The following is a 62,832-nucleotide window of genomic DNA, read 5'->3' as shown; positions in this document are numbered from 1 at the left end:
GAGCAGTCAGGAGCTTCCTGCTCTTGGCAAAGTGACAGTATTGGAGTTCAGGCCCTCAAAAGCCAGTTTTGCAGCCTGTGAACATCAAACATTTTCTTCCTGTCTTTCCAGAAAGAATGGATTTCTAAGGAACAAACACTGGGCACTCTCTCCTTTCTGTCGGTCTATCTGGAGCCAGTGCAAAACTCATGAATGATTCTTGTTCTTCCTTAGAAAGGGATTAATGACAGAAAGCCTTGAGGGTTTTCTTTTCAGAAATTACTCCATGGCAGTACTCTGCAGAGACAAGTACACATATCAGATTGTACAAGCATTTAGAGCCTTCATTTTATGGCAAATATCTCCCGGATGTTTACCACAGTGCCAAGGCCTACAAAACTGTGGCTCCAGAGTGCAATGAGATTGCTCCCTAAATTAAGGGACTGTGGGATTCAGCTCCCTGGAGAGCCCAGCTCTTGGCACTTCCACTTTTTTTCACAAATCAAAGAGGTAGCATTTAATCCAGGGTTCTGTTCAAGCTCACATTAGCTTGTAAAGAACAAAATTCCCTTAGTGAGAGCAATTTTAGGATCGTATCTTTTTCTAAGTGGGATCATGGAGCATGGTTAAGATTGGAGTCCAACCAACCAAGCCTCGATCAAACTAACATTTCCAAAAGCAGAAATAGTAAGAAATTGTGTGCTCAAAAATCTTACTGGACTTTGGGGAGCAGTCCTCCTTTTTAAAATTATTTTCTTCTGACCCTGTATGCAAATTTTTGTGTTGGGTATGACATTCAGTGTCTGGTTAGCCTTGTGAGTCTTCATGGAAGGTCAGACAGAGGGAGAAATGCTATCAGCTTCTCAGTAACAAACACTGCAGGAATGCTAACAGGAGGCAGTGTCCTGGATTGCAGAACTTTTACATGCTGTCAAAAATGTACAGTGAGCAGAATTCAAACCTTGCAGGGCTTTACTTTTATTCTGCAAGACAAACATCTGAAGGAGAAACGTAAACAAGCACAATTTACCTTAGGGTCTGTTACAGCCACTGGAGATTTTATTTTAAAAGCAACTGTGAAGTTGGCTATCTGTTGGTGTTGAATCCAGAACACTGTGCTATTTCAAAAGAATAGCATAAATTCCTAAAAGAATGATGGCCCTACTAGCTACTCTTCTCCATTTAACTCTTCAAAAGGAGTCCAGCCATAATTGACTTGATTTTAAGCCCATGCCTTAAAGCTCAAGGACTTCTTTAGTACGAAATACTAAAGGATAATCAGAATAGTCAGAAATAATCAGGAAAACAATATAGAGGTGGTAAAACCTGATGTCGTCTCTTAGAAACACATCATGGAAGGAGCACTACAGACCAGAGTCAGTTATTTCATTCCAAAGTCAATTTCAGTAAAATCATTCACATTCCAAGATGAAATTAACAGGAGTCTACAACAAATTTTGGGCTTTCTTAAACCTTTTTTTTTTTTTTTTAATTTTTCCCTCAGGAAGGGTTGTTCCTACTATGGCTGTAGTTCTCAAACAGATTATATTAATAACTTTGAAAGTCTCACTGTATTTTTCCTGGATTTGCATGGTAAGAATAAAATGTAAAATATACCCATGTTATTTTGCAGAATGTTGCCCAGAGAGATGTTTTCTGCCTTCTTAGAAACACCAGACAGTATGAATCACTGAAATGCCAACCCAGGTCCAACCTGCTTGCATGGATCACATAAAGAGCCATCAGGGGCACTGAATCCTGAAACAATCCCATGAAGCATGTTCAAGATAGGCAGCACAAATTTCCCTGTACAGCACCCCAAACAAAGCAACCTAGATCCTATACCACAGGAAGGCTGCATAACTTTAGTGGAAAAGCTAAGTCATGGCCTGAACCAGTGACTGAGCACCTGGTGGGAAGGCAGGACCAACCCAAGGGAGCTCAGGTGCTTGCAATGCACCTGAGTGACCGGAAGGGGTGCAGCCAGGATCCACCCCTTCCCAGACCTAAGTTCTTTACTATGAGAATGGTGAGGTGCTGGCACAGGCTGCCCAGAGCGGTTGTGGATGCCCCGTCCCTGGAGGTGTTCAAGGCCAGGTTGGATGGGGCCCTGGGCAGCCTGGTCTAGTATTAAATGGGGAGGTTGGTGGCCCTGCATGTGGCAGGGGGGTTGGAGATTCACCATCTTTGAGGTCCCTCCCAACCCAGGCCATTCTGTGATTCTGTGACCTCATTTAAGGGTTAGCAGTGGAGGGGAGAGCACCTCTTGCTAGAGATCCCTGCCTACCTAAGGCCTTCCAAAGGTAAGCAGCTCTTTTCCTGTATTTCTGCCTGCTGCATTTGGGCTTGTTCTCGTTTACTGTAGCCAAAGACTTTGCCACCCTGCCATTATTGTCTCATTATAGCACTACAATAATGTACTACAATAAGTTGTATCTTGGCCCCATGGCTAAGTTACAGACAAGGATTTCCACCTGACAACATGTAAAATAAAAGCACATGCAATGGTTAATTTAAAGTTAAGGTTCATTGCTGTCACAGTGACCTTTGCTACTGTAAAAACATTCTGCTATCTAAAAACTTATGTATTCATTAAAAAAAAATGTGTAAACCTCTTTGAACACGTAACAATATCATTACTCCCACAGGACTTTAATTCATTTATATTTTAGTTCTACTGGTGCCATTTCTGAAAATTCCATGCCACTTAAAAAAGTATTTTGTATTTTTTTTTTTATTGCTGCTTCCCAAGCACAGGACAACTCAGTTCCCAAGATGAAAATGTAAAAGACTGGAATTCTCTCTGTATGTAACACCTTTCTACATTCTACTGGTAACAAATATGTGAAGAGCTTTTAGAATGCCCATGTGTTGTATGCTTTGTAGCATACCTGGACAACTGTACCACTGAAGTACACACTGCCTGTATTATTGTAATATTGTATTAATATTATTGCTTCAATTACCAGTTCTAATTGTTGAGGAATTACTGTGTTTGATCTACTTTGCTTCTGCTAAGCAATTTCACAGCTGCTATCTACTTTATGACACAATTCCAAAGGTCAGTAGTTCAAGGTGTATGAACACCTTATCACAGCCTCACTCACTTCTAATGTGTCAAAGTCTTCACCAGAATTGGTTACTCATACAAGAGACAAAGCACTGCACATGCAAGAACGATTTCTTCATACTTTCAAGCACTACCCTCCCATTTCCACATATAAATTTACCCAAAATATAATGGCCACAAAAAATAAGATGGTTTATTGAAGTAGACTAAATGACCTAATGCTTAGACACCATATTTCCAATAGTAATGTTGTTGCAAGGGTACATAAATGACAATGGAATTTTTTCCTGCCTGTGATCCATCTAAGCACAGGAAATACAAAAAAGTGTGCTAGAAGCTTTGAGTCACAGAGCTTTGATAGAATATAAAAGATCTTACATGCCCAGTAATTTAAATATAGTTTCAACTTTTTATGTTACTGGATATTGTGCTTTTGAGTCCTCTTGAAGCTATAAAGGATTACAAACTGCTAGAGCTTGAGAAATACAAAGTTGATCAGATTTGTACCAGAAATGTAAAGATAACCATTAAAAAAAACAGTCCTTTAAAGATATGCCACAAGCTTAAATTTTAACTCAGACTATGATTGGCAGCTTCAGAGATGGAAAAACACTATGAAAAAAGCTATGAAGACACATCACACAGGTTAGCTCAGTTTTTCATTTCCTTTTTTCCCCTTCCGTTAAACCTCCCCTTGGAGAACCATTATGTCTGTGCAGTGAATATCTCAGATGTTATATTTATTTCTCCTTTATTTTCATCTGTATTCAGTGTTTACTGGAATTTTCATTATCCCAATATTTGGGGTAATTTACATTAATTAACCTGACAATGCTAACTGAGCTGCATTGAGGCGATTTTTTTGTTTGTAAAGTTGTCCTGAATGAAATTCCAGACACCACTGAAGACAATACACACGCTGTATGCATATTTATAAAACATTCCACCCCTGACATAGCACAGACATTACATGCATGAATGAATGCAACACATAATTACATCATCAAAATTGCAGATAAAAAACCTGGCCGCCATTGTTGTCTGCTATGATCAGTGGTGTCAGCAACGCAATACTTGCAGTGGGTTCATAGGACCCAGCATCAATTGAAAAAGATCCAGACAACTACTTAAATACATTTCCATAATAGGATATATGTAATAAACAAAATAAAACCAACGTGAAACTCCAGTGTATCCTGATCCTTGATTTTTTTAAGCACACCAGATCCACCTCCTGACTGTTAGTATCTATATTCCTTGGAGGAATAAAGCATCTTCAACATATGGCATTGATAACCATGCAAATACAAATGCATTTATGCATATTCCACAAAAAACTTCTCACACAGTACAAGATAAACATACAACATACTTATTGTCTTGCAAGAAAATGCATTATGCTAATATATAGAATGAGATTTTAAAAAAAATAGATTAATGATAACTGTTTAAACAGCAAAAGCTATCAGTTTTACCAGATGTATTCTCCAGAGATCTATACTGAGAAAAGGAAAGAAGAGGGAAGAAAAAAGAAAGAAAGAAAAGAAATTCGGTCCTTTGTTTTAAATGAGAGAAGACAAGAGCAGAATGACTTTCTAACATCCTGATGGCAATACCACATAGTGAGTGAAAAAACTGTCACGGTTAGAATTAACAACCAAGACCAACCAGCACTCTGTAAGGACAGAAATCTTTTGAAGAAATCTAGGTGAACTATGAAAGTCTGGTTTCAGTCCAGTTGCATATAGGGACTACTCTGGCAGAGGACAGTCAGCACCAAAGACTGGTAAAAAGTAGTATTTAGCAATGCAAATGTGTTACGCCACAAAGTTTAATTCTGCTCAGTGAATTAGCAAAACATTTACTAGTTCTCATAGCAGAAGGTATTGAAGTAGTCTTACTTTCTCTAACCTAGGGGATCCCAGAGGGAATGAGTGGGAAGTTTCATGAAGCTCTGTTCTGGCACCAGGTTGTACTTTGAAGCTGAACTCTTATGTAGAGATCTGCTGCAGAGCCTCTGCTTTCTTTGCACAAGCAAAACTTTCAAATAAAGATTTGGTATCTTTCAACCATATTAAAAAGTTTTTATTTTCATTTGCTTTCTCTTTCCTCACAGTTCCCCCTTGGAATATCGTAACAGTCTCCCACAGAAGTACACAGTGTTCTGTACCAAAGAAAAAAAATAAACATCTGCACATTAGTTAAAAAAAAAAATCCAAGTGTAAGCAATGCAAGGAAACATTGCAGAAAGAAATCTTCCGGTTCTACATCAAAGCCAAAACCAAACTGTTTGGACTGTCAAGTTTTACCCTGTGTTGAGAGGCACCAAAGATTTGAGAGGCATATCCTAACCAAGGATGCACGACACTGATCTAGCTTTACTACAACCAGTGGTTCATTCACTGAATGAGATCTGTTCTGGTAAAATGTGGTTATACCAGCTGCTAAAAAAGAAATCTAGGCTCCCTGTGATACCTTCAGGAAAGTCAGCACTGGAGCTGGAGTGGTGCAGAGACCAGCTGGAATTATCAAAGATTTCTCCCCTGTGAGAGCATGTGAATTACAGTAGAGAAGAGGTCAGCTTACCATATGGCAAACATAAGTCAGCTTTGGCACTTGTATTACCAAAAGTAACACAGTGAGAGTTCTCAACTCAGCAGAAAACCCACTGTGAAGATTTAATGTATCAGTAATGGGTTGAGCAGCCACATACCTATAACTCCTGGAAAATCTTTCTTAGTTGGGTAAAGCTACCCGAGACCAGCTCCTATTAAGCAGAAACACGAGGTAATTGTTGTTTGCAGAAGAAGAAACAAGATGCCAATGATGGGGCAAAATTTTAAAATATACAAATAACTAATGGAGTTAAAATTTCTGTCGTCTTTTTCCTTTCAAGCCCTGACCCATTAAAAATAGTTTAACAGCATGAATTGCAAGGTTTCTTAAACTGGCTCAAAAAAAATCCCAGAACAATGCAACCCTCACCATTCCTGAATTAAATGTAAAAGTCTATTGTGAATTACTTGGACGGTGACCATATTTTTGTAGACTATACCTGAGTAGAGAGTGGATTTTATTTCTTTTCCGTTAATAGGCAAAACAAATATTTCAAGATACAGCTGAAGTGCTGTTAAAATAGTGATGTCTCAGGTCACAATCAGAATCTTGTATATACAATTCATATTAACTTAAAAAAATAAAGAAGTTCAAAATACCTCCAGACAATGTTATATTTTAGCAAAACGTCCTGTACAAAAGTAGGCCACTGCTGTTGGTTTAAAAGAAACCCTTAGCAGTTATTTTCTTCTTAGTTTGTGCAGTAAGTGGTTTCTTCAGTTCAGGCTCTCTGTCTGGGGTACCTGCAGGAGACTTCAGCACTCCATGACGGGGTTTCTGTGCAGGATTGAAAGCTACACGAGAGGGTCCTTCTGGGCTCACCAAGATACTTTTGTCAGTCTTTTTAAATTCTGTTGAAAAACAAGCAAGTGAATTAAAAAAAATGCAATTACTGGACTCATCAATTATCTGTGGAATTGTCCAGCCCTGGAATTTTGCCTTAGATCCTTAAGTCCATCAGAAATGGTGGTGAAATGCATTTCTTAGCTGTGTCCCTTTGACAGTGAAGTTTGTTGCAATCCACAGAAAGGTTATGAACAATTCATTCCCTGCAGTTCCACAGGCCACCAGAGAATTAGCCTATCCCTCAGAAACAAGTGTTTATGTATCCCATAATCCAGTGTCTCTGTTCTTACAGTTAATTAGCATGTATCTCCAGAGACTCCTGGTTATCACTTCTGCTAGTAGATATGCATTTTTGTTTTCTTTGTGCAGCTGTTACATTAACATAAATGCATACATCAGATCACACTCTTCTACATTTGAACTTGGCCTACAGTATACCTCAAAGTAACAAAAGTAGTTAAGTGAATACATGCAGTTAAGTAAATGCCTTGCTCCATAGCACAGAACAGGAAAAAACACTGTCTGCTTACAGGTGAGACACAGAGAGGGACTGGTATTTATCTGCTCATTACTAAATTGCATCAGAGGCAGCCAAAATGAAAGTGAAATTTTCCTGTAATACAGCCTGAGCTCATTAGAACATCGACACCTTTATCCTGAGAAACAGAACAATCAATGCAGAATATGAAGGGGGGTGTGCTTGAAAGGCTCCCCCTGCATAACAGGAGGCCAGGGAAGGAGAGACTGTTACTATCACACTCTTCTCAATCTATAAGGCTTCATCTGCAAGTCAACAATGCAGCACCATGGAACGATGCAAGTCTAGCCACTTGGCTGAATATCCTCAACTTCTCCTTCTCCTCCGGTTAGGAACTTGAAGATGGCTTATGAACTAGTCAATGAACTGTTAATAAATACTGAGGCAGAAAAAGATCAGACCAATCCTGCTTGAGAGAAATAACAAGAATTTTAAAGTGCAAATGTGTACAGCTTCCCCCTTCGTTAGTGACGTGCGAGTGTCACACAGATCTATCAGACTCACCAGCAGTCATGTTTTTATTCAAACCAAAGGTGACTTTTTTGGAGCCGGATGATTGCAGCTTATTCAACTGTGAAGCAAAATGAAGGCAGAAAATAAAATAAGACTCCTGAGGCAATAATATGAGTTCTTTTACCTATATCCCATCAAAACTGATGCAAAGCAGCCTACTCCCCTCACTTCGTTTAGAAGTCCTCCAATGATCTAGAATTAACATAATGATCTCTGCTAAGACATTGGTTTTCTAGTCAAAAGCAAACATACTTAATTTGTAGAGTAAATGACACGCTCTAGGATCATTACATAATTTGACACCAAACAAGAAAGTTTGTGTGAATTAGATAGATGGCAGTCTTTTGAAGCCTGTAATGCAAGTGGAAAGAAATGGACGCTTAGAGTCAGTTAACAGGACTGAAAACCAGTTAAGGTTTTTGTTTTATTGTGAAAAATGTTAAGGTTCAAAATAGCATCCTTTCAACAGAAAGGCGTTTTTGAAATCAGTGGAGAATAAAGAAGAGACTCTGAAAATGCCTACAATTTGTTTTCTGAAATTCTGAAGCTAACTGTAGGTCTGTCTGCAAGGAAATGTGACACAATCTCCAGATTTACCTGCCTGCATTAGAAGATTAACACAGATTGGAAAAAACAGCATGAGTGAGGGTATGTGCTTGGTTTGGGCGTGTTTCAGGAAAAGACTCATGGCAAGATTTAGCTGCCACTGGTGAAATCACATTACCGGAATGGAGGCTCTGGTGGAGATGGTACTTCTTGCCTTCCTGAAGAGTAATGCCTTTGGGACAGTTGATTTTTCAAATTTTACGAAGTCACTCCCTTGTTTTGCTTTCTTTTTCTTTAATGGCAATAAAGCGGTGCTGCTTTCCTACAAAGACAGAAGGGAAAAAATCCTCAGTACAGAAGTACTGTAACTAATCAATACCTAGTGCAACGATCAGAGCTTACCACACATGGTTCTGTCAATGCTGCCAAAGCTCAGAGAGAGCTGTCTGGTACTCACATAAACCAGTCATCCTAATTAACCCCCAGGAATTAATCTTAGACTTATCCTGACTGAAAACACAACCCTAAGACAGGTTGTGTGCTGGAACACAAAGCTCACTGCACAGCAAAGAAAAAGGACCCTGCCAAACTTTTGCCTGGCTCATCAGAATGTAAACAAAGCTTTCACCTTCCTGTGCATGATGCTGTCTTACAACCAATTCAGCACTTCCATAGCACCTCTGATAGGATCAGATACATAACTAACGAACAAACTCAGCTTTAGATTGACATGGAAATGTAGGAGCTATTGGGAATAGGTGAACGGTTGGACTGGGTGATCTTTTAGGTCTTTTCCAACCTTGGTGATTCTATGATTCTATGAAATGAAACAAAGTCAAATATGGTGTCTGTGTGCACTCAAGAAATCCAGCAAGTGTGAGTTGCTACTAGTCTCTTGCCTTCCCCTCAGTTTCACTGTGTGCTGCCATTTGCTAAACCTGTCCTTGCTAGAGGGGTTGGAATAAGATGGGTTGACGTGAATGGGATGAAGTTCAACACGACCAAGTCTCAGATCCTGCATTTTGATTACAACAACCCCATGCAGTGCTACAGGTTTGGGGTTGAATGGCCAGAAGGCTGTTCTCAGGAAAAGGATATGGGGATGCTGATTCTTGGCATAACATAAGCCAGTTGTGCACCCAGGTGGCAAAGAAAGTCAACGGCATCCTAAATTGTATCAGAAATAGTACAGCCAGCAGGAGCAGGGAAGTGATCATCCCTCAGTACTCAGCTCTGGTGAGGCCACATGTTGAATACTGTGTTTGGTTTTGGGTTCTGCACTACAAGAAAGACTTGGAGGCCCTGCAGTGAGTCCAGAGATGGGCAACAAAGCTGTGAGGAGTCTGAAGCACAAGTCTGATGGGGAGCAGCTGAGGGAACTGGGCTTGCTCAGTCTGGAGAAAAGGAGGCTCAGGGGAAAACTTTTAGCTACCTACAGCCACCAGAATGGAGGTTGTGGCGAGGTGGGGATGAGCCTTTTCTTCCAGGTAACAGTGATATCACAAGAGGGAACGGCCTCGAATTGCACCTAGGGAGATTGATGTTGGTTATGAGGAAAAAATTCCTTCTCTGAAAGAGTTGTGAAGCATTGGCAAAGGCAGCCCAGGGCAGTGGTGGAGTCATCACCATCCCTAGACGTCTGTAAGGGTAGATGTAGCAATTAGGGACGTGGTTTAGAAGGCAATATTAGTGGTTGGTAAATGGTTGGACTAGCTGATCTCAGTGCTCCTTTCCAGCCTTAATGATTACATGATCTTTAAGGTCTTTTCCAACCCAAGCCACTCTATGATTTTTTGAAAGCTATCCCTTTCAATCCAAGGCAATTCTCAGGATCTGTAATTTTAATGCTAATGAAATGCACTGCTTCAGCGCTTCTCAACATGTTGTCTGTGAGCATCAAATGCCTGTGAACTACTGTGAGGCTCATCTGCACTTTACAGTGATCTACAAATGTGAAATTCCTAGAACAATTTGCAGCCATGCTGTGGAAAACATTCATGGGGATACAGCTTCTGTCAATTTGCTTTAAAACAAAGCAGAACTCTTCTAGCTTCCTGAATTCTGAAGACAACCATGAAATAACACTGAATGAGCTCGTTTTTCTTCCTTCTCTTCCTTTTTGATATTTGAAGATCATTTCTTAGGTGGGTGTATTATCTTGTGAAATTAAGATCCAAAACATGCCCCTTGTAATTCCTGTAATTCCAAGAGACCAACGTTACCTAATTAAAATTAGGAAATAAAATAACATTCCTCTAATGATGAAATTTAAAAGAAAAAAAAGGCAAAGCCTAATTTCCTCCAAAATTATGTATCTTAGCTTATGCTCTGCAGTGAGAAAAGCAGTTTACATACTGGATTAAGAATTGTTTTGGTTCTTTCCTTCTCGGTGCTTTAACATCAAAAAATAGGAAATGTTGAAACAATGTTAACATCATTCTCAGTAATGTTTCAAAATGCATTTTTCCTCACTTGGAGTCTGAGTGATCATATCATGTATGAATCGGCACTACTTAACTGATCATACACTTTTTTTTTAATTAGACCTTGAAGTCAAACAGAAATGAGCTAACAGGTTAATAATGTGCACTTGTTAATCAGAGGAAGACTCAGTTGTTTTGTATATCACATTTAATTTATGTTTTATGAATTTTCTATCCTGTGAAGTGGGAATGTCAGCAACACTTCCAATAATACAATTGAACCCATAAATACTTAAGGGTGAATGTACACACAAAATGAATGGTTAAAGGGATTTCAGAGGCAAGAGACAGAATAATATTCTCTCTCAACAATGCCACCAAAAACATACAGTGTAAAATACTTTTGGACTCTCAAATTGCTGGAATCTACCTTCATTGCCAAAAGAAAATGGGAATGGAAGGTGCAGGGGGAAAAAAATGAACTTGTTCCCAAACTGCAAAACTACACGTAGTAAGAACAGTGCAGTCAGACCTTCCTAGCGAAAGTACAGCCTGACTTTTGTGAGGAACTAGATCATCCTCAAAAGTGATCGTGGAATCACTGATGACACTGAAATTTCCAGTGCCAGACTATCTGTTCACTCTTTTCTGCATAGCACTAACAAGATGCAGAAGTGAGTTAGCAAAAAAAGCCATGATTGGAATTACTGAAAGCAATATCACAAGGAGCTTATACTAATCCAAGCATACGGTGTTGCTGCTGAACTGAAAAGGTTCCACCTCGGCATTCCCATCCTTTTTGCCAAGACATGGCAAGACTGCACACATGCTTGTTCAGACACCCAGTGCAAATCAATAATTAACTCAAAGGGGAAATAAAAAAAAAAAAAGAAATCAAACAAACAATCCTAGCCAACTACAAAGGCATCTCTACAACCTAACCAACCAAGTTTCAGTGACATGAATTCTTTCACAGCGATAGCTGGCACAGGCTCTAATGTTACAGCGTAAGGAGGTATAAAAATGTACCAGGGATGAGAGGGTTCTTGGGAAGCCCAACCTTTTGGTAACTGCACAGGTCAGATGTAAAAAATAGCCTGCAAGTTTGTGAAGAGGGCAAAAGGGAGGGGAAAAAAAATGAAAAATAGATCTACATACCTCCTTTCTACTTTTCTTGCATGCAGTCTCCAGAATTCCATTGCCTTCAACAGAATTTATCACCTCTGTAACTTTTCGCTTCTTTTTCAAGGTTGCTGCTTTCTGGTTGGAGACTTTCATCCCTTCCAGAGCAACCAGCTTTGTCTTTTTCTTCAATTTGACCTTTCTGGCGGGTTCAGATTCAGAGTCCACATCTCTTGACAGTGGGCCCTTCTTGTTAGATTTCAAGTCTGCCTGCTGCAAAAAGTTCTCCCCATTGACCAAAGCAGACCCTGCTTTTTGTTTCTTTTTCCCAGCCTTAGGAATTAATGGTGTGACAGACGGGTTGACATGCTCTGCCTTGTTGGCATTAGCTGCACCATTTTGACACTCCAGCTTTCCAAGAACATTTTGCACTTTTGGATTCATTTTCTCTGACTGAATCTTTTTACTCTGCTCTGTGTCAGTCTGACTGCTCTGTGCAGTGATGCTGTGCTTATCTCTGGTCTCACTTACTGCATTTCTGATCTCATTTGTCTCATTAACTAGCAATTTCTTCTTCTTCAACTTATTATTTTCTGGCATCTTTCCTGGGTTAAATTTAACAGATCCAGATGTTTCAGCTACTCCCTCCTCAGAATTTCCATCGATTGTTCCAGAATCAGCATGTGGGCTCTCCCTTATCTTCCTTTTTTTTTTCTTCTTCTGTGGAACTGATGCCTCCTTTGCACTTGATGTCTCCTGTTCATCCTTCCCCGAGCCTACCCCAAAAGGAATGCCATACAACACAAATGTGAAACAAAAAGGTACATACAGCAAATGAACTGTGGTTAGTCCTTCATTTTCATTTTTATTTTTTCCTCCTAATAGACATAATATTTTCTTGTTTTACTGTTACAGCTGCTCAGGACATTGCATTCCCTGAACTTCTAGCCTAATTAATATTTTGCTGATCTTGCCTTGTCACAGCTGACTTCTAAGCCGTTCCATGGGGGAACAATATTCTGTACAGAAATAATGTTAGAAAGAGTTATTATCTACCTATTAATCAGGTACTGATCACAGATACAGAGGAAGAGCAACTCAGGGGTTCAGTAATTCAGTGAGATATTTTTGGTACAATTCAGCTTTGGCCATGTCAGTATTAGACATACTGCTATAAACTTGTTCCTGCTTCTTAGAAACTTTCTTCACCTATCCAGAAGCTCCACCAAATTCTAATGCTCTGATATCCTTTTCCAGGAATACTGACACGATTCTGTTTTTCTACAGTAAGTGAACTGCTCAATGGAGTAATGCAAACAACTGCTTTCAGTTCTGCTTTTGATCAAAACTGAGGTGATCTTCACCTCAAAAATGAGAAACAAAATTCCCATCACAGATTGAACAGACCTTAATTTCACTTTTAATCTTCACTGCAATACAAATCAGTGCGCTCTAAACATCAGTTTATGCCTTCTTCAGAATTGCAGTACCTGATACTTTCTGTTATTGGACAAATGATCATAGATCATCTCTCTTAGAAAGGCTGACTTTGTCTTACCTTTTACTTTTTCCAAACTGTTTTTCTCTGAAGGTTTAACAACTTTTTTCTTTCGTCTTCCTCTGCTGAATGTATCATCATCTTCATCTGTAGAAACATCTTCAGGGAAATCTTGGGGGAAGATTCCTATTGAGGGGAAAGGGTAAGGTATCTGAAAAGCACTGGTATTTTCTATGTTGCTGTTCGTACACAGTGTAATTCCCACAGAAAGCAGATCAACTCATTGTTACCCATTCAACTCAAAACAAAATCCTACCAGTGATTCCTATTTGATTAAGTAAAAATAACAATCTTTCATTTAAGGACAAAGGACAGGGTTGGTGAAATTGTGAAGGGGATTTGGCAATCTCACAAAAAACATGCAATTAGTCCTAGTGAAGTTCAAGGAAAAAGCCCACAACACTACAGTATCCTTGAAAAGCAGCTTAAAAAACAACAACAAAGATTTGCAATACACATTGCATGGGGATCATTACATATTCTTTAAGTGAAAGAAATTCTTTCTGCTCAATCCTTACCTTCTGCTAAATCCTGGAACCTGGAGGTAAGAAGGAAGGGAGAAAAGGAAGAACAAATCAGCATTACTGATTTAGTACCAATTGCAACACAAGTAGCACAGTGTCACTGTACTCATCATAATTCTGTTGAAATAGAAATGATTTTACAAAGGAGTTATAAAATGCTTACTCCAGAAGAGATCCAAAATTGAAAGTCTTGAGAAAAGAGGAATTTAATGCTCCTGTAACAATAATTTGTGTCACATATAATGAAACGTGACATTCTGCAAGGCACAGCCACCCAGTGCAGACAGACCACAGTTGCCAATGAGGAACAGCAGCACAGGCTTCATCAGGCACTTGCCAGGTAAGCCTTCCTTTGTGAGACTGTCACCAGAACAAGAGGGCAAAGGAAAAGTGAAGTAATTTAAGGCAAGATAGCACAAGTAAGGTGTATTTCAACAGAACTCACTTTTTGACCAGCTTGTACAGACGCTTTCTGTTAAGGGCAGGTGTATTTTTCTTGCTTGCGAGTTCAAAGAGTTTGTCAGCAACAGCTTTATAATCAAACTGTTGGAGGAAAGCACAATATGGCTTTTAGTAAACTTATTGTGCAAGACAATCCAATGAGACTAACATTAACATCAACTCAAGAACCAGACACACCCTTTAAACACTGACTTCCTTTACACCCAAAGTAATTTTCTTTTGAAATGTACACCTTCTTCACACATTTCTACTCGCTTTTAAAGGTGTTTGTACTCGGTATTATTTCCTGAAACATGTCTAACCTTAATTCCTATTGATGAAAAAAGCTAATCAACTTCAGAACTCCCCAAAATATTTAGTTAAGGACCAGATGTAAAGTATACCATTTCTTGTTTAAAAGTTACAGATGGGTGAAGAATATCTGCCTGAATGTGCACAATTGGTGCATCTTTCAAAAACACTGCACTGCACTGGAAATAAGCCTAGAAAACACGAATTGCAACTTGTTACTCTCTTACTTTTGCTCTTAGTGTCAATAAAACTTATAGTGATTTCTTGACCATCCACAAGGCCACACATTTCTGAACTTCTGAAATAGGAAAGGAAGAGCAAAAGGAAGAAGGTATAGTAGAGGAGAAAGAAAGAATCAGGGAAGAGGATTAAAATTTTGTAACGTGTTTATCTGATTCATACTCTTTCTTTCTGCACACGTTGAAATAAACAAATCAGCAACAAAAAAGAAAACACAGAGGGGGCACTGCTAACAAAGAAAGCAAGTCACAAACCTGAAGAACAGGCCCAATACTGTCATCAGCATTTTCATATGCATCCTCTGTTTTTTCAGCGCTCTGTGCTGATTTTCCTGACAAACGTCTATTTGCTGTTAATAAAAAGTAAAACCAAAACATTGAATATTAATGCTTAGTTTGTAAAAACAGACACCAAGCATTACTCTCATATAGCAGAAGATTAGCTGCAATTTTCTTCACACCACCTTGTGAGCCTGTCCTGCTTTAACTGCTTTAGGTCACCACTACACAATACACAGTAATGCCATTACCTGAGAACACAAACATACCTGAATCAAAAACCTGCCTGCTCTCGGTTTTTTCCATTCATTTTTAGCTCCCACAGAATGCCAAAATCACACTGTCTTTTAAAAAGTTCTGAACACCCAAGAGCCAAAGGCCAGACTGGATTATTTAGCACTGTTGTAGAAAGCTGGTATAGTCTGTTTTTATTGAAACCATCCATTACTGTGACATGTTCTTGTGGAATCACTTTATTTAAGCACATCCGAAGGAAAACCAGGAAAAAGACAGTCACTTTCACATCACCCTGGACATGTGTTTGAGTGGTTCAGTGCAGAAATGTATTTTTAAGAAATAGACTATTTAAATTTTTATTATTACTAAGGATACTCATAACTTCGTCCTCACCTTTGGTTTTCAGCATCTCTTTCTTTCCCTGTTCATCATCTTCCGACACATCTTCCTCATCGCTGCTGCTTTCCAGTTCTTTCATTAGGTCTTCAATGGCATACGGGGACTGATCCACAATGATCTCAAAGATACCACTGGCTACAGCATGCATCACAGAAGGACTGTGATAAAAGAGAGCAGGAATGAGAGCTGAGAAGCAGAAGCATGCTCTTTTCTGTGGAAATTTGGGGGACGCAAGGAAAACGAGTAATAGGGAACAAAGAGAAAGAGCACCTAGCTCCACAGATGGGAAAAGTCATTCTATTAATTTCTAAAAAGCAGTCCTTAACATCCAAATAATCATGGCTAGTGGGTGTTTTGCTAACATTCCCCTCTTAAATTTCACAGTGTTTACATGCTGCTTTCCATCACATTGCTGAAACAGTCCAACCTACTCACCCGTTCTACACATGCTAGAAACAAAGCCAACCAACACAGGTTGACATGTTTTTTTATAAATCTATAAAGATTATTTATCAATTTTAGAAACATAAATTATCCTCAAGTGATTACGCACACAGTAAAATATCCTTCTTTCTCTATGTTCTGAAGTTACACCATGGCTTTTCTTGTTTATTTGGATATTGTGAGGTAGAATGTCTTAATTCTTAACAAGTATTTGTCCTTTCATTAAACTTACTCTTTTGATTTGGCAACGAAATTGCAGAAAGGTTCAATGAACTTGAGACTCTGGTCTGCTGTGAGCTGTATGATTAGAAAGATAGAAGCAGTTAGCACAGTAAACACATGTGCATTCAAATTCCTTAAACATTTGGCGTGTGTTTGTGTGTGATGGGATCATCTTTAAGAAGTTGTGCCAGTGTCTTTCAGCATACTCTCTAATTCCAACTGACAGGAATATCCAGTGGCTTTTTGTTACCACTGCTATCACTAACTTTCAAATATTCTTTGGAAGCATTCTAAAAATGCTAACAGCTTTGCAAACTTTAACTTACTGAGGAGAAAAATACAATGAGTGAGGCTTCGTATGTCAGAAATAGAAAAATGAGATGGAAAAACCTTAGGTAGTCTGGTGCACATTCACAGACAGACTGTGACACGAGTAAGATCTGGCTTTCCTTTAACCTGCCAGCCCACACCACGACAGTCAGCTACAGCACTATTACAGTACTACTGAAGTACAGTACTACTGAAATACCATTTTCCTAAATTCAATTTATCACCTGTAACTTCAAGTGGTCTTCAAGACTAAATCCCCGCGACTGCTATTTGTGGGGCTGTCACTATGGAGCTTAATGATATTATATAGGCTCCAAGAGCAGACTGGTCTCTCACCCTCCACCATCTGGAACAATAAAAGTGGCAGGCAAGATCATATGCAACGATGACTGCAAAAAATACAAATGGAAAGCTGCTAACTGTTTCCTCCATTGCTACAGTAAGTATCAGATTGAAGAAATAAGGAGGAAAATGTGCACAAACCTAGAACTAAGCATGGGGCAGCAGGCAGCTCACCCTAGTGGAGTAACAAGAAAAATGAAGTTTGGAAGAAGTTTGGCAGCAACAGGCTTTTAGTTGCTGCAAAACTGTGGCACTGAAGCAGAAAGAGACAGCAATCCACAGCAAAGACAGACCCATGTCATCATCAAAATGAGCAACCAAATGTAAAGGGTAACTTGCTCACTGCACAGGTCCAAAGCTCACAATAAAAAATAACACGTAACTTTGACAGCTTGCTTTCTTCCTCTATGTAGGTGCATTATAGAATCAGCCAAGAGCAGGCTGCGGGCCCATTTTTGCAAAAGGATTGCCATCTGTGTTCTTGCAGGGAAAAACAATTTAAGTCCTTTCAGAGAAACAAACAGTCCAGAATGGCATAACTCTTCCACTGCTATTTCCAACCTAAACTGGGAGCTGTGTATGTACCACTACTCAAGGACCTAAATTACTATATTCTCACTTTCTGCACTAAGACACAAAGAAAGTGAAGGCGTAAATTGTAGTAAGTTACCTTCTTCATGCTTATTCAATGTTGCTATGCTATATTTAAAACTGTTAAACATATATAATGTAAAGAAATCGTATTTTTTTTAAGGTTCTCCAAGCTATACTGGCATTTATCAGGAATACAATGCATTTTCTAACCTCCTTTGCACCAACTTTAGCCAATTCTTGCAGATAGATATCAATGAAGTGGAACTTTATCCCTTTGGGAGTATTGCTGTCTGGGTCCATGACTTCTTTCATTAGTAGCTGCAATAGCATTTCACTTAGGCTACAAGGAAAGAGGAAAAAAAAAAAAGGAAAAAAAAGAGCAAGATATTAATATTCAACTGTTCAGGTTCCGTTTGCTTTGAAAAGAGACCCCAGTCATTCACAGTTTTACCTGTTCTTAAGGTGGGAGTTCAACACAAGAAACAAATTCTATTGTGGATTTTCATCTTCAAGAAGAATTTAATAAGAAATCCACATACAATTAGAACTTCTTGCAGTCTAGATTATTTTGTCACATCATACAATCCACTCAGCACAGTTTGCTACAGTGGAATTCACAGTTTTAAAATTCACTTGAATATGGACCAAACTTTTATTATGCTATATGACTTATGGATAGGACGTTTTGAGCAGGGCATTCCTGAAGACCCAAATGTCATCCTTGATGAGTGACATCTCCCACTCCTCATTGTATGAGATTTCATTTTGGTGTACATCCAACAATTAAATTTAACACTGATCCTTCTCAAACTCATTTTCATTGTTCAGACTTTGTCTTCATTAAAGCATACTTTGTCCCTTATAGCAGAACAGTGACCCATGGGCATTTACCAAATGCAAAACTAGGATAAAATAGAGAGGCTGACAGGTACATTCCTATTTTCTTTCTATTCTTGTTTCCTCTTTCCATGAAATTATGCCCATTTGCATCCACGCTCCAGAAGGTAAAAGACAAAGAAGATAAACATAATACTAGGCTATCACTTTAAATCAACACTTCAAAGACTGCCATCAGCTTAAATGCAGAACAAGCTTACAAGTGGCAGAAAGTAGAGCAGGATAACTGCAATCACTCGCATTTTATGGCATATGGGGGAGAAACATAAACAAAATCATGAATGTAAACTGGCTTCCTGTTGCATACAAGAACAGCTTCCAGATCTGTCTTATAAAAAGGCGAGTCACCACGATTAAATAGAATAAATAAATAAAAAAGCCACAACCAATTAAAGAAAAAGCCACAACCAATAAGAAACACATTAGAGTAAAAAAGTTCATTTTCTGTGTTTTCCTGATGTTGACTCACAGTCTAATCCCTCCATAGAAGAAAATTCACTGCTAGTTCTCCTGGCTAGATAAGGAAGATCTGGGAAACCATATTATATATTTGAAAGTCTCATGTATCAAGACTCCTTTCTAAGCTACGTATTGTAATTGATACAGAAAGCAAATAAGTCTTAGAGCTGAGGCTTCATGGCAGTGCTTCCTGTGAAGAAAAAGGATCTATTAAAGGAAAATATATTTTGCAAAAATAAATTGGTACTTCCCTACAATGCAATTACATTCAGGAATCTGCTTACCTTTCATCCCAGTCATTTCTTTTCAGCACTTCAAAAGATTGCCTCAAAATCATACGGATTAGCTGCAAAGTACAAAATCTGTTACAGGTGTTCTTGATAATGGATAAGAGTTAGTGTGACAGTAACAGGAATACAGTTCTTAGTGAAGCTCTTCAGAGCACAAGATGAAAAGCTTCCTCCCCCGAACATTCTGATAGACTTGTCTATCATGTCAAGCAGTGTGCACTGAGGTTCAAATGACAATAAAGTATTTTCATGTCTCAAGCCCAGCAAAATCAATGCCCGCCTCTACTGTACAGCTCTGTCCAGCTCCATCACCCTGATTTCCTCATTAAGTGCTGGAAGACCTAAAAACCCCGACAACTTGAAGAAGCTGGAGACAACAGTGAAGACAGATTGTAACAGTGATCATTTAATTGACAAGAACCTTTTCCTAAGAGATAGCCGTGTGTAAAATAAATGCATTAACCTGATTCAAACACTGAAGCATCTCCCTTCTCCTAACATTGAGAAACAAACAGCAGCAACAAACATGCCAGCAATTACTTCATTTGAAACAAAAAGATTAATTTTGTTCTTGCAAAGGCAGATCTTTTAAGAGTGTTCTTTCAGTGATTTTACTATCTGTTCTAATATAGCACTTCCTACAGAAAGAATTCTGATAGCTGAATGTGCTACGGTGGATACTTTAGTACTGGAAAGTTGGCATTCTAGTGACAACTGGTTTGTTAAATGGGGTCATAAATGTCTTTTGACAGCCCGTTGTAAATCACTGATCTTGATGCAGTGTCTGCTGAGATAGTATTAATATGCAGTGAGAGCACTTATGCATGAAATCATCTTTCTTTCTAAGAATTTCTCTCAGAGTAATCTATGAGAAACATCACTGTGATATAAAAGAAGGTAAACAAAAAAAAAAAAATAACTCTCAGCACGACATAAACTGTCATGACTTCTAAATTCGTGATAGTGTGCAAAAGCCTTAACAATAAATATGTTTTGCAATGAATAATGAAAATAGTCACTTGTCTTCTCTTAAAACATACACAGATGCATGTGCTGGATGCTGCCTTCCAGCACACCACTATATTCTACACATACTCAAAAAAAAAAAAAGAAAAAGAGCTACAATAGTCAACATTACCATATAGTACTTATCGAGACGTAGATTGTCTATTCCATTCCACTCACGGCTCATAGTTTGCCAAAACGTTCGAATGAACAAGTGCTCTGCGAAAGAATAAAAGAGAAGACTTGTAACTGCTTGTCTGGCATGCAGGTTTCTTCTGTTAACCCCAAAAACCTCAAGAAATCACTTCAAGATGAGGGAGAACTGCATTTCCCTAGGGATTTGCCCAGTGACTGACGTAGATCCGTGAGTAGATATGCTTGAGTCAGGTACACATCCGCTAAACAAAGCAAGAAATGGCACACAGCTACTTTTAAAGACAAGCACAATTACAGTGACAATTGAAATAACAACGTTACTGAGGCTGAGCTTTGTACCCATACATTTTCAGGCATATATGCACAAGTTTGAGCATTCATTTCTACTCATGCTAGTCAAGGCACTGATCAAGCACTGCATGTCAAGTGGATTTTGTATATTTTGTGCTTAACAGCTCATGAAACAAGATTGGATTTGAGCAGGAAATACACAGAACAGCAAGGTAAGGGGTTAAGTTTTCTCTGCCATCCACCTGGCAAAAATCTCACCTTCCTCACACTGGAGAGACAACCCTTCCCCTGCAACAACCAGAAATAAACTGCATCTGATCCAGGGTCTTGATACTTTCCTAAATGCAATCACATGTACCAGCTGGACAGCCAGCAAAGGAAAAAACAGTTATGATCCAGATCTGTCTCTACCCTAGAACTGTGAAAGTAGGCTCAAAGTCACTAAACATTAAAGCACCTTGAGAAGAGTCAGATAATTAAATAGTACTTACGAGCCTCTGTATTCTGAATCACATGGATAAGCTGTGAAATGTTATTTGCAAGTTCCTCCTAAAGGCAAACAAATACAGTTAGTGTAGTGTATTTCAGAGCTTGGTCTCCTTACTACACATTCAACAAGAGAACAGCCAGAAATACGAAGAAACATCCCTCATAAAACATTCTCTTAACAACTGCTTTTGTACCATAGTTTGTACTGGGATTAGGTTAGTTACAAGATAAAATTCAAGGCTATGAAGCCCTGTTTGACCAGCTCCCTGCACATATCATCCTATTGACAGCAAGATTGAAGTAGGAAAAGAATAATCCAACATATCTGAATTAACACGCGATGTAAAACTTCTGGGGTACTCTTCTCATGTAGCTTAAATGTAGGTACACCTCTGTATTATTTGTGAGATAAACAGAGAATAAGCATTACTTATGAGGTGAACACAGAAGCAATTTGAAGCCTGATTGAGGTTACTAAGATTTCTACTCCAAAACTGGCATCTTTTGAAAATAGGTAGACAAATCAAAGGAGGGGGCAAAAAGTTGGTAACAGAAAAAATATCATCAAACTCCTCATACTAAGGAATGTTTGGATTTTGTGTTGAGGGACACGGTTTAGTGAGAAATATTGATGATAGGTGGATGGTTGGACTGGGTCATCTTGTAGGTCTTTTCCAACCTTGCTGATTCTGTGATTTCTGTGATTCTAACAAAAAATAGGAAGCATGAAACTTTCAAACTCAGCAAACCAAAGGTTGTAGGTATGCTGAAGTTGCAGGTAAGGGCAATCTGCTGTTACTGCTCTAGTTCCATCAAATCAATGCACTTCATAGCAATATATATTTCATCTGGAAGGTAAATAGTTACATCTGCTTTTCAAAGGGTGATTGCAAACACCGAATGGTCCACAAGGTGAGGATCACTGACTTAGTCAACTCTACTGAATGCGCCACAGTCAGGGCAAGACACAACAGTGAGCAAGACTCACTCAAGTCATTTTCACTATTCTGAAGTAGTATGTCCTCATAGTACATTTTAGAAGACACCCACTCAGACAAACATCAAAGCAGTACTATACCTGTAGCAGTGGTTTATCCTGCATCCACATACAATAGAACAGTCCCTTCCATATCTTCAGCAGTTCTTCCTGGCTAAAGCCACCTAGGGTACAGAATAAGCGTGACTGAAAATGAAACATCCCACACTTCCACCAAAATGCTTTCAAGCAGTTCTCTTTCTTTCTCCTTCCCTCTATTTCCCATTTTTTCTTTCTTTTTGTTATATTCTTATGAGTGAATACTGATTCCTACAATAAGCAGACTAACACCACTTGATTTCATGCCTTTAAGATTTTATCGTGTGCCAAAGTAACAAAGACTTCAAAGAAATCACAGAGATGAGAGATGAACACTAAGGTAAATCTGATAAATCCATCTGCAGTTAAGCTTTGTTCCCTCTGGCACATTGCTAAGAGATGACAAGTGCAAAACCTAGAATACAGCTTTTTAGTGCTTAGTGCTTTTTTTTTTTTTTTTTAAACCAGTATCTTTATGCAAGATACTAAAGATAAAAGAAAAGTCGACCCTCCAATTATCAGCCCAGAATAGCACGCTCTTCTCTTACACGGTGCAGTGGAACTGCCAGGTCAAAGCCTGAACCAGTGGTTGAGCACCAGGTGAGGAGTGACTAACCTAGGGAGTGCAGGTACAAGCAATGCACCTGAGAGAGAGAAGGGCTTGAGCCTGGATCCATCCACTCTCATTAAACTGTGAGCAGCATCCCTCTGGATAGAGATTACCTATCTTTCAAGCTGTTGCTGGTTGTCAGAAGAGTTGAGTCAATTTTCCTTCTTTATTACCTGCTATTGCTTTGTAGTGCCTGTATCCTATTCATTGCCTTTTTTTTTTTTTTGCCATACACAAGGAATGGATTTTAAGAATGGATTGATCAGAAAAACAAAAAGGACCACTTCTGAAAAATAATGTGCTTATCCAAGTTCATCCACACACATGTAATGACTTCAGAGATTCAGTGGTTCTATGCTTCCTCTGGAATTTAACTCCACTGAAGTGAGGCTCTAGCTCTTCAGAAAGGTTCCCTGGCATGGCTAATAACTCAACCCTAGCATAGATCATACTGAACAGTCCATGGCCTGTGTTCTGCCTACCTATGGACCATGAGACGAAGTCAGCAGGAACTCTGGTACCTCATTCAAAAGTTGGCAAGTTCTTTATTGTTCAAGTGAAGGACTCTAACTGGCTTACCTGATGTGTGACTCTCGTCTCCGACAAAGCACTGTACAGACATATGTCTGCTTACTCATAAATAAGTTGAAAATTTAAAAAAAAAAAAACAACTCTTCCTGAACATAACACTCTTTCTTTCAAGACCAAATCAGCTAACTTTCATTTTAATATTACTAGCTTGAACTTTACTTGAGAGCAAATAAATCTAAGAACACTGGAAATCAGTCACTTTGCTTTTCTCCTTGTTTGAATTTCACGGTGGGTTGATCTTCACGTGCAAAAGGTTTACTGACTGCTTCACTATGGTGGTTTCCTAGTATTTTAAGGCATTAATTAACATGCAACCTTATCTGCTAGTGAGGGAGCTCCTATCCACCTGAGAGTTTCCACAAACTGGGAGGAATCTACACTTTGCAGTGAGACTGAACATAGTGATATAAGAAATATGAATATAAAGATGCTACATATAGCACAGGAAATGCCCCAAACTAAAACAATCCGCACTTCAGAGGAGCAGTGCGTACATTTGCTTGCTCTTACTAACCCCTAGGCATCTCCTTTGATTTATTTATAGCAACTGTCAGGAAGAAAGCCAACGGGTACCCTGGGGTGCATTAAAAAGTAGGGCCAGCAGGTCGAGGGAGGTGATTTTCCACCCTCCCACCCCCCTGCTCTGCTTTGATGACGGTTAAGGGCCTGGAGCACCCCCCTTATGAGGAAAGACTGAAACAGCTGGGACCACCTCCTCAGCAGGCAGCAGAGCATAAAACCACAGCCTTCAACTCTCACATATTGCGAAATAGATGCGTGAAGGTTAAAACAAGAAAAAAGAAAGAAGGAAGCAAAGAAGCGAGTCTCGATCCCCACAGAGGAGTCGCAGCGCAGGCCCTCCCCACACGTGCCCCGCCGCCCCGTACCGTCCGGGCGCTGCGTGCGCACGCTGATGTAGCCCCGCAGCTTCTTCACGGCGCGGTCCCGGATTCGCTTCTCGTTGGCGGCCAGCCGCTGCGCGAACTGGATCTCAGGAGCCTGAGCGGCGGCGGGAGCCATGGCCCGGCAGCACCGCACCGCGCCGTGCCACCGACACTCGGGCGCACACTGGTGACGTCACCAACGGCGCCGTCGCCTTTTCTCTGACGTCATTCGTCTTGAGGTGGGGGCTGGTCACGGTGTGGGAGAGCGGTTGCGCCCCGCTTTTACACAAATTCTCAATAATAATAATAGTAATAAATAGACAACTGTTGTGCCTAAAAGTGTTTTTATTCGCTGTAAATCACAAAACGCCCAGCCCAGCCCCTCCCTCAGGGCAGCGGCGCAGCGTGACGCGCCGGCGCAGCGCCCTCTTCCCGCCCCCTGCCTTCCCCTCTTTTTCCCGCCCTGCCGCCGGGCGGTGCTTGGTGCCATGCGGCGCTGCGCGGGGCAGGCGGGCGAAGCGCAGGTAGCGCCCGGTTGGAGGGCGGGCTCTGCCTGAGGGCTGCGGGGAAGGGCCGTGCTTCCCTCTGCGCGGAGCGACTTGTTGCAGCTGGACGTTGTAGTGCGGGGGAGTGTTGGGTGAAAAAAAATAAATCCTGGTTTTTCTGTGTGAGGGTCTGTGGTTTACAGGGAGGAACACTCCGCGTTTTGAGCCTCGGTAGTGGGTTTTGCCTGGGTTTGGTCGCTGAGAGCAGATAATGTGGTTTTTATGTTATGCTTTGTAGTTTTGAACTTACTGAACTCTATTTCTGGCTTTCCTGTTTGTCTGACTGTAAGTGTTCACCTGGTGTCCTCTATGGAGTCCTATTACATATGCATATGTGTTCTTGAGACTAAAATGAGTTGTTTTTCTGTGAGTTGCATAGCGTTGTGTGTCTTGATTGTGCTGACTTTCCCATAAAGGCTCCCTAATTGCAACTGCAAGTTAAAAACCATTTTCCGTGTCTGTATTGATGGTGAGTGGAGTTAAATCCAGTCATTGACTGGTTGCTAGCAGAATTCCTCAGAGGTCGGTACTGGGGCCAGCCCTGTTTTATGTCTACATTGATGATTTGGATAAGGGAATTGAGTGCACCCTCTGTAAGTTTGCAGATGACATCAAGCTGGGAGGGAGTGTCAATCTGCCTAGGGGTAGGAAGTCCCTACAGAGGGATGTGAAAAGGTTGGATAGCTGGGCTGAGGCAGTGGGATGACCAGGTGCTGGGCTCTGCACTTCTGTAATAACAAGCCTGGGCTATACAGCAGCTTGGAGCAGAATGGCTGGAAGGTTGTTCTCAGGAAAAGGATCTGGGGATGTTCGTTGGCAGCCTGCTAAACATGAGCTAGCAATGTGCCCAGGTGGCCAAGAAGGCCAATAGCATCCTAAATTGTATCAGAAATAGTGCAGCCAGCAGGAGCAGGGAGGCCATCAGGACAGTGATAAGATGAGAGGAAATGGCTTCAAGTTGTGCCAAGGCAGGTTCAAGCTCTACATTAGGAAGAATTTCTTCTCAGAAGCAATAGTGATGCAGTGGCACAGGCTGCCCAGGTAGGTGGCAGAGTCACCGTCCCTGGAGGTGTTCAAGGAAAGGGTAATTGTAGCACTGAGGATCATGGTCAGTGGCCATGGTGGTGATGGGTTGATGTTGGAGTAGGTGATCTTAAGTAGTTTTTTCTAACCTTAATGAATCTGATTCCATAATGACCTGAGTTTGGAAGACTGGACTGGAGATGGCTGTACCTTGAGGCGATGGTTTCTTGTATTCTCTAGCACACTCATCTGTCTGAAAGAAGGCGAAACAGTATGTCAAGAATCTCAGTTTCTGAGACCTGCACCATTCCCTAAAATTTAAACTGCTTAGAAATGTCATTTTTGCATTGTGAAAGTTTACTAGGTCATTAATGTTTTAGACAAAGGAAGCTGAACTTTTTTCTATGTCAGTGTGTAGCATCTTTAAGATGCAGCAGTGTGCATACCAAAATACACCAGAAACTGGAGTTGGGTAGTTTATTATACAGAAAAAGTTGGTATCGTTTTAAAAATCAATACACGTTCTCTTGAACTGTGCAATTGAAGTTATTTCATTGCAGTATCTTGGCACAAGAGGAAATAAGTAAATACATTTCATAGAACCATTTTAGTTAGAAGAGACCCTTAAAGGTCATCTAGTAAAACTTCCCTGCAATGAACAGGGACACCTATAGCTACATTGGGTTGCTCAGAGTCTGGTCCAGCCTAACCTTGAGCATCTCTAGGGATGGGGCATCCACCTCCGCTCTTCTTGTTTTGATTTGGGATTGAGTTACTTTTATGTGGGATTGGATTACAAATAGCTTTTGCTTCTCACAAAAGGTCAAGTACTCTGAAAAAAAACACATTTTCTAGATAACTGAGGATCTTGCAAATATTTGAGTTAATTTAAAAAAGAAAAAAATGGAGTTACAGTGTATGTTTTACAACAGTTTCTAAACAATAGCTTTTCATATGTATACCATTCTCAGACATGTGAATGTTAATCCTTACAGCTTTCTGAGGTACATTGCACACATTTTAGGTGAAAAAACAGATGTAAAAAGATAATACAATTTGCTTTAGGCCAGACTGGCAAAAATCAGATTACACTCAAAGACTTTCTGTCCCAGTGACTTGCTTTAAATTATTGCTCAATAGTTCTCTTAAAATAAGGTTATGAATTTCTAAATTGATGTAGTGCAGAACAATACTGTTGAGAGAAAGGACGCAAGCAGAAGTGTACTTCAAAGCAGAAACAGTGTCATTTTCTGGGGGAAGGAGGCTTGTTTGTTTTTATGTTGGTGGTTGTTTTGTTTCCCATTTCAGAAGGATGAAAGCAATGAGGACTTCGTTCAAGTCAGAAGGAGGGATTTGGAAAGGCTGACAACTGAGGTTATGCAATTGCGGGATTTCTTACCCAAGGTACTCGATGGTGATATTGTGTGGACGTTCCAGAAACTGGATGCTATTGAATCAAGTGAGTGGTGCCATGTTGTAGGCTGAGATAGTTTCTGCCAAGTCTATTCAGTGCAAACTGTTTTGCCCAGATGAATGGTTGTAGAGTTTGAGGCGTTCCAAGTTTAACTGTGATGTTTAGATTGCTTCAGGAAATTAATGTTTTTGCAATGAAGAAAATTAGAAAGCACATTAGAAATAATTAGGCTTAGGTCAAATTAATTTTTATATTTTGCTGTGGATAATACAGTTCAGACAGTCAGAGGTGTATCAGGAAAAAAGTGACTCTCCTTGGAGGGAATGGGAAAGTATTGTTTCCAAAATGTCTCTTAAAGTGATCAGCGAAAGAACAGGTGAAAAAAACCAAACAAACCTGCAGTTAAGAAGCTAAATTTGAAGGAATAAGTAGTAGCTTTGTGTTTAATAGGTTGAGCTTTGAAAACAGCTGTTCTACCTTGAGTTTGAGTCAGATCTTGACTTCTTCTCTGTGAGACTTTCTCTTGATGAATACCCAAGCAGTCGAGTGAAAGATCTACCTAGCAAGTCCCTGCCTCTTGGTGTGAGTGTCTGCATAATCTCTGGCCCACGTAGCCTTCTGGAATGAGACCTTAATGTATAATTTTTTTAACCTTCTTTGGGACTTTGGCTCAGATGGTAGAGAGTTAGATTGTGGTCTAGCCTCAAATAAATGTATTGGCCACGAAGTACTGGAAGAGAAGCAGAGCTCTGGAGTCCTACACTAGAATGCTGGCTATGTTGGTTAAGATAGATATGGAACCACTTTTCATAGGATCCTTTGGTTTGAAGTTGCTTTCCTGCTATTAATTAATTTTCAATCAAACTTCCATAGCTAGAAGTACAGCAGAGTACCTAGGAAACATCATGACTCAAACATTTCTGTAACTTCCAGAAGTTACCACTTTTCAGAATTACATTCTAGTCTTTAGAGCTTGCTGCAATTGCTGGCAGAACTCTGGGCTAATGCTTCCATTCTCTTTCTCCTCCAACAAAAGTCTGGGACATAAGCACAAGGCCTGTCTATGGTACCAAAGATTGTATTGGGGTGGAGTTTCCAGTAGTCTCCATCATCTGCTCTTTGGAAGGCTTCTTGCATGCCATCAAGTACCAATAGAGATAAGGAGACTGTACCATCTTCTGCTGCCACTTAAAATGTCATCCATGTCACAAGATGTGATGCAAGATCTTGAAATGGTCTGTGCTATTGTATGGTATCAAGGACTGTTGCCTGTTGGGTTAAGCTTTCAACATCTTCAACTCATGACACCTTTTACATAATTTTATCAGTGCTCTGTATACTTAATGAAGATTAAAGATGCTATAATTATGAAATAAACAAGAGAGCTAGGCAAAGCAGATTATGATAACAAAAAGAGAATAGATAGAAAGCTTACCTGTATCCTGGGCTCACTTACAAAACTCCAGCAGAGTGGATTTCAAGGTCCTTTCCTCCTGGTAGCCAGCTCTTAAATGGGTCTAGGAGCCAGGTTCCACCCCTTCCATCAAGGTGAATTGCCTTCACCTGTGCTCCTCTGGCTGACTCATTGCTTGCCTCAGGTGATCAATCAGAGGTTCAGGCCGTGACTCAGCAGTTCCCATACATGCTCAGCCACAAAATTCCTCTTATGTTCCTTGTGTCAGGCACCAAGGTGACATTATCAGAGCATTTTAGCTGCTGGTTTGTGTTCTTGACACACTGATCTCAAGACTTTCTTCCAAATGTTTTGCTGACTTGCCATTACTCTGTAGGTACTTTGGAGGAATTGCTGAAGTTAATCTTTAAATTATCTTGTGTGTATCCCCACAAAGGAGACTTTTCTTCCAATTAATGTTGTGTCTTGATTACTTATTCAGGCTTTTTCTGCTGTTTTCCTTCGCAGCTGGATGTGTCAAGTGGTGATTTTTACTATTCCATTCTGCTCCCACTTCTGTAGCAACAACAGCATGGAATAAGATACGCTGTGGAACATGCTGCTCACAAAAAGTGAGATGTCACAGGGGCACCATTGCAGCTGTTGACAATCCTCTGTCTTAAAATAGTGAGCTGTCTGGTTCTGGTCCTTAGGTAGGGTCTGTAGATGTCAGTGTGTGAAGCTTACAGGACTCTTCTGGAAGCTGCTTGAGATGGTTTTCCATACAGGTCTCATTGAGCCCTATGGCTGATCCAGGCTTTCAGCAACTATCAGTTTTCTAGGTAGTAAACCTAGAACATCTAAACATCAATTGGTTTATAATCTGGATTATAGCCAGAGATTTTAAACACCTCTTGTTTGTTCAATTGTGAGACTGATGACATCTTGAATAGCTTCAGGAAGCTCTGAGATCATTGTATTTATCACTTGCACAGCTTGATCAGTTAGATACCTTTGCTATGGGAGTACCTCGCTGGTGGTATCCAAGATCTGAACTGGCAACAATACAACTGGCATTACATTTGTGCTGCTGTTGAAGTCTTTTGTAAGGCTTTTTCCAGCATGATTCTTTGTCTCAAAAAGAGGGGTCTGTTTTCTTCTTACTGCCCTATTCAGGAAGAGTGGTTGGCTCCAGGAACCTTAAAAAAATCATTATACACCTATTCAGCAAGACCTAGCCCACTGTATATAGCACTGTTTGGATCAGTAGAATTGGAATCCCATCACTTGTTGGCATTCATTGTAACTGTACTCACTTCTCCACTTCCAAGAGCGTGGAGTTTAGATCTCTTTTCCAGAAAATACTCTGGTGTGACCTATAACACAGAGAAGAACGAGCCCACTAGAATTGTATGCCATTTCTTCTGTCACACCAAGTGTCTCCTTTTTTTTGGCTATGCTGTTGCTCTCAGGGAAAAATGTCACTTCTTCCTGGAGTCAGATTTACCATTGCAGTGGTAATGTTACATATTTCCTGTTTGTGTAGAGATGTCATTTTATATTTTTTGCTCATCCTTGTTGACAGTGAACACTGCTTCTTTGCTTGTTTAAGGCAGACAGTCTGAACCTCAGGATTTTAGTCTCAAAAAGGAGGGAGCTTTCTTACCAGGGAGTTGGGACTTACAGACAATGGGAAAATCTGTCAGGCTTCCTCTGTGCTGACAGGACTGCACTTTGCAGGGAGTGAGCAGCACAGCTGTGGTGTTTAACATCAGAAAAATGTCTGGTGCTCGTTCAACTGCCATATGTCAAGGGATTGTCAAGTGTTGGGACTGGTAAATCCAACCTTGAGTTCACTTCAGAGCACACCTGGAAGATTTGACTGGACGCAACAAGAGGAGTTCCCAGGATTGAGGCATAGCTGACAGTAGGTCTCTTTATCAGCTCTTTTCATCAGTCCTACCATTTTTTCCCTTATAGGATAGACTTAATGTTAGTTTCCTTTGACATAAGCCATCACAATACCTTAGAGGTAAATTCTTCTCCTTTTATCTGCAAGTCTTCAAAAGACAGCACGTAGTGCTTTATATGCAGACCTTAGTTAATGCCATTCCTTTTCTCCTGGCTCAGTCTTGGTCTCAGAAATCTAGTAGTGAGATGTGCAGTATCTTCATATGCCTCCTGGCACTGCCAGTACTATATTCAGGATGAATCCATCTCATCAAGTAGTGGAGGTGATTCTTTTCACTCTGGAGAGTTTGTCTCCTTGCAGTGAGAGAGGGCTTCACTAGGAGTTGGTTTCACTGGGTGTGCTTACCTGGCAAGGATGAAGAAGTTCTTGGTCTGCCATTGATAAGCAGAGAATGCCATCCTCAGACTCTCTATGTCTTTATGTTATAGAATCATAGAATATCCTAAGTTAGAAGGGACCCATAAGGATCATCAAGTTGAGCTCCTGGCTCCACACAGGAGCACCCAAAAATCAGACCATATGTCCAAAAGCATTTGCCAGAGTTCAAGAAGAGTCTGGACAATGCTGAAGACCCGCGTTCACAAAGTAATAAGAGACATGGGACTGGACTTTGTGAAGGAAAGAAAAATTTCCTATCACTTGAACAGTTCCTCAGAAGCTCAATGAATCCATCCTCCTGTTCATTTCTATTAGTTTCCTTTGAGCTGTAGGTTCAAAAGAATTGCATGTTTGGAGAGAGCACCTTGGCCCCTGGGCACATCCCAGGAGTGGGATTTGCATTGCCTGGATGCTGTCTGTTAAAATGTCCCGCTGTTGGTGGTTTAGCATCCCACAATGGTCAAATGGAAATACATCTCATCTTTTTAGAAGAGCTGCTCTAGGTGTCTTATATCTGCTGCTCAAAGTTGCGTGGATGCATTGGACATTATAATGTTTTGTCAATTAGGACAAAGGAAGAAAGGAACTTTGTTTCCAAATAATGTAGAGCTATTAAACTAAATGTATTTTTTTGATGTTACTTTTAAGCTTTATGATGTGCTCTGCTCTTGTGAGGCCCCACCTGTAGTACTGTGTCCAGGTCTGGAGCCTCCAGTACAAAAAAAACAGAGAGCTGTTGGGGAGGGTACAGAGGAGAGCCATGAAGATGATCAGGGGACTGGAGCACCTCCCCTACAAAGACAGGCTGAGGGAGCTGGGCTTGTTCAGCCTGGAGAAAAGAAGGCTGTGGGGTGACCTCATTGCAGCCTTTCAGTACCTAAAGGGAGCCTAAACAGGAGGGGAGTCAATTCTATGAAAGGGTAGATAAGAACAGGACAAGGGGAAATGGTTTTAAGTTGAAGGAGGGAAGATTTAGGTTGAGTATCAGGGGAAAGTTCGTTACCAAGAGAGTGGTGAGGTGCTGGCACAAGAGAGGTTGTGGATGGATCATCCCTAGAGGTGTTCAAGGCCAGGTTGGATGGGGCCCTGGGCAGCCTGGTCTAGTATTAAATGGGGAAGTTGGTGACCTTGCATGTGGCAGGGGGGCTGGAGATTCATGGTCCTTGAGGTCCCTTCCAACCTGGGCCATTCTGTGATTCTGTGATATCTTTTTATGGCGTGATCGTGTGTGTTACTCGGTAAGTACATTCAGAAATATTGACTGTGTGTGAGGGGAAGTATATATAAGGCATGCTAAGCCATAAGCAACAGATATGATCAAGGATGTGATGCTTCAGGTGGTGCATAACTTATTTTTAAGCTTTTCATATTTAGAGTAGATAATGTCTGCCTGTACTTTATGAAATTACATGAAGGTGTAAACACACACAATAAAACTAAGTAGCTGGAGCCATGTTTTTTGAAGTAAAAAAGTATATATAAACAGTGAGTGTGTATATATATATATATACTGTATATATAGTAGATATATATATATGCACACACAATACATATATATACACATATATAAATACACAATGCATATATATACTTACTAGGTATATAGTAAGTACATATAAACACAATAATTGTTGTTAAAAAATCCTTCCAAGTTTTTTTTTTTTTTTTTTTTTTCTTAAACAGACATCAGGATCTTGTAAAGTAATAATGTAATTATTATTGCATTATTATGTAATTATTGATATTCTTATAATACTGAATTATTTTAAAATACATTATTAAAATAATATAAAAAATAATGTAATATTTGAAACTTGATTTCCAGGCACTATGTAAAGCACCTGAAGTGCAGCATGAGATGTGTGACAAATCAGACTCAGTTTTAAGGGAGTCACTGGTAAATTGGGTTATCACTGGCACTGTTTAAGTGACTCATAATGCTTTATGCACATTCATGTAAAATATTGGAAGTAGTTGCATAAAATTCCTATTATCCACACAATTTGTGGTTTGCACATTGAAACATTCAATTTTGAATGAAGTTGGTGTTCCTTTTCTTTGAATTCTGAAGGCAGCAGATAGAAAACAAAATAGAACACTGGGTACATTTAAAAAAAAATCCCTGGGGTGCTCAGTTCCAGAATAGTATCTTATCAGCACATGCTATTTAATCATAGAATGGCCTGGGTTGAAAAGGACCACAAAGATCATTTAGCTTCAACCCCCAGCTATGTGCAGGGCTGCCAACCACCAGACCAGGCTGCCCAGAGCCACATCCAGCCTGGCCTTGAATGCCTCCAGGGAAGGGAAATCCACAACCTCCTTGGGCAAATGGGGGTATTTCCAGTCTTTTGCTGTTTTGAATCAGAAGCACCATACATTTAGGTTTGGTTTTTTAAGTCCTGTTAAAATGTGACAAATTGCTAAATACCGGTTTGGCCACTAGGAGGTGGTCTAACACAAGCAGATGTTCAATGTGTCCCATAAATACTGTGCTTAGTGGATTCATTTTTCTTTAGTGCCAGTTGGCTGTAACTTATTATTTCATTTATCTAATTTATTCTGTCACAGGCATGGAGAAAAAGGAGGAGGAAATAGAGCAGCTGAAAATGGATTGTGAGCACTTCAGAGCCCGCCTGGAAGCAGCCCAGACAGATTGCATGAGGGAGAAGAAGGTATATTTGCCATCAGGATAGTGAGATCTGTATGCTTAAGTTCTGAGAAGGAAATTGGGAGCAAGTGATTTTTCTTGTTTGTGTGTCAAAAAAACATCCTCAGCCTGGAAAACAGGCTCTTTCTGGTCTTTGTAATGTTAAAATCAGCCACTAGTTTTCTATAAATATATGGTAACATGCTGAAGTATGGCATTGGGTGCTTGGGGAGATTGTGGTGTAGATGGCATTGAAAAGGGATGGTACAAAATCCATTCTTTTCAATTCACTGCAACTGTAGCATGTTTTCAGAGAGGAGAACAGAAGAAAATGTAAGCAACACAACGTGCAAAATGATGCTGGCTTCTCCTTTGGTTTGCTTTGAGCTGCGTACCTGTGTTTAGTTTGAGGTTCTTTCACAATGCACCTATTGACCCAGTTGCCACGTACGGCTGTGAGTTGAGACAGAATTACAGAGCTGCTTTTGCTATGTCAGTACAGTGTTTAGTGATTATAAGAGGGAAATGCTTAACAATGCAGGAATAATGAAGACCACGATCTCTCAGATCTTGTTAGAGTCCAATAGACTTCACAGAAGATTGCATAGACTAGTGGTTAATTTTTGAGAGGCAGTTGTGAAGCAGTGGTGATTATTTGCTGCAAAAACTCCCTTCCAAGGAAGAGTGAACTTAGCAGAAACTCATTTTGCTGGAGTTCTGCAGTTAGGATCTGCCAGGTGGAATGTTGTACAAAGACAGATAAGTCTACAGAAATTATAAATAAGTGAAAACTCGTGACTTGAAGTTTTAGGGCATGTCTGTGTGGACAAGTCATTCTGGTGTGAAGTTTAGTATGAATGTAGCAGCTGTCTGGGTGGCAGTTCATGTGATGGAATAACTGTCTGTTTGGATACTTTTCTATTTGCTGAGATAAGTATTGCAGTTTTGCTGTGCTTGTTGTTTAGGCATCCAGATTGAAATCTCAGTAGGATTTAATAGTGCTGCTGCTTTAGATATTAAGTGAGGCCCACCTTTTGTACACATGAATATTCAAAAAAATGAATGGAAGGTGACTTAGGTTATTGATTTCTTTAGGATGAAACTTTTAGTTAAAGCATGGGTAGTTAACTAAGAATTATTGGTGTTTTGGTGATCTTGATCAAAGCTCTTCATATCTTTGCTGTTGTGCAGTGTACGCCAGTTGCCTAAATGGCTCCTGTTGCTTGTCAAAAAAGTATATGCCCCAGGAGGCAGGCTAGATGATTCAAGGCCAGGATAGATGTGTCTCTGGGCAGCCTTGTCTGGTGGTTGGTGACCCTGCACGTAGCAGGGGGGTTGAAACTAGATGATCTTTGTGGTCCTTTTCAACCCAGGCCATTCTATGATTCTGTGATTCTGCATTTGAGTGGATAGTGTTTATGTACGTTGTGAAGTCCTGTAGCTCTTTGGGATGAAAGAAGATGGTGTATGCACAAGTGATTTTTTTTTTCCTTTATGATTTTGCATGGTATTTTTCATTTGCTTGCTGTTCTATGTATCCTTGTGTATAGTTCCAGAATTATTTTTTACATATTTATTTTCTGAAGGAAAAGGAAATGATTCACTGAAACGAATGATAAAAATGCCTTTTCTGGCTGAGCTGTGCCTTTTTCTTAGGGGGCCGCAAATCAACATTCTGTTTTCCAAAACTGCTTTGCAATGCTGCATCACTGGTGAGTGAATTGCATTGCTTCCTGAACCTGAACAAAACCTGGAGTGTGCGTGTTATTCTTGGCTAATGCCTCCTTTGTCTGCCTTTTTGTAGTTAGGTGCTTAAGCATCGCTGTATTCCTGTGCCTTGACCATTTCCTGAGGGGGGTGGTGTTGCATAACGCAGCGATTGCTTCACGATTTGAACTCTCAGGAGTGTCTCACTTCCAGGTTGTTTGCTTTCAAGCTCCATTTATCTTCCTGGCTCCTGAATGTTCTATTTTGTTTTCTTTGCTTCGTACCTTTGTTCTCATATTGTTTTTATCTGTGCACCACTGTGCTGTTTCTCGTGGCTTTGCACCATTGTTGGGGGATGTAGCTATGTGGTCTGGCAGAGCTTTGTTTATTTAGCATTAGCATCCCCATGCAAAATGCCAATAAAACACATTAAACTGTACATTTATCTATGGATGGTACAGGAAAAAAAAAAAAAGACAGGGACAGTATAGGAGATAGACAGAAGGATGCTTGTGGACATTTAGTTGATGCACATGGTAACAGAATAGTTGATAATTCCAGCAGTGAGTTATGTAAAAAACAAAATTTGGCTAACTCACTTGAAAATGATCAGAGAATTAAGAAACGAGACAATTTTTGTGACAATTTATGCCTAGGGAATTGGCAGCAAGATTCAGTCTTTTGCATATATTAAGCCATAAGGTGAGAGAAACTATGGAAAGAAAATATCCATGTCAGTCTGCTTGATAGATTTCATTTGAACATTCCAAATCCTTCCCTGTGTGTTCCATTAGCAGCATGATAAAGCAGCTCAGTTCTGGCTGTCAGATGTGATATAGGGGGCTAGGCAGGTGATTGATGACAAGCAGACAAACAACCTTGTACTGGTTGATTCTATGTTACATAAATTTTTTGGTGACTACCTTTCTATTCTCTCCAAACTGAAAGCAAAATATTGAGGTGAATCTCTAAAATGCCAAGATAGGAACTTTTAAAGTCTCGATGGGGATATGTGCTTGAAGGTAGTGTTGCATTTGCTTACTTTGCAAATTGGCATTGAAAAGATGCCTTCTCATTCCCCAGGCTTCATCCTGATAAGCGGATAAACAGGGAAGAGTAGGCTGAGGAGAATGTTTTCTGTGCTGAATCTGAAAATCACATTCCTCCCCCCAGAATGGGCAGATCAAGATCCTTCTGTGATCTGTGGTTCTCTCACTTAATCCCTGAGTTAATGTCAGTTTTCTTGATAGGCCCTTATCTTTCCCTGCAGCACTAATACCACCCCTCAGCACTACCTGGGAGTTCCCACCCATCTGGCAGACTGTGGTATCCCAGTCCCCATCTCACTGTCAGCACTAGCTTGAAGCTGAGAAATGCAGCAGTTTTGCTGTACCTGTAGCAGTCTGTGGGAAGCCAATGAGACATAGAATCATATGTAATCTTGTTACATCTTTTGGCCACCTTCCTAAGCCTTACTGAAAAGTACTGACAGATTGAGACTGAGTCCTGGTTGTGTTGAATTGCTCTGTTCTTTCTTCAGCTCTGTTGCAAGAACTACCAAGCACCTCACTCAGCTGCAGGATACACAATGGAGCGTGGGCTTTTCTGGTCTTAAGTGTGAAAGGCACTTCAAACTTCAGGCTTGTTTTTCTAGGGACTCTTACTTTGCCACTACTTTTCAGGAATATGCCAGTTGAAAGAAGTTGGAAGAACCAACAGGGATAGCCAGCATTTGTCCCACATTAATGAAGGCAGCCCATTTTGAAAACCAGAAGAACCCTCCCTTCCTTTGAGATGTTCCCAGTATCTTTTGTAAAGTGGCTGGAAAGGCTGACTTCTGATGCTGAAATCTCTTCCCTCTCTGAGATACACAGCTATTTGCTTAGGATGAGTAGACTTTCTTATCAGACTTCTCTAGGTGCCCCTCAGTCTCAGTGGGTCACTTGGCCTGCCGTTGTGGACAGGCTTCTGGTTACTGTCAGCCTAAGTGATATGTTTACTACTTGGCTGTAGCTCAGGAGAGAAGATTTGCATTCAATGCAGTGAATTTGCCCCCCATCCCACACACACCCTTCCATATATATGACTGTGGCGTTTCTTATTCTGTCCTGTAGCCTCAAAACATCTGGGCTGACATGAAGTGCAACCCTAATTTCTTTGTGTCATTTCAGGAGAAACTAGACCTCCGGCAGCACCTGCGTGAGGCCAAGCAGCAGCTCCTGCAGCAAGCAGAGTATTGCACAGAAATGGGTGCAGCTGTCTGCACCTTGCTGTGGGGTGTATCTAACAATGAGGAGGCTGTTAAAACCATTCTAGGAGGAGTAAGTATGGCAGGTGAATACTTATTGGTGGTAATGCTGGTAGGTATTTAAAATAAGTACCTTGTTTTGTTACACTTTTCAACATAGGAATATATTTCAGAAATAAATTGGACAACAAAGATGTTTCCTGATTTAAATATTCTCTAGGAAACATCCATATTCTTTTAAGAAGAGCAGGAGATATTAAATGCTATGCAGTAATTAAATTTTGTTTTAGCAAGTAAGGGTTACCTGTTGTCTGCCACACACAGTTAATTTGGAAGCAAGGCTACAGCTAGCATAACATTATCAAGCAGCAATTCCATGCTGGCAGAGTTTGGAGGAGCTGTTTCCATGAAAGGAGGACAAATTCATCAGTTCTACTTCCTTGAGTCCTTACCCCAGTACAGTCTTTGTGCTGCCTTAATATTTGTGTGAATCCTGAAAGTTTAGAAAGTGTAGCTGTTTCAAATTTAGTGGATCTTAATAAATCTTCAGTGTTAAACATGAGCAGGTAGTTTACTGAAAACAAAGCAACAGAAAAAAAACAACCAACAAACAACAAAACCCCATCAATTATAGACAGCGTTAATGTTATAACTAATATAATTTCACTGCAGCTGGTGGAATTAGGAGGAATCAGAAGAATAAGCCTGACAAAAATATAATTTTGGTCTTCTCGAAGCTGACATGAGAGGGAGTTGTATTGAAGCTGAGTAAACTGATGTCACACTTTCTTTTGGTTTTTCAGCAACATGATAGCTTTCAGTGACACCTTTTGATCATTCAAGATATAAAATACAAAAAAAAAACTGATAGGTGGACAGATTCTACAAAGCCCACCCATAGCTGTAAAACCAGAATAAAATCACATTCTGTATTTTCAGGACAGTTTATAACTGTAAGAGCAGATAATCATTTAGTGACCAGGCATTGTTGTTTGACTTGTGAAATGGTATTGAAAGGGCACGCTTCCCACAAACAAAACATTAGCAGTGCTGTATGTGACCTTCTTCTGCAAGCTGAGAGTGAAGTTAGTAGAAGCCTTGTTGAAAACAGCCTTAAATAGAAAAATCAAATAGCATTAAGTAAAAAGCTGAATTATACACTGACATACACTTGTGTGGAAAGCCTAACTATGAAGATGCAATTCTTTTATTTCTAAGTTTATTTGAAATCCCTAGCAATCATTAGAGCCCACTGAACTGCTGCATTTCTGGTGAGGGTCATAGAAACATTTTTGGGCGTAACTTGCAGAGGTGCAAGTAAAATGATAAAAAAAAGGTTTGCAACAAGGCTACTGTGAATTAGATAAATGGATTGCATGGCATTGTATCAACCACAGATTACAACTGGCAGTGAGTCAGGTTATTAAAAGACGATGGAGGATTGTCATACGAAGTTTTTGGTTTGGGTTATTTTTGGACAAGCTGTGCAGCTTGTAGTACCTTCTCAAGGGAAGATGCTGTGAACTACAAAAACGTATGAGAACATGAAGAGTGCTTTTAAACTATTGCTCATATTTAACTGTGTGGGGAAGGGTGGCATCAATTCAAAATAACTTCATGCCTTGGGGAACAATGCTCAGCTTTTTCAATCACTGCACGGATATAGAAGTAGTTCTTTTATATAGCTCTGTAATGTAGATTGACTGATATGATATTTGTGACTAATAAAGCATTCATGTCGATGCGGGTTGGGCAAGTCAAAACTTGAGCAGCAAATTTCAAGTGTAACATGAATAGCTTGCGAGGCAGTGGGAGAGAAGTGCCTGGCATTTGTACTGATGCTTCACATTTCCCGAAAGAACCTGAAGAAACATCTGGAGAAGCAGCATGAGTGACAGTATTCAAGTACACCTACCTGCATGTGCTAAGGACCAAGTAAATTAACTTCTATGAGGTTGTTTTATGTGTCTTTCAAAAAGACACATGTGACACATACTTCAGGTGGGTATTCACATCGCAGGGCTCTAATGTGGAAACAGAAACTGAAGGTTTAATTTCAGAATAACATCAAGGTTTACTTCAACATAAGACATTTTGGACGTTACCAGGTGAGCTGCTACTGCAGTTATCTGTGATGGTGAAAATCTGCTCTGTATTTTATGGCAGCATTTTCGTATGTTAACTGATGTTTTCACTGAGAAGTTACATGGAATGCAAAGGAGGGGCTCACTGCACCATTTCAGCTCAAGCACATTAATGGCTGCTCTCAGAGCTGTCCTTATCTCAGCGTCTATGGGTGAGAGACTCTTCAAGTTCCATGAAAACACTGTCAAGCTAATCAGAGACTGCACAAAGTATGTCATGTTTCTTATTTATGAACTTGACTGATCTCTGCTTCCTCATCTGAGACCTCACCACTAGTGAAATGATGGTTCTTTGGAAAGAAGGCTCAGCAGCAAGGACACCAGTGCACCTCAATGGACCGACTAATAATTTTGCCTGGTTTCTGGTTTCCTTAGCACTCTCTTAGTACTACTCTTGCATAGTGTTCTTGTATGAATACACTTTTTTTATAGTAGCTTACATTAGTCTGCAATACTAAATTTTCTTCCTTCATTTTCTCTTGTATCCTTTGTTGCTTAAACGATAGTCACTGCTTATGTTAAAATGACCATCTCTGAGGAGCATTACCCATGCTTGTATACAAAATACATTTGGTGCAAGCAGAAGCATACTTTTTTTTCCCTTGTCTTTCCCCATAACCCCTTCATTCCTATTCTGGGGCTGCAGTTTCATTTGTGAAGAAAGAGTGTTGGCTCACCCTGCCTTCTATGTCCCACTGTTGGAGTCACCCCACACGAACTGTGCTGCGTTTCTCCCAGATCATGTCTTCAGTGTGGTCTGTGTGCAGCAGTGGAGAAATAAATGAATGGTATTGGTGGGTTTTAAGTATTGTGAAGATGGTAGTTTTGATAAAATACTGAATATTTCAGTCACTTTCAAACTAAGTAGGAGTTCAGCAATTTCACAAAGTGATGGGAATTGTAGGCACTTTCTTGAGCTATTTGGCTTTTCCACTGGCTTGCTGCAGGAAGTGACGAGGTTTCAGTTCTCATGAGATGACTTGCAAAATTATTAAGCACACCAGGAAACCTGCGCTTTCTGTTATGCTATTTTGATCGAAAAAACAGAATCCTCTGTGGGAAATAGAGCTTCAGCAGTGTTTTACAGGTCAGCATTTAAGGAGAAGCCGTTCTTTCAGTTGCTCTCTGTGGGTTCTGCCTGCATCTCTGACCATGTTCTTTGATCTGCTCTGAGCTTCGTGCTGGATGATTAATTCTTCAACGGAGATACCCCAAAACGGAGCAGTATTCCAGCTGAGATCTTGTGCTGCATAGTGGAGATTGTATAACATAATTACAGGCTGTGCTTCTGTTTACTCATTCTGGCATGATGCTTGTCTTTCCTAGGTGACATTGACTTAAATTTGACCTGTGACCCAGAGGAGACCTCTATTTCCTATTCTAAAGAGCTGCCCAGCACGTTATTCTTCATCTTATATTGAGCAATACATGAATCCTTTTATTAGGATCTCTGAGCATTTCATTGGTTTTCTTAGGAAATTCATAACAAGTCATGCAGGCTAGGCAACTGTCCGGTTGTCAGCTAGATAGAGTTTTGGCAAAAGTGGCTGTAGTTGAGGTGAGTATGAAATGCCTTGCAGCTACTGCAAAGCAAAGAGATAATGGTCTTGGTTTTGAGAGTAAGCACTTTGTTTAATATGCATTATTTAGAGTTTAGGATGTAATTATGCAATAATAGAGTTTTATAAACGTAGCACTGAGTAGTTTCCCTTATTCTCCTGAGATAATGGTTCCAAATATTAGAGAATTAAGCGTGTCACTTGGTGTTTACCTTTTACTTTATACTGTTTTATGAGGTGACTGGATGCTTTAATAACTTTGCAGTTTGTCCAGTTTTATTGTAGGATCTAATAATCATAGTCACTGTAGTGTGAATAATTTTTTTTTTTCTCCTCCACGCTTGCAGAGCAAGGCAGCGAAGTTTTTTACTATCACTGCACAGACTATGGAGAGCTTTGTGAAGTCATTAAGTGAAGACATGAAACAGCAGGATTTGGATTCTGATGAAAATCAGTTTGTGTTAGCGTTGGCAGGGATTGTAACAAGTAAGTTAATGTTATCTCTCAAAATAGCATTTCATGTACACTGGGAATTTCTTTATTGCTCTGTATATACCACAACAATTACAGCCTTCTGAAGTCAAATATTTAGTCAGTGTTGGTATCTTGGGTGACTTCTAGTCTTCTAAAGCTCTAGCAGATTTTTTTGATTTGGTAACTCTGTGAGGAATTGAACTTTCTGAACTTCAGTTAAGGATGTGATGTGTAAAATTTGTTCAGTTCTGAAATTTCTTAGCACTTCTGGTCAATCTGAAGTAAAGCAAGTACTCTTTCACTAGTCATCTGCACTCACCTTGCTTTGTAAATGTCAAGCAGTGTACTGTCTGAATCACAGATAGTGCTCACATCTTTGAGATGTGCTAGCTGCAGATGATGCAATCATCTCAAGGTATGTGTTCAGCATTTTGAATTTGTGTAAGAGTCTTGTTGTCAGGTGGACTCCATCTTCGCTGTCTTCTAGATCCCCAATTCAGTGATCCTAAGAGAAGTAGAAGTTAATAAATGTTACTTCCACCCTAAATATTTTTTTAGAGGTAGAAAATAGATAGGAATCACAGAACAGAAGGAAGACAGAGATTGTCTCTGTATGGCTGCCCTTGGCTTGGAAGGCTATTAGAGATAGGGATGATACATCAACTGCAGTGCAGCTGTCAAAATGGTATTAGTTAATGATGTGATGCAAGGTAGGTGAAACAATGGCTGTACAAGTGAATCTTGCATTAGTGGCTTTTCTGAATGTATGATTTTAGGTGCTGGTGTGCCGTTAAAGAAATAAGAAATGATGTGTGGCACATTGTGCCACTGTACCAACTAAGGGTGGGATGCAGTTCTCTCCAATAGCTTCACCAGAAAAAAAAAAAAGAAAGAAAAAAAATAGCAATAGAAGCATAGCAAAAGTAAAGTCAGAACAAATAAAATGTTTAATGGCCTGTGTGGGGGAGGATGACGGTGTTCTGCCTGAAGAGGAATCAGTGTGGTGGAACGAAATCTTGCCTCACTGAGGCTGATTTTTTTTTCCACTGAATTAAGTGATGCCAAGGTTTTTCTCTTTGTAATTTAGGAAAGGGGTTGCTGAAACTTAAGTATGATAAAGGATGCAGACATACAAATGATGTAGAAAGTATGAGTGTAGTCCTCCTAGTATTACGTTAGAGGAGGAGAGCTGGTCACTAAGTGCCAAGTATTCAGAAGTCGGAGAACAACAGAACAGAAGTTCTGAGTGCAGTCTTAACACAGCCCAGCATGAACACACATTATGGCACCAATCCTTAATTATGTGCCGTATCCTTTGAACATCTGCTTAATTCTGAGTTTAAAAGGCCTTTAAAACTGAAAAAAAAATAAAAATGGACATCCATGTCAGAGAGAAACTGAGGGTACGTGGAGGAACTTTGTCATGCAGTACATCCCAAAATCTGCCCTGAATGGGAGGCCAGGGAGCTGAATTCTGTCACTCATTACATTCATGGTACTTCACTCACTTGGAGGAGGCTTGAAAGTCCAAGTTGCTTGAAGATGTTTTACACATAAGGATTTCCTGAGTTACAGGACTAGCATAAGGGAAAATATTTGAGGAAAATCTGTTTTAGAGCAGTAGTCACTGGAAATGTTTTTGCCACTTGGTTCGTGCGTGAATAATGTAGTGCCTGCAGAGAATTAGGAAAAGAACTCTGAGTAGACTTTCACAAGTATTGCAGTTGTGTAATGTGCCAGGCATATTGGATTGAGTGACTGTAAAGCAAACTCCAATCCTGTTCCTGAAAATCAGAATTTATGATGCTCAGCTTTGCTTCATTCCCGTGGTACTTGTAGATTTTAGGCTAGAACTGCTTGAATCCATCCTTTCGTTTCATGATAACTGTGTTATTGCTAGAATGCTGGCCACTCTGAACAAATATTTGAATTATTGAAGTAGAATTATGAGGGAGTTTGATCAGAATCATTTGCTGCTCCAATATTTGCTCTGACGATGGATGTAGCTTCAAGTTGATGCAGATACAATAGTTCATTCATTACAGCTGACATTTTTTTACTTGTTCTGGTAATTATCATAAAGTTATGTTTGAAACATGAATTTTATGGTGATATTTTGTGTTCTCTCACAGATGTGGCTGCACTGGCTTGTGGCCGTGAGTTCTTGGTTAGTTCAAGTCGTGACCTGTTGGACACAATGATGCACCTCCTGGGAGAGATGAAGCCAGGACTTTGTACAAAGTTTAAAGTGTATGATGACTTTTTTTTTCTTCTTTGAATGTAGATCAGTGATAAAAGCAGTGTTACCACTTTCACATTATTATTTCCTTTCCTGGAGGTGAGGCATAACGGTTGGAAACTTTCCACAGAAGCATTCCTTGCAGATACACTAGGCTTACCTGCAAGGCTAGCTTTATCCAGGTTTTGTGTCCCTTTAAAAGACTCCTAAGCACTGTAATACTGCCCACCTACCTTCGGAGGGGCTCATTGTTTGAGGGTCAGATAAGGAAAGCATGAGGTCAAGCTTTAAAATAGAGATAACTGTGGGAAATGTAGATTTGTGAGTTTTGTTCTCTTCCACTACGAAGAATACCTACTTGCTTAAGTGAAAAAAGTGCTCTGCTAAGAGCAAAAATTAGATTACTGAATTCTAAAACATTAGTAGCCAGAGGCACTGTACACTTGTAATAGGTGCTGCCTGTAAAGGGACTTCATGACAGAGAGATGAAAGAAAAGCCCGTGTTACACCCTTCAGCCACTGAAGAAGTTGTACTTAGTAAGTGGTGGAGAAACTAAGAAGGTTGCTAGCTGTGTCTTTTTCTCACACCTTTTAAAGCTGAGAAGAATGACTTTAGCAAGCAAATTACCACAGCTTATCGAGTACTTAGTATTTTGCTACACAGTGGACACTAGCCATGTCATGTCATAGAATCACAGAATCACAGAATGGCCTGGATTGGAAAGGACCTCAAGGATCATGAATCTTCAACTCCCCCACCACATGCAGGGCCACCAACCTCCCCATTTAATACCAGACCAGGCTGCCCAGGGCCCCATCCAACCTGGCCTTGAGCACCTCTAGGGATGATCCATCCACAACCTCTCTGGGCAGCCTGTGCCAGCACCTCACCACTCTCATAGTATAGAACTTCGTGGTTAATTTGTTCTTGAAGATGGTTTAAGCCAACGTATGTGGTTTTTTTTTCTAGCTGGGCAGGGAGTGCATGCTGTGAATTCATGCACAAGCTAGCTATCACAGTTCAGCTGACAAACAGCAACCTTGTCAGCCACAATAACCCGATTGCATCTCTATGCGCGCACTTAAGCAGCTTGTATGTGATGAGTATGAAATCAGGCTCAGTCCTAAATTCGGATAGGTTTTATATTGCTTAACCTCAGCTGTCTGAAAGCTAGTGGTCAAGTATCTGGTGGCTTTCTGCGCTTCTTCCTACCGTCAGTGCAGAGAGATGGGGCTGTAAAATGACTCATTCAGCCCATGTTGGAAGTGAATAAGCTGCCCTCTGAAGATACTTGCCTTTACATGAAGGGTAGCGAAGAGGAAGCTGAACAGCCTGTGCTGTATGCAATAGATAGATACTTTGGGGTCAGTTGTTTCCTGTGTTTCCCAAGCTTTGGTCTTGAAGGTCAGCCTCAAAGCAAGCTAGTTAACACTTGCAGCGGTGTTTTTCTGTTAAGTCCCAACTAAAAGATTCAACTTAAGAAAGAAGAGATAGTTTGTGCCTTCGTGTATTTATGGAAAAATACTAAGAGAGGTCCTACAGTGGTTGAAAGCATGCATGTCAACCAAAAAAACAAAAACAAAAAGGATTTTCTTTAATGGGGAGGAGGGAAAGTGTTCCTAAACATAGTCAAGATTTTAAGCAAATGAGCAGCTGTGGGGTAAGATGTGATTTTTGAACATTTCAGGTTGTATTAATGTAGTTTGATAATGCAATTGGATTTGAAGGCCCTCCTTTTGAAACGATATTTTGTTTTAATTATATTTCAAAACCTGCCAGAAGACTCGCATGTGATGCTGTGAACATTGTGGCCGTACTGCAGTACAAATACTGAAATACATGAAATAGAAATAAAGTACACAGAATCAATCCCATGAAGCAGTTAGGGGTTCAATAGAGCCTTTTGGTATAATAAATTGAGTGAAGTCTAAAGAAGAATTTGCACAAGAAACGTTTAGATGTTGTACTGAGGGACGTGGTTTAGTGGAGAAATATTGGTGGTGGGTGGGTAATTGGATGGGATGATCTTGGAAGTCTTTTCCAACCTTGGTGATTCTGTGATTCTATATACACATACAGACAGATATTTTTACAGCTCTGTCTTGTGGATGAGAACGTCCATCATTTTAGAAGGGTGGTGTATTTCCTTCAAAATGTCACCACTCTGTGCATTACATAGAATCACAGAATTGCTCAGGTTGGAAAAGACCTTAAAGATCATCGAGTCCAACCACAACCTAACCATCGTACCCTAACTCTAACAACCCTCCACTAAATCATGTCCCTGGGCACCACATCCAAACGGTTTTTAAACACATCCAGGGATGGTGACTCAACCACCTCCCTGGGGAGCCTATTCCAGAGCTTAGCAACCCTTTCTGTAAAGAAGTGTTTCTTGATATCCAACCTAAGCTTACCCTGGAGCAACTTGAGGCCATTTCCCCTCCTGTCCCAGTGAGAAGAGACCAACCCCGCTCTCGCTGTAAGCACCTTTCAGGTATTGGAACAGAGTGATAAGGTCTCCCCTCAGCTTCCTCTTCCCCAGACTAAACAGCCCCAGTTCCTTCAGTCTCTCCTCATAGGACATTTTCTCCAAGCCCTTCACAAGCCTTGTTGCCCTTCTTTGGACCTGCTCCAGCATCTCCATGTCCTTTCTGAGTGAGGTGCCCAAAACTGAACACAGTACTCAAGGTGAGGCCTCACCAGTGCTGAGTGTAGAGGCAGGATGACTTCCCTAGTCCTGCTCACCACACCATTCCTGATACAAGCCAGGATGCCATTGGCCTTCTTGGCCACCTGGGCACACTGCTGGCTCATATTCAGCCAACTGTCCATCAGTACACCGAGGTCTCTTTCCATCAGGCAGCTTTCCAGCCACTCCTGCCAAAACCTGTAGGGTTGCCTGGGGTTGTTGTGACCAAAATGGAAAGAAATTACTGACTTAACATTTAGGCAATAAAAGACAAAATTTGGCTTCGTATTTTCAAGGATGTGTTTGTCCTTTGCTCAGTTTTGTTGCTTTAAAATTATTTTTTAGCTTCTATTTTCAAAAGTATTTTTCTTTACTGTGTGACAAATAGGGGGAGACTGTGACTAATTCTGCACGCAGCAGAATCGAACACCAAGTAAACTGGAAAGAGAAGTTCTCTTCTTTCCCTCTTTCAGTTCTAGCAATCTGTGAGGGTTTTTTGTTGTTGTAACAATGTATAAATAAAATATTTAGGGGAAAAGTTTCCAATTATTCTCACAATGCTACACTATCCATACAGCTAAAGCTTCTATGTGGGTGCTAGGACTGAAATCTCATGACGTTATTTTGCCTTTCTGAAATCATGGTGTGAAAGATTTTACATGGCGTTGCTGTAGGCTTTGATCAACACTAATAATTATTAGGTGGTCAGTAAGCATTTTCACAATTGTTTATGTCTGTAATTAAATTGATGGGAATCTTCAGCTTTGCTCATGTAGCACTTGGAAGCAGCCACTAAGAATATTTCACTCTATGTACTAATCCCATCTATTAAGGAAAAGGGCCTTCACAGTGGTTTTAGCTGTAGATTTTAAAGCAGTGACAGATACAGTAGTAAACAATGTTAATTATTTTGGAATTGCCTAAATATGAAGACTGTGAGGCGCATAACTAAAGAACTCTCCACACTGACAGAAAGCAGAAAATACTGTCTATGAAGTCATGCTGTGTGTCAGATTTTCTTCATAAAAATAGGAATTACAAAAAGTACTTACTAGCATGTGCAAGTACTGGTGATATAAACTGGTATGAAGGGCCTGGAAAAGTTTGTATTGTACACATGTGTGTTTAATTAGTAATAATATGCTACTGTAGGATGAGGCCCTTAGTGCTGGTTAGTGGGATGGGCTGAGTCCTGTTGTGACCCTGCAAACCACAGCACTTTACTGGATCACCAGCACAACTCAAGTCTCTTTTGTCTGCACATAGCAAACAAGTAAAAGAAGAATACAAACATAGCGGTATCTCTTTACGTCACTTTATTTCTATCTGTAAATGTCAAACAGATTAATGATGAAAGAAATTGTCGAGAAATATTAGCACTTTCCATTGTGAGGTATTGTTTTTTGATCATTTTAATTCTGGCTGATTAGATGTAATTACAGCTGTGCTGCTTTGTCAGGGCTTGGATTCTGGATTGCATTAAGAGCTGCAGGAGCCATATAAAAAGGAGCGTGTGGGCTTTATGGCTGCAAATTCAATTCCACAGCACCTCTCACTGCTTACTGATGGCCACTGATGCAGTAGATTTAATAATCTATTGCTCTTGTTTCTAACTACTTAAGAGCCTGAGTGATCAAACTCGTAGCAGTGCAGCAGTTAATGTAGCTTATCTTTTGTTGCAGACTGAACTGAGTTGTGTTGCTTTCCTTTCCTGCTATATGAAGATATGCATGGAGACTGCTGGAAACCTTGCTGATGGCAGATTAACTTAAGCCGTGTTCACTTAAGAATGAGATGTGAGGTGTGAAGACTGTTAGGAGTAATGTTATTTCCCTCTTGTTTGGAAATGGTGCCAGTAGGATAACAGGCAGCTTTATCACAGTCGTGAGAGATAGCAGCAGCCAAGATCCCAGAACAGGGCAGAGAATTCCAACCTGCTCCTGTTTCTGTATAGTTGTTTGTATGAGACCTAGTGCTATGTTCTGAGTATCATGATGTGCTCTGTCAATGTTACAGGAGCTGCATACTTTCATCTTCCCTTTTCGTTGTCCAGAGCATTGACTTACATGTTGTCATCTTTGAAAATTAAATAGGAATTCATAGCACCAACCGTAGCTTTTTTAAAGTGCACTAATCCTGTCATTCCAGCCACTGCACAGCTTTTAAGATATTCTGCATAAAAGGCAGGGTAGGAGAACATCACTGGAAGGGAGAAAGGATATGTGAGACAACTTCTGACTCCAGAACTTTTCAGGTGCATCGGGGTCATCTTGGCTGGAAGTTTGTAGTGGTTGAGTGTTATTCTACACTGAGAGGGCAGTGAGGTGCTGGCACAGCTGCCCAGAGAAGCTGTGGTGCCCCATCCCTGGAGGCTGGATGGTTGGATGGGGCCCTGGGCAGCCCAATCCAGTGCACAGTGTCCCTGTCTGTGGCAGGTGGGTAGGAAGTTCCGACCCAAACCATGCTACAGTTTTAGGATTGGTTTGCCTTGCTAACATCCATGGCTTTTTTTTTTTTTTTTTTTCCTGTATGCTTTCTACCATTAAGTAGAAAGGTTCCTGCTGACAGTTAGAAGAAAATGGAAATAATTCTGAGGTAAGCTCACTGACTCTACCTAGCTGAAAAAGAAAATTTTAAACAAAATTTGTACAAAAACTATCATCAGAAATATGGAAGGCAGTGTGATATTATCTGCATTTGAAAACGTTTTGAAACGTTTGAAAGCAGAACTAGCTCAGCAGAAGCTGCAGGAGAAGGTTTAGTGTCAAGAAAATCCTTTGCATTTAGTGTTAGTAGTTGCTAGTGCTGAAAAGTGGAGATGTGTTTGGAGCCTCAGGGTGCCACATTTGTCCAACAATCTGAAGCAGCTGAAACTGCATTTTGGCCTAGGCACTTTGTCTGCACAAACTGGCAAAGATGCCATTTCTCTGTGTAGCATCCTATGTCTTACAGCATCGCACCAGCACTGACGTAGCTGAGGCTGATGCGCTTGGTACTTGGTAGTCAGCCCCCCCCTTTCCTGATGGTTTTCAGATTTTTTCAAGTTCCTGATCATACTGAAGGTTCTCATGTTTGCAGTAACTTAATTGGAAGCCATCTTGAGAGAAACTGGTGGGATCAGCAGGCTGGAGTCATCCTGTTCAAATACCAAGACTTCTCCAACAAATCTCATTTTCTCCTTGTAGAAACGCTGAGAGTGGTTTAATATGTAACTTGTTTTCTACGCAGTCCCAAAAGAGGACTAATGCACCTCCTTATTTAGGGGGCTGATAAATTAGGAAAAACAGTTTTGGGGAGCTTTTGAAAATGTAGCTGAAATGAACGAGTTGTGTTTTTATTGTGTGGTTCACACGCTGAAGTGCAGTGTGACTGTAAAGAGCAGCAGTCTTGGTTTCAGTTTGTCAGAGGTGTCACGTTAGATTTTTTTTTCAATTCTCAGTGAAGTAAATTCTTTGTAGCTGCACGACTGTAGGTGGTCTTTGTTAACCTAGAAGACAGCATATGGGTTCTGTCCTTTGTCAACCTGATGACCGTAATAAAAAACGAAAAGAAATCACCTTCTAAGAAAATAGTCTTTTTTCTAAGGCTTTGAGGTTGCCCAAATGTCATTTGGAAACAAGTTTTGAAGAGGTGTGGGTGAGAGTAGCATTTGGCCTGTGCTATCCTGTGTTGATTTGTGCTAAAAGCATACTTATGGCCAAACTGAAGTCTGGTGCTGTTGTCTTAAAACAAACCAAAAAAGGCCAGATGTCTTTCCACTTGTGAATTGAAACTAATCAATCAGGATTCCTGAAGGCAGAGTGAATAGAAAAGCCTGCGATGACATTTTAAGAGATGAGCAGTCTTTTTTTTTCACAGCAGGGTCTCCATTTACAGGCCAGCAGCATCCGGTTGGATGAGGCCTTGGGCTACCTGATCTAGTGGTTGGTAACCCTGTGTACAGCAGGGGGGCTGGATGATCTTTGAGGTCTTTTCCAACCCAAGCCATTCTGTGATTCTATATTTGTCATTCTGTGGTCACGCTGCCTAACACCTGTGGCAGAAAGCAGCAGTCCAGCATAGGAAGAAGCATGCTAAGCTGAATTGTGACTACCCACGCTTCCTTTTTTTATACTTAGAGCCTGCTCCCTTCTTCTAAGTGCTTCGGTAGGTGTAGTCACTTCCCTGTAAGAGGAGAGAGAATGCATTGGTTCTCGCTGTGCATTAGCTATGTATTACATCTGTTCTTATCTGCTGTAGAAATAAGATAATACTTCAAAGAGAATGGCCTAAACTGTGTGTCTGTTTCAGCTGACCGTAGGATTGGTGTACATAAGGCCTGCATTGCACAACCAGTGGAGCACATCCTTTGACATTTTCTAGTACTCAGCCTACAGCCTTTCTTTTTTGTGTTTCCTGTTGGCCCTTTTACTTGTCAGAGCAAGCAGCTCTGAAATCATCTTGCGCCCAGCACAGATTATCACTGTGAACCTGTTGTGTAGATTGTATGGGCATGTAAAGCCAAATCCTGCTTTTGTATGTTTCATGTATGTTTGATGAGCCTTTTAGGTGGCATGTTTTTCTACAGGAGTGAAATATGTAATCATACTATAGCTACATAGTTTTGTAGCATTTGAAACTTGTTTCTGTCCTCAAGGTATAAATAATGAGGTGACACTTCAGCATCAATACAGGATGGGCATAAGCAGAAAAAGATAACAAAAGATGCAAAGAAATGAAAATAAATCACTTCTTTTTCCTTTCAATTTTAGACTAATGCTAATGTCACTTTACAACGTGAGTATCAACTTGAAAGGCTTGAAGTACATCAGTGAAAGTCCAGGTTTTATCCCTTTGCTTTGGTGGCTCTTGAATGGTAAGTTGCTCTAAGAACCTTGTAAATTTGGCTTCGGGGATTGTAGATTGTGGGAATATGGCAGGTACAAAATAGAAACCTGACTGTGGAAAGCTTTTGTCAGATTAAAAGTTAACGACAAAGACTCACGGGGAGGAGGTGTGCATTTCCCACAACATTTCTGATACTGTATGTAATACTCCATTAATATAAAATTTATGGCCGATATTAAAAATAAAGAATGGTGAGATGTTGTGAAGTGCATCAGAAAAGTCACCTGTATTTTTGTATACCAACTTTAAAACCCGAGTGAAACTAAGATCACTGAAATACAACAAGGGAAGATGTAACTGTGTCCTGAGACATTTGGGAGAAATGTTCTTTCAGAGGCCTCAAATCCCTGTATAAGAGCCAGCTGAGATTGACGTTGCTGGCATGCGTTGGAACTTGGCTGGCAGCTGTGTGCACAGCATGTAAGAGACAGTAAGGGCTGCAATAACTACAGAGCCATGACAATGTCCTGCATGTGAACTGCAACTAGAGTTTGCTCTGTCTTGGGTTTCTGAGGTTATTGTGGCTTGTCCATGAGAATATTTTTGGTGCTCATTTATTAGTATCAGGGAGGTAAGTCATCTTGGCACTCTGCATTGCTGTGCAAAACCCTGCTGTAACATGAGAAGTAAATACAAAAGGTAGCTGAAGTGACAGAGGTTGCATCTTCTTTTTCAAAGAACTAAATTCATGTTGAAGTTTTTGAAAAGCTTTGACTTGGGCTTGTAAACTGGAAGTTGTTTGTTTTTTCCACAGTTCTCTCAAGTATTTTAAGGTAGCCGTGCTTTTCACTAAGGAACTTACAGCTTTGCACTGCCATAGACTCTTCTGCAATCTCAGAAAATGAAGTAATCCTTGTAACGCTGTTGAAAAACACCTGTCTGTTTTTACAGCTTTTTAATGTCAGTTGAGAAAAATTATGTTCTCAGAGAGTACCCTGTGTATATCGTCCTTCGTTCTGCTGTATGTAGAAGTTGAACATATGCTAGTTCAGATTTTCCTTTACTCTGTGTTTGGCTAATACACGAGCTTTGCTCTAGTAAAACAAACAAGCAAGCAAAAAACAACAAACCAAAATTTCAAAAATCTGGTCTAAATGTGAGTTCCCAAGTGTGCCCTTCTAAATTTTGTGATAAGATAAAGAAGCTGATCTTGTTTGATGCAGTCTTTTGTTTGAAGGAGGCTCCCAGGTCGTGCAAGAGAATAAAATAGGGCACAATTAGAAATAATTTACTGCTGTTAGTGGCAGTAAGAAATTTGAAAGGCTACTTTACATTTTGATACTGTTAATTGTGTGTGGATGGGTTGTGGAAGGAAAAGATGGGCATGGCTAATTCCTTTATGTGTTGATAATAAGTTTCTCCCCATACAGCAAAGGAGGAAGATGCTCAGATAACCCGCATCTGCTAGTTCACATTTTTTACTTGAGAGGAAGTCTGCTTACTGTCAAGGGAGATGGCTGACTAGTTTGTATATCGGATGAGAGGTTGGACCCAAGATGCAGTCTTGTTCTGGTCATTTTCTATGAGATCGCTGTCATTTTCTCTACATTTAATCAACCTCTGAACTTCTCCAGAATTCAGTAGCTTTCTCACGCACTTGCTTCTCTACTGTTTCTGCAGCCAGGATCTTCACCTTCTGCTGGCCCCGATTAGATTATAAACATCTGCAGTTGCCACACTATAAAGACTTACATTTTTTTTCCATGCAAGAGAACTGAGCAATACGGTTTGCTGTCAGTGTCCCGTATACGCTGCCGTCCTACAGGAAGCTTCTTCAAAGACTGTTTTGGCTAAGGCTTGAGAGATGATTCAGCTTTCCGCAGTTCTCTAGGCCTTCATCTGCGCTTTCACTAAGAGTCTTCTGAAAGCATCCTCTGACTTTTTTTTAATTTTCAGCGAATCATCTTGTTTGCTGTCACCAATCTACAAGTGTCCATGATCTCAGACTATACATCCAGGCCAATTGCTTGTATACAACAGATAAATCCCTCAAGTTCTTTCTCAGAATTTTCAGTCACTTCCCAATCTTCTTGTCCCCCAGGGAAGAATGTCCTTCTCATTTTTCCCCTGTACTCAGCACTGGTGAGGCCGCACCTCGAGTACTGCGTCCAGTTTTGGGCCCCTCACTGCAAGAAAGATATTGAGGCCCTGGAACGTGTTCAAAGGAGGGCAACAAAGCTGGTGAGGGGTCTGGAACACAGGCCATATGAGGAGAGGCTGAAGGAGCTGGGAATGTTCAGCCTGGAGAAGAGGAGGCTCAGGGGAGACCTCATTGCTCTCTATAACTTCCTGAAGGGAGTTGTAGTGAGCTGGGGGTCGGCCTGTTCTCTCGTGTCGTTAGTGATAGGACCAGGGGGAATGGCTTCAAGCTACGGCAGGGGAGATTCAGGCTGGACATGAGGAAGTATTGCTTTTCAGAAAGGGTGGTCAGGCACTGGAATGGACTGCCCAGGGAGGTGGTGGAGTCACCGAGCCTGGGGGTGTTCAAGGAAAGGCTGGATGTTGTGTTGAGGGACATGGTTTAGTGGGAGCTATTGGGAATAGGTGAACGGTTGGACTGGGTGATCTTTTAGGTCTTTTCCAACCTTGGTGATTCTATGATTCTATGATTCTAAGTAAAGTAGAGAGGAAACACACGATATCTTGATTTTCTTTATTCTCCCTTGTTACATCTAAAGCAAAGAGTGGTTTGATTCAGATTGTCTGCCTGATTGACTTTTTCAAAATATGCCTTGACATTGAACACATGGATGATAAGAGAAAGGAGGCAAACCTGGTAATGATTCCTAGTGGAGAAAGAATGTTAACAACAAAGGGATTTTGTCTGTTCTACTGTCTTTAGAAAATTTGGATGAGCCAGAATGTCTTCACATGCACTAAAAGGAATTCTTAATAGCTCCTTCTGCTGGAGGCTATACTGAAACAGGCAAAAAACAAATGCTTGACACACTTTCTGAAGGTAATGCAGAACTGTGCTTAGCACTGTATGACATAGACTTCTTTTCCTCTTTTTCCCCCCTTATTAAGTACTGCCTGAAAGGTGAGGCATCCTTTAATAAGCAAGAGTGATCACTGAAGAAAATAGTCCCATAGCTATGCAGCTGTTGTATTCTTGCATTGCTATCACCTATTCCTACCTGTATCTTCCCAGCCTGGTGGGAGCATGAAATATGTGGATGATGACTCAGATTTCTGTCTGTGAAGCAGCTTGTGGAATTAGTAGGTTTCTCTTCTTGTGGAGCACCATTTGTGTGTAGAGCAGCTGTTGCTGTCTTGGAGGATATAGGCAGCTTTAGTTTTCTCCGTCTCCATCTGCTGTCCCTGTGTTGATATCTTGGGTAAAGGTTTTATGTAACTTTCAGATTTCAGGAAGCTCTGTCCTCAGCAGTAGAAAAAGAAGTTATATAACTTTAGATGGAAATCCTCTTGAGATTTGTCGGTATTTTTTTGCTGGTGCTTTACTTCTGCAGATGCATTAAGACTTTCAATCTGCCATTTTCAAAGAGGTAGACTGAGACTTTTCCCTGCAAAGGATCTTTTGAAGAAGTTGGAGTTAGCTCCAGTGTTACTGGTAAAGACTAAGTTTTGTTTTTCATTTTTAATCGTACAGAGCATGTACAAACAAGTGAGGGCTGGAGAAAATTGGGCTCTTCACTTTTTTTTTTTGTTTGTTTTTAACTCATGCATCCATTTTGTTTTTCCTTTTTTTTCTTTTTTCTTTTTTTCCATGTATTGCAGTTCTTGTTCTTGTTGGACGTATTAGAGAGGTGGAATTCAGAGAGACTGTGTCAATGACATTTCCCATCCTTGCTGGGAAATTGCTCCAGGTACTTCATTAAACAAAAGACAAGAGACATATGACTAATCTTAGATCTCTCCCTTCAGCTTCCTCCACCACAATTCCATACGGAAATCTAACCTTGTTTATCCAAATTCTTTGCAAATGACCGTCTCTGTTATAAATGTCTATATGAAGCACATTCTCATTTTGCTGCCTGCAACCTTCAGTATTTGCTCTTCATGACTAATCCTGACAGCTTCTTTCTTTTCGTTTTGGATTGGTTATAGCTGTCAGAATTTTGGAAATTCAGGTTAAATGCATGGCAGCGTGCTATTTAAAAGACATCTGGACAAACAGAGCTCTGCTATTTATGAATCAGTGTCTGTATTAAAACAAATTTTGGTTGGTAAATAGAAACCTCAGTTACCAGTTTTTCTGGTACTCTCTCAGCAGTTTCATATTCTTCTTGCTGTCTTAAGAAGAGGATTACCCTACTTGTCCTTAAAGAACGCATCTATTTTCTTAAATGGAAAGATGTCAGCTCTGACACAAAAAGTCCCTGAACCACTGCTGACTGAAAAGCTCGAAAGTGGCTAGAGGAGGTCTACTGAATACTTGCCCTTTTCCCCTGCTCTTCTCTAAGAAGCAGATTCTGTTTTTCTAAATAGAGCTCTTGGTGAGCCCTGAGAGGCTGTCATTACCATCTGAGGAGGATTTTCTTGACCAGATCCTCCTCCTTAACATCAGAGCCGTGCAAACTGATGTTCTCCATCCTGACAGTGGTTTTCCTTTTGTGAATATATGTAAGGAACCTTAACTCTGGTGAATGCATCTGTCACTGTAAAGCACTAGTTTGGTCTCCTGTTGATCAGTAGCTATTTTGGGAGTCCTCAGAGGCCCAAATTAGGATTGATTGAAGCTGGGGAACGCACCTAACAGGTCACTTAGGAGTCTGTCTGCTGCAGGACCGCATCTGTGTGAGTTCCTTTTCACTTTCAGCCCTATATGTAGCAGTCAGGCAAATTGGGTCTGCATTGGCTGCTATGGTCTCCTTCCTTGAGTCTCCCTAAGGATTTCCCTGGTAAAAGTATGACAAGCATGTATCTGCAGGGGAGTGGGGATTTCTGCTAAGCTGAAGTCTGTGTATGGCCGTGAAAGCAGTTGCTTGGCCAGGGAACAGACTGAAGCAAATCCAGCTGCTCTGCAGGAGCTGGAGAGGATGTTTTGCAGAGCAAAAATGCATTTGCATCCATAGGAATTGCAAAAGCAAAGCTGTTCTTTTTACTGCCACGATGTTCTCCCTGCTCCTTCCTCGCATAGTGTCTATGTTGCAATACCTCTTGGCTCTTGGACCAATCAGCATTATGAAAGTGTCCAGAAAACTCTGCATGTTGCAGATATTGGCTCAGCTCCACCAGCATTAGCGCTGTGGAAAGATCTTACATGGAACTAGCTGTGGCCCTATCTCTCTCTATTAGACCCGCTGTGAACGTAGTCCGTTTGACAGGTTCATAAAAAGGAATGGGAGAGGTTGTCCCTTTGTGCTAGAATCAGACAGTGATTGAATTGAATTACATTAGCAGCAGTAATGGGAAGCTTTTGAAATATTGCTCTCGTACATAGGCATAGCTGTAAACTGCTTGCTGGTAATAAATCTTACACTCAGGTGGCCAGGGAATGGTACGGGCACGTGTAAATGGAGCTCATGCAGCTCAGAGCCAATTGTAGATAAGCTGTTTAGCATTGATGTAATGCAATTACTTAAATCCCGCTGTAGGGAACAGTTCATCTGAGAGCATGGTGCTAATGACAGATGTGACTAAAGTCTGTCCACGTTATCAGTTGCTTTTGTCAGTGACTGAAAGCCAGTGACATCAAACAGTGGTGCTGGCAGCTCGCAGAACGTCAGCAAACTCCAGCAGCTTCAATACCTTGTTAAAATTGCATCAGCGCTTTGTGATGGCGGTAGGCTCACGCTCCGCGTGTGATCCCCGACTGAGGCAAGCAGCTTGATTTCTTACCCTATTGCCCAGAAATAATGACTGTAGTTTTGAAGTTTTAGTGCAGGAGATGTGTGTGCTGGTTGTTGGGAGGATATGATGCAGTGATTTGATTGCAGTGGAGGCTTTTTTTTTCTTTTTTTTTTTTTTTTTTGATCTTGTACAAACAAGATGTTACTCAGCTAGTGTACAAATGACTAAATCTGGAAGCTATTGAAGTACACAGTGCTGAATAATGAAGATTCCTCACATTTCTTGTAACTATTCTCTAGATGGGGGTTTTAGAAAAAACCTCCAAAGATGTTGAAGAGGGAAGGGTAAGATTTCTAGGGTTATTTTTAAAAATCCTCTTAGAAAACATGAGTATCTGTAGTAAGTACTATTTTCAAAATCATATGTAATTTTAAGGAAGTATATTCTGAGGCATATGTATTTGTTTAATTCAAGGCAACTCACAACACATGCACAACAATGGAAACTGGAGGTTAGATGCATATTATGTCATCTTCTGGTGCAGAATCATTTCCTTCCTTGTTAGAGTGAGTCAAGCTGTTGGGCTTCTCTGGCTGCTGTTGAAGATTCTTCCTAGAACCTCCTCACTTATTGGAAAATGTTGTTGCTAGTCAAGCTGGAGTCCGTTTCCTGATCTCCTATAGGTCCTGACTTTGTTACCCCCCCGGCTATCACTTGGTTCTTAATCAATTCTTTACTTTGTTCAGCTTTTAAACTCTTGCAGATAATAGTAAAGTAAATGCATGTAACAGCACTAATAATGAAGCACTATTTATCCAGATCTTACATACATGGAGCTTCCCAGCAGCATAGCAAATCACTGCAAGTATTAATGTCTTTATTACAAGGAGGGATAATCTCACACAGAGGAAGGCTGTAATGAGCTACATAGATTTCACTCCCAAAAGCTTCTTTCAGTCTATTTGGGTGTGTTTTATTGCTGCTATTTCCAGTGAAGAAATGCAGAATAATTCTAAGTACAAATAAAGGGGGCAATAAATACATAAATAAACACATAAAAATTAAAAATAAAAAAAAAAAGACTGGTAGGCATGAAGATAGAAAGGGATTCCATGGGCCCTCAGTCCAGAAACCAGCAATAGGAGCTGTTCTATGAGAATGGCCACTTCTGTGGTGGTGCAGCACTGATCATAACTGTTGTTTTTTTTTTTAAATACTTACTCAAATGACTTAAGTTATCCAGTGTGCCCAGTGACTAAGGATAGTCTTACACAAAATAGCAGAAAATGCATTTTGTTGTTTGGTTTGGGGCAGTTGCATTTCCCAGGAGAAAGTAGAATTCTTTTCTCACGAGGTTTGCACTTTAAATAGTGAAGGAAATGTGGTAGAAAATATATACAGATCTCATTTATTGAAAGAAAATGGGGGGAAAAAAGAGAGACTGGCTGTCTTGTGGGGATAGATCAGATGTCACAATTTTTAATATTGTTCTTCGGCGATGTGACAGTGGGAATTGCTTAAAAATTCCCATCTGAACAGACAGTTTCATGCTTAAAGCCATAGTCATTTTCACTGTCCACCTTATTCCATTTTCTCCCTTGGATGCTTTTACATTTCCCCTTACGCTTTAATGGGTAATTCTCCTCACCCCTTTTCCAGGTTGTAGGTGTCACTATTAAATAAGCCAACAAATAAAAGAATTTGCCTCAGCCCGCTAAACATTTTTCCTTAGAACTCAACACAACATGATTTGTTGCTGCACCACATTTATGCTCCTCCAGTGAGAATTTGGTCTCTGTGGTCATTTCAGGTACTTATTTCTCCCCACATTCCAGCACATGGCTTTATTGAAGGCTGGCTGAAGATTGTGCATACTAACAATGAACACATAAATGATGTATGGCAATTGAAACAAATAACTTCTTCAGCCTAAAACTGTATTATACATTTTCATTTGGAATATGCAGAATAGAGAATTGCAAAAATTGTGCTTTCTATGAGATGCTTTTGCTAAAATTATAAGCAACTGAAGGCAAACGGACTGTTGTGAACAATGAAAAGATAATGCTCCTAATGTTTGAGTAATTAAAATTGCATCTTGTTTTCCTAACAGTAGAGTTGTTATGTCTTCTTAGCTTAAGCCACTCAAAGGTCTTCCTTGGTAAATTTCTCTGATGCAGCAATGCTGATCTTCAGTACCCATTTCGCTTTCATGTAGACTGATTTAAACTGAAAGGTTGATATGTCGTTGCCAAGAAAGTTTTGTAAAGATAAATGTTGTATTGAGCTTTGAAGGAATCTGAAGGCTTATGTAAAAAATTAAAGGAAAGCATTGTGTTTTACTGCTGATTTGATTAGTTGGTCTGTTTGTTTCTTAAGTAAGTCTAATTAGTCATGGGGTAGAGCTTGTTGTGCTCTTAAATTGTATTGCATCCAACAGTATATCTTGGTTACTGACTGAGTAAATTTAAGCTGATAAATTCCTTTATTTGTAGCCTTTTCAACATCTGAAAGATAAGAGAGAGGTTTCTGGCTGTCTGTTCCTCCCAAACACAACTGAATAAATGCTGCTGAAGAGGGCAAAGTTGTTGTTTCAGGTTCCTTCTGGAGCCAACAAGCCAGCACCAAATGGCATCTGCAGATTATGACACTGTGGTTATTCCCAGCCTGTGTGTTGAGCCGTGAGAAATGGCTGCATACTATTTTTTTGGGGAGGCTCACTTCTAATAAGCACTGGATTCTTTCCTCTTCCACTTCTAGACCCGGATACTGAAGTTTGTCTTCACGTTCTGCGGCTCCTTCAGTCTGTGATTCTGGAGCCAGAAGTATTAGCCAAGTCAGCCTGTGAGATGCGTGATACTTTGCCATTTCAACGTATCATTACACTGTCAAAGAGCCGCAATGCGGAACTGCAAGCACTTGCAAAAGAGCTACTTGAAGATCTTAAAATACTTGAGTATGAAGCATAGAAGAGCTCTGTGACACCGACTGCTTATGTCTTTCCTGTATTTCTGTGCTGCGGGAGTTATTGGTAATTGTCTTGACAGAAAAATTCCCTGCATAAGTTTCTCTGACAAAATTTCTTTATGAAATTAGGCAATCCAGGTACAATAATGCCGAGGAAAATATGTTGGGTTGTAAATGTCCAAGTAGGCAATCTGGTAGAGATGGGAAAGGCTTCATTTCTAGGAGCAGAGTTTCGTTGATGATGGATTTCCAAAGTGCTACAGGTTATGTTGTCTGTTTATCACATGCAGGGAGTAGAATGGTCATCTCATCCGTTGATGACGAGTTGTTTATTGGAGTAGTAAGTAATCATTTAGGTCCATCCTTAAGAACTATTATACTGGAAGAGAACCTTGTTGCTTCTCATAATTCTGTGTCAGAATGCATCCCAAGTTCTAGTTTTATTGATCTCATTGCTCCTCTCTTTTTGCATTTTAATAAAATAAATTTCAAATTCTTTAACATGTGATGGATTCTGTTTTCGAAATTTGCATTCAGACTCACTGGAACTGCAAGTCAATCCATTTTATGGCTGCCAAGCACACTAGAAATCGAGCCATTGTTTTTTTCAAAAGCCCTGGAAAAAGGATATTAATTACTGTTGTTTGTGGTACCCAGTGTGCAGAAGATGCTAGAATTAACAGCTTCTCTGTCATGAGCAGCATTGCATTCCCTCAAAACTGTGCTGCTGGAGCTGCTTTGTATAACTTGCTTACCTCAGTGCTACATACAGACATCTGTGTGCTTTGTACTGGTAGAAGTTAGACGTGTATTTTAGAGAAAAATGTTGTCCATTTCTTTGATGATAGAAACACAGCCAGTTAGGTGATGCTATTTGAAGGAGTAGCAAATGAGAAATGCAATGCTGCGGTATCAAAATACTAAAGTTATGGCACATCAACTGTGTAACTAGCAAAATACAGAGTGGACATCTTTTAATCCAACTGTAAAGAAAACATATAGGATTTAAATATTGTCTAAGTATAGGTGTGAAAGCATTTCCAATAGACTTTTTTGCAGAATGATGAATATTCACAGTTGGAAATGTCATATACCAGCTGGCAAATTGGAAGTAATTGGCTCAAGCATTACAAAGAGTAGCTGTCTGATTTGGGACTGTTTCACATGAAGATACAGGTCTCACACAGAAGGGTTGCACGGGGTTCTGCAGTGTCTGATTCAAGAGTACATTGAACTTGCCAGGTGCCAATTTTTGGAAGACTTTAAATCTTTTTTAAAGTGTGCTTTCTTTGGATTTGTTTTCTTATCTTGCTATCCTGGAGTTTAATCTTAAAAGGATCAGAGTGATAACCTGTAATTTCCCAGAATATCAACTCATGAAAGTGTTTGGTTTTAAGAAACACTATGGGGCGTCCACTTTTAATTTAATGGATATCTGCTCATGAAAGTCTTTCATCAAACTTTTGGAAGCCAATAAATAGCATTAAAAAGAAGAAAACTAGGTTTAGTTCAGCGAGCAGAACTGGTGAAGCCTCACGTCCTGTAGACTTGAGACTTTCCTTGAACACCTTTCTGTCCCTTCCAGCCCTTCCATTATGAAACCACATCCACCCAATTGACTGCATGGACTGTGCTAGGTGAGGGTGACGTGGATACTCACGGTCAGGTTGGTAACCTGTGGCAATGGGCTGTCAGGCTGCTGCCAAGGTGGGTGCACCCCAGTCTGCCAGCTTTGCCTTTAGAAGGTTTTTATAGAGATCTCTATTGCTGTTTACCCTAACTCTTCATGGAGCTCAAGGGAGCTTCTTTGAGAAGTCATCTCTTCAGCCAGATTTGCTGGGAACTGACCAACAGATTCAAATGATACAAGAGCGACTGGCAATGCAATTGCACCTCATTTCCCTATGAAATCAGGAAAACAAAACAGTCAGGACTTTTCATTAGTTGTATGTCCACTGAAAACCTCAATTGTGCTCAGCACTTAATAGCCAAGTTAAAATAGATGATTCCCAGCAGGCTGCTCAGATCTGATGATAAGTTTTTAATTGTCTCTCAGATGGTTTATTTTTCAGGCACAGCTCACCAGGACCGCTTCTTCAGAATCAAGCAATCAGTGATCCAGCCAGCTTAAGATCTTTTTTTTTTCTGTCCTGAGGGTTTTATTATGCAAAATGGATGAAAAAGAGAGACTCACTCCATCTGTGAAACGTTTCCATGTTGAACATGGAGCACAGTATGACTGGTGTGGTCCAAGACCAGTTAACATAAACATTGTAAATCTCAGGTTCTATTTTGCTGAAAAGTTTCAACCTGAAACTGAGAAACTAGGAAGTTTTACTGGTTTAGAACCAGAGTTCAATGCATGGTTTGGAAATGCTGGGTTTAGAATGTTGCTTTTTCTGCATCCAACTGAAAATAAACCAGATGTGATTATTCTGAATAATAACTAATCAGCTGATCACCA

At 40.3% G+C, this 62,832-nt stretch overlaps 2 protein-coding genes and 1 long non-coding RNA gene across 3 annotated transcripts; 1 reads left to right on the top strand and 2 right to left on the bottom strand.

The window, feature by feature from the left end:
• Positions 1 to 3,217: 3,217 nt before the first annotated feature.
• RRP1B (ribosomal RNA processing 1B) lies at positions 3,218 to 24,478 on the bottom strand. The gene is made up of 16 exons (XM_042810610.1): positions 24,325 to 24,478; positions 22,240 to 22,322; positions 21,164 to 21,221; positions 20,359 to 20,444; positions 19,215 to 19,276; positions 17,785 to 17,914; positions 16,319 to 16,383; positions 15,637 to 15,800; positions 14,983 to 15,077; positions 14,181 to 14,278; positions 13,730 to 13,749; positions 13,212 to 13,337; positions 11,690 to 12,429; positions 8,287 to 8,430; positions 7,554 to 7,620; positions 3,218 to 6,516 (listed from the first exon to the last, which is right to left on the bottom strand). The coding sequence occupies exons 1-16, from the start codon at positions 24,455 to 24,457 to the stop codon at positions 6,326 to 6,328; spliced, it is 2,262 nt and encodes a 753-aa protein (XP_042666544.1). The 5' UTR covers positions 24,458 to 24,478; the 3' UTR covers positions 3,218 to 6,325.
• A 309-nt stretch (positions 24,479 to 24,787) lies between these two features.
• Positions 24,788 to 60,869, top strand: LOC122156272 (heat shock transcription factor 2 binding protein). Its single transcript, XM_042810914.1, has 8 exons — positions 24,788 to 24,845; positions 27,198 to 27,348; positions 33,618 to 33,721; positions 37,575 to 37,724; positions 41,702 to 41,840; positions 43,961 to 44,078; positions 51,512 to 51,615; positions 60,162 to 60,869. Exons 1-8 carry the CDS (start codon positions 24,810 to 24,812, stop codon positions 60,368 to 60,370), a joined length of 1,011 nt encoding a protein of 336 aa, XP_042666848.1. The 5' UTR covers positions 24,788 to 24,809; the 3' UTR covers positions 60,371 to 60,869.
• On the bottom strand, positions 25,879 to 28,808 carry LOC122156273. Its single transcript, XR_006167429.1, has 3 exons — positions 28,739 to 28,808; positions 26,600 to 27,472; positions 25,879 to 26,142 (listed from the first exon to the last, which is right to left on the bottom strand). It is a non-coding gene; the product is annotated as an uncharacterized LOC122156273 (long non-coding RNA).
• Positions 60,870 to 62,832: the final 1,963 nt, after the last annotated feature.

The sequence above is a fragment of the Centrocercus urophasianus genome, unplaced genomic scaffold, assembly GCF_019232065.1.
Source record: "Centrocercus urophasianus isolate 14NV4802_14NV808 unplaced genomic scaffold, USGS_Curo_1.0 seq_12, whole genome shotgun sequence".
NCBI lineage: Eukaryota > Metazoa > Chordata > Aves > Galliformes > Phasianidae > Centrocercus > Centrocercus urophasianus.
Note: the sequence above shows the minus strand (reverse complement) of the source record. Positions and strands in the feature narration are given on the sequence as shown.

Coding starts and splice junctions, on each gene's coding strand:
- RRP1B (XM_042810610.1), bottom strand. CDS start 24,457: ATGGCTCCCGCCGCCGCTCAGGCTCCTGAGATCCAGTTCGCGCAGCGG. Junction 13,750..14,180: donor CTGTACAAGCTGGTCAAAAA/GTGAGTTCTGTT, acceptor TCTTACCTCCAG/GTTCCAGGATTTAGCAGAAG. Junction 12,430..13,211: donor CAGTTTGGAAAAAGTAAAAG/GTAAGACAAAGT, acceptor CTTTTGGGGTAG/GCTCGGGGAAGGATGAACAG.
- LOC122156272 (XM_042810914.1), top strand. CDS start 24,810: ATGCGGCGCTGCGCGGGGCAGGCGGGCGAAGCGCAG. Junction 27,349..33,617: donor ACTGGATGCTATTGAATCAA/GTGAGTGGTGCC, acceptor ATTCTGTCACAG/GCATGGAGAAAAAGGAGGAG. Junction 44,079..51,511: donor CTTTGTACAAAGTTTAAAGT/GTATGATGACTT, acceptor TTTCAATTTTAG/ACTAATGCTAATGTCACTTT.